The sequence below is a fragment of the Dermacentor variabilis genome, unplaced genomic scaffold, assembly GCF_050947875.1.
Source record: "Dermacentor variabilis isolate Ectoservices unplaced genomic scaffold, ASM5094787v1 scaffold_18, whole genome shotgun sequence".
In the NCBI taxonomy this organism is placed as follows: Eukaryota; Metazoa; Arthropoda; class Arachnida; order Ixodida; family Ixodidae; genus Dermacentor; species Dermacentor variabilis.
In genome coordinates, this window is record NW_027460346.1 from 1596144 (window position 1) to 1668232 (window position 72089).

General features: G+C 48.2%; 1 protein-coding gene across 1 annotated transcript; it reads left to right on the forward strand.

Moving 5' to 3' along the window:
• The first annotated feature begins 2977 nt into the window (after positions 1-2977).
• LOC142568343 (putative phospholipase B-like 2) lies at positions 2978-60631 on the forward strand. The gene is made up of 12 exons (XM_075678348.1): positions 2978-3699; positions 12752-12970; positions 25720-25966; positions 27672-27769; positions 29210-29435; positions 39474-39563; positions 42038-42198; positions 51597-51689; positions 55819-55890; positions 56830-56982; positions 58466-58625; positions 60350-60631. Exons 1-12 carry the CDS (start codon positions 2978-2980, stop codon positions 60629-60631), a joined length of 2523 nt encoding a protein of 840 aa, XP_075534463.1.
• Positions 60632-72089: the final 11458 nt, after the last annotated feature.

Below are 72089 nucleotides of genomic sequence, written 5' to 3' on the forward strand. Positions count from 1 at the left end.
CGGTCTTTGCCTGTTAGGTCAAAGTGGTTAGGTACCCGCTCAGAAAGAACCTGGTGATCACTTCTCTTGGAGGCCCTTAATTAACCGAACTACATAACTCAAATTATATGGCTTCTTTCACATCTTGCCAATTTTAATTGTGAGCTTGTGCCTTATGTGTCACAATTTGCGAACTGCTTGCGGGAACTTCCTGAGAAAGAAAAAAAAGTTTCATTATGTGAAAAGCAGAGAGGTTGGCCTCAGGTAAGTACATTCGTCTAGCAAGCTACTCTGCGCTGGTGGAAGCGGAAGAAAACCAGCGACAGAAACGCATAAACAAGGAGCAAGGAGCGCACAGGACGATGGTAGTAATGGACTTGTTTCTGGTTTCCTTGCTCCTTGTTTTGTGAATATGTGTCTTTTCCGCTGGTTTTCGTCTTATTTTACCATGCACCAACTCGCCCAGCACTTGGCCTTTTTGGAGAATGCTTAGCAGGCAAGTGTACTGAAAGCCTAGAGTCCCGACTTCTTTAATATTGAAGTAAAGCGCGTGAGAACTAGGTTTAGAGGCAAGCCAAAGGCTCCGTATAATTACTTTGTCAGCAGTTTGCGGCCGAGGGGGACAAGCTCCTCAATCAACCGCAGTCACTCTTCCACGTGCTGAGGGCAGTCACATATAGCACGTGTTTTCTAGACTCATGCACACGGCACAGCTCACAGTCAGCAGACTCGCTGGGTCACACTATGTGGACGTATACCGACGCGCAAACGCCACACCCAGGCTAAGTCGGTGTAGGACACCGGCACAGACGTGGTGAAATTTAAACGGTGCACTTCTGAGAAACATCCGAAGACACCTATGCTCTTTTAATGAGTTGTGAATGTGAAATCATTAATGTCGAATTGAATTGCGCTATTTTGCGCTGCGAGTAACTTACTAAAGCGGTATGGGCTGCCTGACTCAGCAAGCAGTAGCAGCCGGCGGTGCCAACGCCGAAAGCCACTACCCAACGGGAGACGCGTCGCGGCAATGCCATCTACCCTCGGCCAACAACTCGCGTTCGATCGCCGCAGCTAAAACCCCTCTACCTTAGGAAAAGTACCGCCATCCGTTGAACAATCCCACTTTTTTCTCTCCTGTATCTCCGACTGGATGATCGCTGTGTAGCGATAGCGCGGACAGCAATCGTCCAATTGGAACAAGCTACAGCGGGGGCTTTCCAGGGCGCGCCACCGTCGAATTGCTTTCGCAAGCAAAAAATGAAGAAAAAAACAAGCGGTTTAGCCAAAGAGACAGGCGAGGAGAGAGGAGATGGCGGTACTTTTCCGAAGGCAGAGGGACTTCAGCCGCAGCAGGCGCACCCTTTCGCCCACTTTGCTAACGGCTCTGCTTCGTCGATGAGCGCTCGTGTCGAGAGCGAGTGCGAATTTGACGAACTTCGCGGCGATGCACTCTCCCTTCACACAACACCTCGCGCTCTATCGCCGCAACGGGTGCACCCTTCCGCCCGCTCTGCCAACGGCTCTGCTTCGCCGATGAGCGCTCGTGCCGAGAGCGAATATGACGTACTTTGCAGTGATGCACTCTCTTCACACAACACCTCGCCCTCTATCGCCGCAACGGGTGCACCCTTCCGCCCGCTCTGCCAACGGCTCCGCTTCACCGATGAGCGCTCGTGCCGAGAGCGAATATGACGTACTTCGCAATGATGCACTCTCCCTTCACACAACACCTCGCCCTCTATCGCCGCAACGGGTGCACCCTTCCGCCCGCTCTGCCAACGGCCCTGCTTCGCCGATGAGCGCTCGTGCCGAGAGCGAATATGACGTACTTCGCAGTGATGCACTCTCCCTTCACACAACACCTCGCCCTCTATCGCCGCAACGGGTGCACCCTTCCGCCCGCTCTGCCAACGGCTCCGCTTCACCGATGAGCGCTCGTGCCGAGAGCGAATATGACGTACTTCGCAATGATGCACTCTCCCTTCACACAACACCTCGCCCTCTATCGCCGCAACGGGTGCACCCTTCCGCCCGCTCTGCCAACGGCCCTGCTTCGCCGATGAGCGCTCGTGCCGAGAGCGAATATGACGTACTTCGCAGTGATGCACTCTCCCTTCACACAACACCTCGCCCTCTATCGCCGAAACGGGTGCACCCTTCAGCCCGCTCTGCCAACGACTGTGCTTCGCCGATGAGCGCTCGTGCCGAGAGCGAATATGACGTACTTCGCAGTGATGCACTCTCCCTTCACACAGCACCTTGCCCTCTATCGCCGCAACGGGTGCACCCTTCCGCCCGCTCTGCCAACGGCTCTGCTTCGCCGATCAGCGCTCGTGCCGAGAGCGAATATGACGTGCGTCGCAGTGATGCACTCTCTTCACACAACACCTCGCCCTCTATCGCCGCAACGGGTGCACCCTTCCGCCCGCTCTGCCAACGGCTCCGCTTCACCGATGAGCGCTCGTGCCGAGAGCGAATATGACGTGCGTGGCGGCAATGCACTCTCTCCTCATGCAACACCTCGCGCTGTATCGTTGCAGCAGATGCACCCTTTCGTGCGCTCTGCCAACGGTTCTGCTTTGTCGATGAGCGCTCGTGCGGAGAGCGAGAGTGATGGTGACGTGCGTCGCAGCATTGCACTCTTGTCTCACGCAACACCTGGCGCTCTATCATCGCAGCAAGTGCACCCTTTCGCCCTCTCTTCCAACGGCTATTCTCCGTCGATGAGCGCTCATGCCGAGAGCGAGAGTGATGGTGACGTGCGTCGCAGCGTTGCACTCGTCTCTCACGCAACACCTGGCGCTCTATCGTCGCATCAAGTGCACCCTTTCGCCCTCTCTTCCAACGGCTATTCTCCGTCGATGAGCGCTCATGCCGAGAGCGAGAGTGATGGTGACGTCGTGGCGGTGCACTCTTCTCTCACGCCACACCTGGCGCTCTATCGATTCAGCAAGTGCACCCTTTCGCCCTCTCTTCCAACGGCTCTGCTGCGTCGATGAGCGCTCGTGCCGTGAGCCAGAGCGAAGGTGACTTGCGTTGCGGCGGTGCACTCTTCTCTCACGCCACACCTGGCGCTCTATCGCTTCAGCAAGTGCACCCTTTCGCCCTCTCTTCCAACGGCTCTGCTGCGTCGATGAGCGCTCGTGCCGTGAGCCAGAGCGAAGGTGACTTGCGTTGCGGCGGTGCACTCTTCCCTCACGCCACACCTGGCGCTCTATCGAACCAGCAAGTGCACCCTTTCGCCCTCTCTTCCAACGGCTCTGCTGCGTCGATGAGCGCTCGTGCCGTGAGCCAGAGCGAAGGTGACTTGCGTCGCGGCGGTGCACTCTTCCCTCACGCCACACCTGGCGCTCTATCGCACCAGCAAGTGCACCCTTTAGCCCCCTCTTCCAACGGCTCTGCTGCGTCGATGAGCGCTCGTGCCATGAGCCAGAGCGAAGGTGACTTGCGTCGCGGCGGTGCACTCTTCCCTCACGCCACTCCTGGCGCTCTATCGCACCAGCAAGTGCACCATTTAGCCCCCTCTTCCAACGGCTCTGCTGCGTCGATGAGCGCTCGTGCCGTGAGCCAGAGCGAAGGTGACTTGCGTCGCGGCGGTGCACTCTTCCCTCACGCCACACCTCGCTGCTCTATCGCACCAGCAAGTGCACCCTTTAGCCCCCTCTTCCAACGGCTCTGCTGCGTCGATGAGCGCTCGTGCCGTGAGCCAGAGCGAAGGTGACTTGCGTCGCGGCGGTGCACTCTTCCCTCACGCCACACCTCGCGCTCTATCGCACCAGCAAGTGCACCCTTTAGCCCCCTCTTCCAACGGCTCTGCTGCGTCGATGAGCGCTCGTGCCGTGAGCCAGAGCGATGGTGACTTGCGTCGCGGCGGTGCACTCTTTCCTCACGCCACACCTGGCGCTCTATCGCCCAGCAAGTGCACCCTTTAGCCCCCTCTTCCAACGGCTCTGCTGCGCCGATGAGCGCTCGTGCCGTGAGCCAGAGCGAAGGTGACTTGCGTCGCGGCGGTGCACTCTTCCCTCACGCCACACCTCGCGCTCTATCGCACCAGCAAGTGCACCCTTTAGCCCCCTCTTTCAACGGCTCTGCTGCGTCGATGAGCGCTCGTGCCGTGAGCCAGAGCGAAGGTGACTTGCGTCGCGGCGGTGCACTCTTCCCTCACGCCACACCTCGCGCTCTATCGCACCAGCAAGTGCACCCTTTAGCCCCCTCTCCCAACGGCTCTGCTGCGTCGATGAGCGCTCGTGCCGTGAGCCAGAGCGAAGGTGACTTGCGTCGCGGCGGTGCACTCTTCCCTCACGCCACACCTCGCGCTCTATCGCACCAGCAAGTGCACCCTTTAGCCCCCTCTTCCAACGGCTCTGCTGCGTCGATGAGCGCTCGTGCCGTGAGCCAGAGCGAAGGTGACTTGCGTCGCGGCGGTGCACTCTTCCCTCACGCCACACCTCGCGCTCTATCGCACCAGCAAGTGCACCCTTTAGCCCCCTCTTTCAACGGCTCTGCTGCGCCGATGAGCGCTCGTGCCGTGAGCCAGAGCGAAGGTGACTTGCGTCGCGGCGGTGCACTCTTCCCTCACGCCACACCTGGCGCTCTATCGCCCCAGCAAGGGCACCCTTTAGCCCCCTCTTCCAACGGCTCTGCTGCGTCGATGAGCGCTCGTGCCGTGAGCCAGAGCGAAGGTGACTTGCGTCGCGGCGGTGCACTCTTCCCTCACGCCACACCTGGCGCTCTATGGCACCAGCAAGTGCACCGTTTAGACCCCTCTTCCAACGGCTCTGCTGCGTCGATGAGCGCTCGTGCCGTGAGCCAGAGCGAAGGTGACTTGCGTCGCGGCGGTGTACTCTTCCCTCACGCTACACCTGGCGCTCTATCACCCCAGCAAGTGCACCCTTCCGCCCGCTCTTCCAACGGCTCTGCTCCGTCGATGAGCGCTTGTACCGAGGCGAGAGCGAAGGTGACGTGCGTTGCGGCGTACATTCTCCCCTCACGCAAAACCTGGCGCACTGTTGTGCTATTGTAGCTGCCCCTTTTCGCCCGCTCTTCTCCGTTGAGGCACGTTCGTGATGTGGCGTCGCATCCAATTGATTGATTGATTGATTGATTGAGTAACTTTTATTTTATAGTCCTGCAGAACGCGTATTAGCACGGCAATTGTAGTTTTGGTACCGTTTGGCTGATACAAAGAACATATGCCGGCTTTTTCGCTCAATGGGCCATTTGACGCTTTCGCATCAAGAAATCTGTAAAAAGATAGTAATGGGTTAGGTTACTAACGTTACCGCACATTACTGCCTCGGTAGAAGCTCTTTACTAACTTCGATAATTCAGATTTAATTAGTAGATGCTCTCTTAACATACCGCCTTTGTATATCCTTGTCTTTCAGGTTGGTGTGAACGTATTTTTTCTAGTGCGCTGCTTCATAAAAAATCTTTAGCGAAACAGTTCCTAACTTTCACTGGGCAGTAAATGAAAGCTACTAACTCGCCTTACCCGTCGTCTATTATGCTGGGTAATGGCGAACTTAATGCGATGTTGAGCGAAACTAGTTTTTATCGTAAATTTGGATTGATAGTTTTGCGCGTCCGTGTGGCACACAAATGTTCTTATTGTCCGATATACGAATAGAGGTTCATAAGTTTGTTTTTTATGAGCCATTCCACGCGAATTCTACCAAAATTGGCGCTCGAGCATCTGCGATTTCTTTGTAAAAATTTTAGACGCTTGCGGACAACACAGAAAGTCATTACACGAAATATTTTCACCGAAAAAATTTTCATTGGCTCTACCATCACCTGAGGGCACGAAAGGCGCGAAAGGCACGAAAGTATGCCCCACCAAAGACGTTGCCAAAAATTGGGCTTCCTTGATGCAATATCAAAATAAATTTTTCTCGGGAGACTCAAGCAAGGCCATACACCTAAAATTGCATTCGTCAATTACATGCAATTCTTAAAGTTTTTCTTAAATAAGGAAATTGGCCCATACTCAGGATTTAAAAAAAGCGTTCGTATACAAACACAAACATTCAAAAAAGTACCGAGAAACTGTAGTTTACGCGAAAAATGTTTTTTTTGGGCAGATATATTGCGTAGAAGGGTGCACAGGCACCGATGAATATTCAAGATGAGGTCACTTTGGCCTTTACTTAGCCGCCATTTGAATGTTGAGGCGTTCCTAGTGCGAGACAGTTGTTCAGGCTCGACGGTTTATTTTGCAGGTCGCGCGCTCAAGACGATGACGCTGGCCATGATGATGAATATATAAAGATGAAGAAGATGAAGGGGTAATATAATGCTCACACACGCGTGGAAGCGGCCAACCTGGCCGCTGGTTATGGCGGCACACGCCGTATGAAAGGCTTTAAACGCGAAACATGGACAATCTTTGTGCCATGGCAGCGGCCTTCCAAAGGCGGAACAACCGGAGTGATACTATAGTTAACTGGCGAAGTCTGTTCCCGAACAATGTAGGGCCCGATCAAACGGGACTGAAATTTCTCGCACAAGGCAGGAGCGCGAACTGGGGTCCACAATAACACTTCGTCTCCAGGGTAGAAGGAAACGACACGGTGAGATGCATCATAGCGAATTTTGCGGTCTTGTTGACTGGCGTCGTTGTTGAGACGGGTACGTTGGGGACACCGGGCAATGCCCGAAACGAACTGCTCACACATTGATGTGGACAAGGTCACGGGAACACCGAAGAAAGAAACGTCGAGGATAGTGATCGGTTGGCGACCATACACGAGGAAAAAGGGCGAGTACCCCGTAGTGCGTTGGACGGCCGTGTTGTGTGCAAAAGTGACGAATGGTAGAATGACATCCCAATTGGTGTGGACAAGGTTGATGTACATTATCATGTCGGATAGCGTGCGAGGAAAGCGCTCTGTGAGACCATTAGTTTGAGGGTGGTAGCTGGAAGTCGTTTATGGATGGTATTGGACGCACGGAGAACATCGTCGAGAAGCTTAGACAGACAGGTCCTGCCACGGTCACTCAAAAGGACACGTGGGGCTCCGTGCCGTAAAAAGATGGCTTCCAAGAAAAAGGTTGCAACCTCCTCTGCGGATCCCGAAGATAGTGCGGCTGTTTCAGCGTACCGTGTCAAGTGGTCTACAGCTGTGAAGATCCATCGTTTACCGCCAGTGGTTAAGGGCAGCGGTCCATAGAGGTCGATACTAATGACGGCGAAAAGAGCTTCAGGACAAGGGACAGGTTGGAGCAGTCCAGCCGGAGGTGTGGTCAGTCGTTTGCGGTGTTGGCCGAGCGAACAGGAAGCCACGTATTTAGCTACGCACGCTGGTTGCAAGTCCAGGCCAAGAGAAGCGGCTGCTAATTCGCTCATGGATTTTATGGAAACCAAAGTGACCGGCTGCCGGATCTTCGTAGGTTTCCAGTGTCTGGGCCTGAAGTTATCGGGGAATGACAAGAACCCAACGGTGTCCTTCGGGATGAAACACGTATCGGTATAACATCGAATTTTCGAACTTCAAGTTGTTCAACTGCCGACGGAGCCGAGCGTTAGGTGGGCGAGATGATTCGCGAAGACGTTCCATAACGGAGTGGCAGTAGGAGTCATTAGGTTGGCTAGAGGCAAAAGTATGAGAATGGCTGGATGGGAGCTGGTCGACAGCTGCGAGCGAAGGGAATGCCGGCGACGCGCCCTGCGGTTTCCTCACGGAAAGGGGTAAGCAAGCAGCGTTTGAAGACGGTGGTAAGGGACAACGAGAGAGAGCATCGGCATCCTGGTGTTTCTTTCCAGACTTGTAGGTGACGTCGAAGTCGTATTCTTGTAAACGAAGTATCCAACGGCCAAGACGTCCCGTTAAATTCTTTAGCATCGCCAACCAGCACAAGGCTTGGTGATCAGTAACGACCGTAAAGTGGCGGCCGTGCAGATAAGGCTGAAATTTTTGGACGGACCAAACAACGGCGAGACATTATTGTTCGGTAATCGTATAATTTTTCACTGCAGCTGTTAGCGTGCGACTTGCATATGCAACCACACGTTTTTCAGAATTTTGCTGACGTTGCAGAAGAACAGCGCCGATACCGTGACCGCTGGCATCAGTGTGTGGAAGAGTGGGTGCGGTGTTGTCGAAATGACAAAGCACAGGTTCGGACGTGAGGGCACACTTGAGGGTGTCAAAAGCAGTTTGGCATTCGTCCGACCATGCGTAGGGGAGATCCAGAAGGAAGGAGTTGATGGAGCGGCGCCGCAATGGTGGCAAAGTTACGTATGAAGCGCCGGAAATACGAAGCTAGGCCAAGGAAGCTGCGCAAGTCTTTGGCGTGTTGAGGCCTGGGGAAGCGGAGGACAGCGGTAATCTTGTAGGAGTCGGGTCGAAGGCCCTCCTTGCTGACAAGGTGTCCGAGTACTTTAATGGTTTTGCTGGCGAAGTGGCACTTTCTTGTATTCAGCTGAAGAGCTTGTCAGGACTTCGTCGAGGGGCTGCAAGTGCTGATGGAAGGTCGACGAATATATGATGATGTCAAGGTAGCATAAGCAAGTGTTCCACTTTAGGCTCCATAGTACGGTATCAATCATCCGCTCAAATGTGGCGGGAGCATTATACAGGCCGAAAGGCATTAAGTTAAATTCGTAAAGTCCATCGGGTGTGGCAAAGGCGGTTTTTTCCTTGTCTGCTTCGTGCATGGGGATCTGCGAGTATCCAGAGCGTATATCAAGGCTGGAGAAATACTCCGTGCCGTGTAATGAATCTAACGCATCATCGATTCGGGGCAGTCGATATACATCTTTGCGGGTTATTTTGTTCAAGGCACGGTAGTCTATACAAAATCGCACTGAGCCGTCTTTCTTACGCACCAAAACGACAGGTGACGACCGCGGGCTTGAGGAAGGGCGGATTATGCTACGTTTCAGCATGTCGGCAACGTGGTTATCGATGATCTGGCGTTCAGCGGAAGAAACGCGCTATTGCCTCCGGTGCACGATGGAAGTTTCATCTGTGTGTGGGCTATGAGCCGTCGCAGAAGTCTGTCCCGGAAAAGGAGAGTGGACGTCGGAGGAGTCTTTATGCTTGGATAACAACGCCATTAACTCCCCTGTTTGCCGTGGCGTTAGATCGGAGCTGATGGTACTAGCGAGAACAGAAGCAGGGACCGTATTTATAGCTGTGGGTGGTTGTGAAACAGCAGTAGTCGAGGTAAGCACTGAGACAGGCTGAGTGTCCAAGATGTACATGAGAACGGCGCCTTTATGAAGCAGGACTGGCTCAGTGGTTGTGTTGAGTACAGCCAAAGTGGCCGTGCCGTTGGTGAAGCGAACAAGGCTGGCTGCCAGAGCAATCCCTTTGGATAGGCAACGGGCTGGCGGTACAACTAAAACGTCACCATCGGTGATCTCATTGTTAACTACAAGGAGTTGTTCGCAACCAGGGGGCACCATACAATCGTCAGCAGTTCGCAAGCGAAGGCGCGTTTCGTGCACGTCGTCGGAATTGTCGGTCTCTGTCAAGTGAACGAGGCGTTCACGGCACGAGATGAAAGCCGACGCCGAAGAGAGAAAGTCCCATCCTAGTATAAGCATGTGAGCACAGGAAGTCAACACTGCGAACTGGATATGGTGGCGTATCCCGTCGATCGAAACTCGAATGGCGCATTGCTCCGATCGCCGAATAACAGCATTATTTGCACCACGAAGAAGAGCTCCACTGTAAGGTGTAGTAACATTGCGTAGACGAGAGCACAAGTCAGCATGAATAATAGAAATGGATGCTCCCGTATCAATCAATGCTAGAACTGGTGTGCCTTCTACACACACGAATAAAGTATTGGCCGGGCACGCTGGAGGAATTGTAGTCTGTGCGAGCCATGCAGCATTCCCTCCAAAAACTGCACCATCCGATCGGTAGTCAGGAGTGCGGGTGGCCGGTTGCAGGGGTGATCTCGAGCATCGGAAAGGAGAGGGCGAGCGGCGGCGCCCTGGACGGTAGTTGCGAGTCGCTTCGGGAAGTGGAGAAAGTGAGCGTGGGGGAAGCCGGAGCTGGTAGGGACACGGAGGAAGCAACGGTTCTCTCATAAATATCGTAGCCACGGCGTTCGTCCTGTTGACGTCCTCGGCGAAAATGCGATATGTGCCCCCGAATACCGCAGTACTAACAAATGAGGCGGGGCGTAGGCCGGTTAGTGTAAAATATTGCGGCAGGTGGACGGGGTGCTAGAGTTGCCGGATGGTTGGGAGTAGTAACAGGAGCAGGACGCCCTGTCCGAACGAACGCTGGTTGCATAGCCGCAACCTGAGCATACCAGGTCGATGGTGAAGGAAGGCCACAGCTCGCAGCGCAGGTCCCGGAGGACAGCTCCCCTTTGATGATGTCACGCAGGCCAGGAAACGAAGGCTGAGGCTGGAGAACCGCAGGACTGAGCAGGCCACACGCTTGGACTGCTTCGCGTATGAGAGTCCGAATGAGCATACGCAGGTCGGTATCCGAGGAAGGAGGCGCGTCAGCGGTGACAGCTTGTAAACGGATGGCCTGCAGTGCGTCCAGGTGTTGGCAAGTCGCGATCACATGGTTAACGTTATTCGGATTCTTTATCGTCAGTGCGTTGAACGCGACGTGGGCAGTGCCCTTCAGGATATGACGAACGCAATCAGATTCCGTCAGGGTGGCGTCAACACGGCGACAAAGGGCGAGGACGTCCTCGATATAAGACGTGTATGTTTCCCCGGGAAGTTGCGTGCGTCCATCAAGCTTTTTCTCGGCGACCTCAGAGCGGACGTTGGGCGCGCCAAACATCTGCTGAAGCTGGTGTTTGAATGCCGCCCAGTCAGGCAAGGTGCTCTCGTGGTTAAGAAACCAAGTCCTGGCAACGTCAGTGAGGTAGAATGCGACGTTGCGAAGCTTGTGCATATCACCCCACCGGTTAGACTCGCTCACGCGGTCATAATTGTCTAGCCAGTCGTCAACGTCGTCACTACGAAGGCCAGCGAACATGGTGGGATCGTGCTGCCGCGTCCTGACGGTCCATGAAGGAATAGCCGGTGGGGCAGAGACGGTGACGCCAGAGGCTCCTGGAAGATCTTCTTGGGGCATGGTGGCGGAATGGCAGAGCAAGCGGCGACCTGAACGAAGCACCAGGGAAACTCGAAGGCGTAGAGGACCAAGGGATCGAGAGCAACCTCCGCCACTTGCGAGACAGCTGTTCAGCCTGGACGGTTTATTTTGCAGGTAGCGCGCTGAAGATGATGACGCTGGCCATGAGGATGAATATACACAGATGAAGAACATGAAGGGGTAATATAATGCTCACGCTAGTAATAATACGCTAGATAGCGCTACTGATGGTACATTGAATTTTTTTCTAACTAAGGAAGTTTTATAGAATAAATTTTTGTATTAGGTGAGAAAAAATATTTGAAATTGTCTCCCACCACTCCAGCAATCTTGCGTCTGGTTCGTCTTCCACGCCAAGCCTCCTCGCGGCAAATATAAGACGTATGGGCGCGAGTGTTCACATGGCGATAGAAAAATATATATAGGGAATTCGCACTACCTTCTCAGTTTATTTCTTCACCGCTTGGTGACACAAATTTGTTCCCTTCTGTGAAATACACGAGTTGAAGTACAACCACATGTCGCTATCTGTTGTCGTCCTTCTTGGCGTCTTCACTCAGCACAGGGAAGCGCTTCAACACTTATGTGTTTGCAATGCTGCTACGTGCCCTAAAAAGTCAAAGCTTTGAAATACGCACTGATTAACAGAAATACAGATCAATTTAAGATTTGTCGTTTTATGAGGCAACACAATCTTACAACAGCGGAGCTGTTCTAAGTCGCGCCTTCGCCGTCCGTTGTGCAGTGTCACGCAGAAGGGCAGAGAGCGCGCCTGGGGAGGGGGAGGAGAGGGGTATAAGAACAGGTGATTCGCCGGCGCGCGCCCTTTCGCCCCATGAACTCCGCTCGCCGCGAGCGGTAGCGCCGTCGTCGCGCAAATCCCGAGCTTCGAGAGCGAGAAGCGCATGCAAAGCGCCAGCGGAGGGAAGCCGCTACGGCCGAGGATCGAGAAATGGGAGCGCAAGCCAAGCACCGGAGGAGGCAAGCCAACCCCCAACATCGAGAGTAGGAGGCCGAACAGAGACGTCCACGCCGAGAGATTCCTTCCACGGAGGGTGCCGATGGACGGTTCAAAATAGAATTGAATTCCTTGACCGTGAGTGCGGTCACAGCTGCAAAGTGTGTGCTATACTGTGGTTTGAGCACAACTGAAGAGTGCGAGAAATCCGAAACCGAAGCTCGAATCTAGCCAAACGACGACAACGAGATAAATGTCTTTCATGAAAACCGCACTGAACAACAGTTCAAACCTGAGAAAAAGACCACCAGCTTCGCTCTTTCGAAAGTTTTCACTGCGTAGAACTGACTTTACTTTTTGAACGTTCCTGCTGAGTGAAGTTAGGCTTTCATAACACCACGTCCCGTAGTGTTTAAGCGCGCTTAACCTAGGACGGTCATCTAACAAAAAAAAAAGAAGAAAAAGAAAACTAAGGAAAGGAATGACGATTTGTCGTTCTGGCATTGTGTCTGGGAAGAAATTAGACGAAATTAAGGGCTGCTGCGAAGTTCATTCGGTTCGAGAATAACACGTAACTTCTATGGGCGACAGTAAGTACGGCGCGGAGCTCGACGACTCGCGCATCCTCGGAAGGTGTCATATCAAGTCAGTTTTTTTGATGCAGCGAGTTTTTGGCTTCGCTTTAATAAAACGAACGCAGTAAAAACATGTCCACCTCTTGCCCGTGCAGTTCCGCGATGCACCGGCACCACCTGGTCATCTCGCTGGCAGCCATGCTGGCGGCCATAGCCAACGCGGAACCGACGCGCTGGGCATGGGCGACGGTGGAGCGCAGGATGAACAGGCTGGTGATCCATGACGGCGAGCTGCCGCAGGCGGAATCCATCGCGGAATTGCTGCACGTCCCTGTGGCATGGGCAAGCTTCAAGGACGATATACACAAGAGTGGGTGAGCGTCACGAAGTGCTTTCTCGCACAGCTTCCCGCTGCTTGGTGTTTGGCACGTTTTGGCTAACCAAGTATAGATGTGCGAAGGATAGCCTGGAAAAGTACTGTGGTATCGGACAAGGATGGCAAGCCCCCCAGTGATGCGTACTTATTTTAAAATGACCCAGTATTTCGTTCTGGCGGAAGCCTTCCTAGCATAAAATATAAGGATATATATATATATATATATATATATATATATATATATATATATATATATATATATATATATATATATATATATATATATATATATATATATATATATATATATATATATGTATATATGTGTGTGTGTGTGTGTGTGAAAAAGAGAACTAAAAAGCGCGAAATAACTTGATAACTTCTTGGTATGATAAGAAGAATGCACACCACTGAATTCTAGATTTAGAGTGACGATGCAACTGTAAAGCTGGCTGGCTGTGTAACGTTATGTGCATCGCGACAATTCGTCGGTTAAGACAGTGTCCTTGTCGCGGACTGAATAGGGCAGGTTCCGCGAACTACCGGTTGCTTGTAAGGTGCATAACTCTTGTGCACAGAACATGTTCATGAAGATATGAGAACTACATCAATGCGCGCTTGGAGGCCTGGTCAGCAGGGGCGTAGCCAGGGAGCGATGGCTTATGGGGTTTCAGCCCCCCCCCCCCCGAAATTTTTTCGTACTGTCATGCCCCGCTGACCAAAAGAACCCCCGGCGCCGGAAATCATGCTCGATTTTGTCTAGAATGTCATTTTCACGCTCGAAAGCGCGAACATTGCGCAATCGTGCTGGATTTCGCGGCAACGCCCATGCACCGGAAGTCACATATTCTACCGCCAAGGAGCTCCATCGGAGCACAAAGTTTCAAAGGCGTTTGGATGGCGAGCGGGCTCGTCGCGGCATTTCGCGGAGGCCGCGGAATCTATAGGGAGCGCTTGGATTTAAATTATGAAACATTATGGGTATAAAGTTCTCATAAACTTTTGATGCGAAAGGCGCATTGACATTTCCAAAGTCGTGCTTTAGATATTGAATTCCAGAACTATGCGAGTTTAATGTTGGGGCGCTATAACGTAAAGCTGTTCCAAACATTTCTATACCTAAATTCAGCAATCAGCCCTCTGCGATTGGAGAGAGAGAGAGAGAGAGAGAGAGAGAGCGAGAAAAAAACGTTTATTAAACGAAACAGTGTCCCGAGCGAGGCCGGGTATCACCCTAAGATGGGAAGGCACCTTAGTACAGCAACCCTCTGGCTTCGACTGCCCTCTTGGCCCTGGCGACGAGTTGTCGTTGGTCTTCGAGGTCCCCGAGGGTTAGCTTGACAAATACTTTTATTGCGAAAGCAATACTGCTCGCACTTTCGGCCCATCGGTGGTCGTGGCGCCTCCTTACAAAGCTGCGCGTCACGTGACCGTGTGACGTCACGCCAGATCGAGAGACGGGGCCCCAGCTCGCGGCATCGATGGTGGAGGCGAAGCCTTGCGCGCCGCTGCTGCGGCGCTACTGAGAGAAGGCGCTCGCTGGTGCGACGTCACGCCAGATCGAGAGACGGGGCCCCAACTCGCGGCATCGATGGTGGAGGCAAAGCCTTGCGCGCCGCTGCTGCGGCGCTACCGAGAGAAGGCGCTCGCTGGTGCGACGTCACGCCAGATCGAGAGACGGGGCCCCAGCTCGCGGCATCGATGGTGGAGGCGAAGCCTTGCGCGCCGCTGCTGCGGCGCTACCGAGAGAAGGCGCTCGCTGGTGCGACGTCACGCCAGATCGAGAGACGGGGCCCCAACTCGCGGCATCGATGGTGGAGGCGAAGCCTTGCGCGCCGCTGCTGCGGCGCTACTGAGAGAAGGCGCTCGCTGGTGCGACGTCACGCCAGATCGAGAGACGGGGCCCCAACTCGCGGCATCGATGGTGGAGGCGAAGCCTTGCGCGCCGCTGCTGCGGCGCTACCGAGAGAAGGCGCTCGCTGGTGCGACGTCACGCCAGACCGAGAGACGGGGCCCCAGCTCGCGGCATCGATGGTGGAGGCGAAGCCTTGCGCGCCGCTGCTGCGGCGCTACCGAGAGAAGGCGCTCGCTGGTGCGACGTCACGCCAGATCGAGAGACGGGGCCCCAACTCGCGGCATCGATGGTGGAGGCGAAGCCTTGCGCGCCGCTGCTGCGGCGCTACCGAGAGAAGGCGCTCGCTGGTGCGACGTCACGCCAGATCGAGAGACGGGGCCCCAGCTCGCGGCATCGATGGTGGAGGCGAAGCCTTGCGCGCCGCTGCTGCGGCGCTACCGAGAGAAGGCGCTCGCTGGTGCGACGTCACACCAGATCGAGAGACGGGGCCCCAACTCGCGGCATCGATGGTGGAGGCGAAGCCTTGCGCGCCGCTGCTGCGGCGCTACCGAGAGAAGGCGCTCGCTGGTGCGACGTCACGCCAGATCGAGAGACGGGGCCCCAACTCGCGGCATCGATGGTGGAGGCGAAGCCTTGCGCGCCGCTGCTGCGGCGCTACCGAGAGAAGGCGCTCGCTGGTGCGACGTCACGCCAGACCGAGAGACGGGGCCCCAGCTCGCGGCATCGATGGTGGAGGCGAAGCCTTGCGCGCCGCTGCTGCGGCGCTACCGAGAGAAGGCGCTCGCTGGTGCGACGTCACGCCAGATCGAGAGACGGGGCCCCAACTCGCGGCATCGATGGTGGAGGCGAAGCCTTGCGCGCCGCTGCTGCGGCGCTACCGAGAGAAGGCGCTCGCTGGTGCGACGTCACGCCAGATCGAGAGACGGGGCCCCAGCTCGCGGCATCGATGGTGGAGGCGAAGCCTTGCGCGCCGCTGCTGCGGCGCTACCGAGAGAAGGCGCTCGCTGGTGCGACGTCACACCAGATCGAGAGACGGGGCCCCAACTCGCGGCATCGATGGTGGAGGCGAAGCCTTGCGCGCCGCTGCTGCGGCGCTACCGAGAGAAGGCGCTCGCTGGTGCGACGTCACGCCAGATCGAGAGACGGGGCCCCAACTCGCGGCATCGATGGTGGAGGTGAAGCCTTGCGCGCCGCTGTGAATCCATGTATAGCCATGCATAACATAGATAAGTCATAAGTGTACCAAGGATATCAATAGCAGAAACCAAGCAAAACAATGTATAGCCATAAGTTTAACAAAGGGCAACCATGTCCACACCATCAGCCAAACCAAGGCGCAGTCAAGGGTATTGCTTTCGCAATCTTCCAGGCTTAGCCAAGCTAAGCGTTCAGCCAATTTTTTGGACCACGCCCACTTCACCTGTCTCTCACGTGACATCACGAAAAGCGCATAGGTCCCCATCTGATATGGCGTGTATACAATGATTATGCATGATTTGACCGAACAAAAGAAAAATAGTTATTTCTGATTCGACGCCTTTTCTCCATTACCCCTTGGCTACTCGTCAAAAGTTTTCGTGCTGCATCCATTTCACCTGTCTCTCACGCGACGTAACAAAACTGCAAAAACTCACAGCGTCAAATTGACGTGTACGCGTTAAAGATGCATTAATATGCCAAACAAAACTGAATTTTCTTCTGAATAGCCGCAGGCTGCCCGGTTCCGAAAGGAATAAAAGATGGCTGGCGCCGATCGCTCAGGCACTGGACTCGCACCTGCCGGAGAGCACGGGTTTATTTGCGTGTAATAACGGGTTTTGCGTATCCGTGTAATGTTTTCGAGCACTTTCGGCACGTTTGCGACCTCGTTGCCTACTATTCTTTGCTGACGATCCGTTTTAGAGTCATTGTTAAGCTTCCGTTGCATGCCGCCGCTATTGTCGACGAGCCACCGCAAGCTAAGTGATGGTGAGCGGACCAATCGCAGATGTCGGCACCGCCCTCTTCTCCGGTTATCAATTTTCAGTGCAGTGGCTCGGCCCCATCGAATCCCGCTCCACTTGAGCGTGCTCCTCGCCTATTGTGAGCCAATTAGATAATTCAAGTTGCTCGATGTAGGCAATGTTATTCATTTTTCAAGCAAAGAAAAGTGACCTCCTATGAACGAGGAGAGCGTTTGACTGGTCTGTTCAGACAACCCTGTGGGTGACCGCCGGATGCTTGCTTCGACGGTTACGCAAATATGACGTCAGGAAATTGGAATAAAAACATATTGGAATAGTTTTACATTATAAGGCCCTCGTTATAAACATATGACGCCGAAGGTGCATTGACTTTTCGAAAGTCGTACATCGGACCATAGAACGAGAGAAGCGAAATCAGCGTTGTGGTGGTTCATTTGTGCCGTCATGCCACAGAAAAGAATATCAAGGATATCAACATTTCTTTTCATCTGCGCCAAAGCATTCATGTCAAGACACTAAAGCCAGCAAAGGTAACTACGTTCGTGCTTATTTTTCTACTTGGACTTTTATTCGCGAGGATTCACTGAGCCTCTTCAATTTTCTTGTTCTCGCTACACGCGTGCTGCCAGAGCCAGCCAGAGCGCATGCGTTTTTCTCGTGTTGCCCCGACCACCAGCAACATGTTTATTTACCTTGTTTGACGCATCATATATATGACTTTTTCTTAGATGCGTATATTTATTGGAGACTGATGCGTATATTTATATATCTTCTTGAGATGTTTTGTGTATATGTGCAGTGAACTTTGTTTCCAGTGACAGTTTCTTGCCCTTTATCAAGCTGTTACTTCGCATTTGTATATTCCATTGTATCTTCGCATTTGTAATGTACGAAGGCGAGCCAAATGAAAGTGAGCCCACCAACCCTGTGCAATAATGGCTCGGTTCATTATCTGCGAGGCATGCACGTGGCACAGAGGCATCTCTTATTTACAATAGTGACACGCAGGTGGGAGGATCAAGGTTCTTTAATGCTCTCATACACTTGGTTGAACATGTTTGTGTCACATAATGGACACTCCAAAAGTTGAACAACGTGGTGTCATGAGGTTTTTGACAGATGAAGATGTTTCCCAAATAGAAATTAGTCGCCGTATGGCTGCAGTGTACTTTGAACCTTGCATTTCATTGGCCACTGTGAAGTATTGGAGCAAACGGTTCAAAGAAGGATGTGAAAGTTGAAAAGACGATCCAACACCATGCAGGTTATAGCCACCGTGCAACCACCCCCAACAAAATTGCAAAGGCTGGCTATACAAGAACGGAGGATAAGCATCGATGAATTGGCAGGGCTTGTGAACATCAGTCGCGATTCGGGTCAAACCATAATTCATGAACATCTCGGTTATCGGCTCTCGTGTGCGCAATAGATTCCCAACATTTTGAACTGCCGAAAGAAGGCGGAGAGATTTGGCGCGCTCTTGACTCATCCAATCCGGTATCACGATGAGGGTGAGCGCTTTTTTGTCAGTAATTGTGACCGGGGACGAATCATGGTGCTACTACTACGAGCCTGAAACACAACAGCAAAGCTTACAGTGGAATGATTCGAATTCATCGCCCCCAAGAAAAGCAAATGTCGTCATTTCTGCCGAAAAGGTGTTGTTGACTTTTTTTTCGATCGGCAGGGGCCATTGTTGTATCGAATTTGCTAAAGCTGGAGCGGCTATTAATCGTTTCCGATATTGTGAAACGTTGGATCGGCTGCTTGTCGCAATCAAGAACAAACGACGTGGAAAATTGAGGAATGGGGTCATCTTGCGCCACGACAATGCCCGTCCCCACGTCGCTGATGTGGTTAATACGAAACTGGCAAAGTTCAAGTGGGAAACGCTTCAAAATCCGCCATACATCCCAGTCTTGTCGCCTTCCAACTTCCACATTTTGGAGCATTTGAAAAAAAAACAGCTTAAGAGAAATAAATTCGTGTCAGACGATGATGTGAAAAAGTCAGTTACAGACTTTTTTTGAAACTGCAACCCAAGGAGTTTTATCAGACGGGAATCATGCAACTCGTTAGTTAGCAGGACAAATGTCTAAATGCTCATGGGGACTACTTTTGAACAAAGTACCCCGTTTGTCATATTTGCATTGGCTCACTTTCATTTGACTCGCCCTCGCATATTTTGCAGAACTTCTGCTTTGTATATGTGCTCTCTATTGCGACTATAATTTCGGAGCAATTACTCAATACACGACCGCTGGCAGCTGCTCCTGCGCAATACATTCTAACAAAGGACAGCGTCAGTGAGATTTTTCCCTGATCGTTGCATACGTACAAAAATGTAAACAAGTTTCTTTATTGTCAGAGAGAGAGAGAGAGAGAGAGATGCAAATGTGAGAAAGGCAGGGATGCTAATAAAGTTATTTTTTTTAATATTTGTCCTCAACTTGTTCATTTCATGACCTTTGCATTTTTCATATCAGCGCCATGCACTGCTTTGCTGGTTTCAAACTGATATAATTTTAAAGTTCATGTGATATTTGCTTTACTTCCTAAATATACAGAAAACAGAGAAACATTGGTATCAGTTATTACGGGTACAATTTTTTAGACTTACGAGTACATTCTTTTATGAAAAAAATATCATATTTTACTTGTCTTGACAGTGCGTAGCGTTCAAGAATTCGTTTGCAGTATCTTTGGCAATGGCAACGGGGCTGTTATTAATGTTCAATGTATTTCATCCCTGGATAATTTCTATAAGGAGGAGGCCAAGCTGCAAATTGAGCCCCCTCCCCCCCCCCCCCCCACCCCGGACGAAATTTCTGGCTACGCCACTGGTGGTCAGGGAGGAGTCGAGAAGGAGAGCAGCATTGCACCACAGAGGGAGATGGAGATGAAAAGTATGTCATTCTTGTGTGGGATGAGTCGTCCTGCAGCACGATAACGTGGACACGTTGTTTGAGCCCGGATATCAACTTATACGTTGCCATTGAAGTTGTCGATTCGTCATTTTAGGGTGATGGGGGTTACATCTTTATTAAAAATCATGGCGGGGTTTCGGTGTTGCCCCTGTTGGGGGCGACACCTTCGGCTCGAGTGACGATATTCAATTGTTCCCTGAGCTCGGTGGTAGCCCTAAGTAAAGCCTTCCATGTATATTGAGATGGGGCTGGCAAGAGCGTTTTTGGGGGAGGTGAACCCCTATATCCCCAGAGGATGTGGTCTCGTGTTGCCAATTCGTTCAGGTTACAATTTTGACACATGGGGTTAAACTCCCCATTGGGGATAATCGCTAGTCTATGTGGGCTGAGAAAAGAGTCCATCTGGAGCTGGCGAAGGAGGTGGCCTGCGCTCTTGTAAGGTTCCGATGAGGCGCCGGATAAGTGCGCCTCATTGCTTTATACAAGTTTGTGATTTTGTTATATGTGGTCGACGTCGCAACCGGAGAATCCGAGTCGGAGTGGCGCACCTCCCGGCTTTTTAACCCTCGGGCGATGCGGTGCGCTTCCTCGTTCCCAGGATTTCCGGAGTGGGCGGGGGCCCATACTAGATTGATAAATCTGTCCGCTTGATAGGAAGTGTGGTAATAATGATTGAAGATTTGTGTGTAATTTTGTTAACAGTGCCTTTGCTATAATTTAAGATCGCGCTTTTTGAATCGCTCATGATTGTATGAACGAAGTCATTCGTGATGGCTAGATCGATCGCAGTCTCCTCCGCCTCAAGGGCGGAGGCCTCGACCGTGGCTGCGCTTAAAATGCGGCTGCTCTCGGTCACTGCGCTCACAACGTATTTTCGATTACCCTGCGCCGCGGCACCCACATAAGCAACAGAGTGGTCGTCCTTATATATATATCCCACAACTGCTTTGCCTTGGCCGTACGATGACTGTCGTGCTTTACTGGGAGCATGTTTTTAGGAATAGGTTTAATGATCAGTTGTCGTGTTGCTATTTGTGGCAAGGGGGATCGTCCCACCGAGGCGATTGCGGGATTTAAGCCCAGCTTGTCCAGAATGTACTTGCCTGCCAGTGTATCGGACAGACGGACAATCTGCGCCCGTTTTGTGCGCCTCGATCAGTTCTTCTATAGCGTTACGTATTCCTAATCTCAATAGCTTGTCCGAATTGGTGTACCTCGGTAGGACCAACGCTGTTCTGTATGCTATACGGATTAAGGCGTTAATTCTGTCCCTATCCGCTCGCCTCAGGTGGCAGTAAGGGAGGGAGTACAGTATGCGACTGGTCATAAAGGCCTGAATCAGCCGACATAGGTCCCCCTCCTTCATGCCTGTGTGCCTTGATGCGATTCTTTTTATTAATCCGCACCTTTGTCGGATCGTGGATTGTAGCCTGGCTATGGCCTGTGTGTTGCGGGTGTTGTGCTGTATCGGCATTCCCAGCACCCTGATGGTCAGTACAGACGGGACTGGGCCAGATTCCATTCGAACCCCTATTATGGAGGCCTGCATGCTGTTGGCTGTCTCTTTTGTCTGGTCTGTTCCTGATTATTAGTTGTTCAGATTTCTGGGCAGAACTTGTTAGCTCCTTTAGTTTAACGTAGTCTTGAAACGTATCCGCAGCCGCTTGCAGTGCCTCTGAGATTTCACCATCTGAGCCAGTGTTTGTCCACATTGTTATGTCGTCTGCATTCACAATGCATATATTGAATGGCTCACGACAGCTCGGTTTCCTCCTTATAGAATTTGTCGAGGGATCGAATAAATGAATAATGCACTGCCATTGCCAAAGATGCTGCAAAAGAATTCCTGAGCGCTACGCACTATCACGACAAGTAACACCTCTATTTTCTCATAAAAGTATATACTCGTACATCCCAAAAATTGCGCTCGAAATAACTGATAGTGGTTCCATGCTTTCTGCATATTTGTTATGTAAAGAAAATATCACACGAACACTACAACCATATCAGTTCGAAAGTAGTGAAGCAGTGCATGCCGTTGATACGAAAAATGTACCCGCCGTGATTGCTTAGTGGTTATGGTGTTGCGCTGCTAAGCACGAGGTGGCGGGATCGAATCCCGGCTACCGCGGTCGCATTTCGATTGGGGGGCAATACGAACACTCCCGTGTACTTAGACTTAGGTGCACGTTAAAGAACCCCAGGTGGTTCGAATTTCCGGAGACCACTACTACGGCGTGCCTTATAATCAGAAAGTGGTTTTGGCACGTTAAAGAAAAAAATGAAAAATGTAAATGCCGTGACATAAACAAGTTGAGGACGCATATTTTAATAAAACGTTGTCATTCAAGAATCTTGTTTACATTTTTATACACATACAACGGACAGGGAAAAATCTAAATGACGATGTCCTTTGTTGCAATGTATCGCGGAGAAGCAGCTGTCACCGGTCGTGTATTGTTAGTAATCACACTGAAATTATTGTCGCAACAGAGAGCACATATAAGAAGCAGAAGTTCTGCAAAATATACGAGGGCGAGTGAAATGAAAGTTAGCCAATGCGAATATATGACAAACGGGGCACATTATTTAAATGTAGTCTCCATGAGCATTGAGACGTTTGTCCCACTGACTAACGGGTCGCACGATTCCCGTCTTATCAAGCTTCTTGGGTTGCTACTTCAGAGTTGGTAACTGACTCTTTCACTTCATCGTCCGACACGAACCTGGTTCCCTTCAGCTGGATATTTAATTGCTCGAAAATTTGGAAGTTGCAAGGCGACAGGTCTGGGCTGGGTGGCGGATGTTGAAGCGTTTCCCACTTGAAGTTTTCCAGTTTAGTGTTAACCACATCAGCGACGTGGGGACAGGCATTGACGTGGAGGAAGATGACCCCATTCGTCTATTTTCCATGTCGTTTGTTCTTGATTGTGGCACGCAGCCGATCCGGCGTTTAACAATATCGGAAATGAATGATAGTATCTCCAGGTTTAGCAAATTCAATCAGTAATGGCCCCTGACGATATAAAAAAAAAGTCAACAACCCCTTTTCGGCAGAGATGACGGCCTTTGCTTTCTTTGGGGGTGATGAATTCGAATGTTTCCACTGTAAGCATTGCCGTCGTGTTTCTGGCTCATAATAGTGGCACCATGATTCATCCCCGGTGAATAGTGCAGTCAAGAAGTCGTCACCCTCATTGTCATACCGGGTCAGATGAGTCAAGGTAGGGCCGAACTTCTCCATCTTCTGGTGGTAATTTCTGTAATCTTGGCATCCATTGCGCACATAAGAGCCGATAACCGAGATGTTAAAGAATTACGGTATGAACCGAACTTCACACACTCTGCCAATTCATCGATGCTTATCCTCCGTTCTTGTCTAATCAGCTCATCAACCTTTGCAATTGTGTTGGGGGTGATTGCTCGGTGACTTTGGCCCGGTCTTGGATCGTCTTTGCAACTTTCACGTCCTTCTTTGAACCGCTTCCTCCAACGCTTCACAGTGGCCAGTCAAATGCCACATTCAACGTACATGGCAGCGACACGGCGAATAATTTCTTTTTGGGAAACACCTTCAGTTGTCGAAAACCTCATGGCACCACGCTGTTCAACTTTTGGAGTGTCCATTATGTCCCGCAACCATGTTCAACCTAGTGTATGAGAGCATTAAAGAACCTTTATCCTCACACCTGTGTGTCATTTTTGTAAATGAGAGATGCCTGTGTGCTACGCGCATGCCTCGCCCATAATGAACCGCACCATTATTGCGCGAGGTGGGTAGGCTCACTTTCATTTGGCTCGCCGTCATACATTAGAAATGCGAAGATTCAATGGAATATACAAATGCGAAGTTACAGCTTGATAAAGGGCAAAAAGTGTCACTGGAAACAAAGTTCACTGCACGTATACACAAAACCTTGCAACTAGATATTTAAATATACGTATAAGTCTCCAACAAATCTGCGTATCTAAGAAAAAGTCACTGTACATAATGCGCCAAACAAGGCAACTAAGCATTTTGCGCAATCAAAGATTCACAGATCACAGAATTCTAAGGCCTGCCCCCCCCCCCCCCTCCATTCACTCACCCTAATGTATCGCGAGCGACAGAAGGCGGCGCGCTTCCTCCCCACTTTTCTCCCTTGTTCACACAAGACTAAGCCACCATCGTCGGCTCACCCATGCCACCTCCCACTCCCCAACGGTTCCACTCGCACATATAGCCTGCGGCGGGCGATCACGATTTTATTGCCCTTCCACTTTATAGGGAACATGAAGGCGACGGCAGGAATGCGCCTGCATGGACTCTCCATGTAATTGCTACCGCAATAATATAGTAAGAGTATCTGGTAACTGAAGCGTCCCGTGGCCTACCCATTACTTTCCGCAAAAGAAGTAAGAAAATCGAACTTTCCCCATGCGACAATTCGATGCGAGGCAACAATCTCTTTTTTTTATTTTGGGGGGCGGGAGCATCGAAATGAAAAAAAAAAGACAAATGGAAGAATGTTGGCTGCACTTGAATGCCTACTTTGGGCACCTAATGTGGCTACCGAAGGAATGCCGAAGAAAACGTGAGATGTTTGGTCCACAGATAGCCATACGCACACTGCTCGGTATCCTACACCGGTGAGACAAGACTTTCCGGAGAGGTTGCGCTCAAGTGAACGCGTTGCAATCCGTCGAGTCCCAACAGTGATGGCAGCGAGCGACCATTGTTTCTTTTTCTCGTCTGCCAGCCAGAAAATGTCCAAAACTCTGCCAGGCGAAAATCCTCTCGGCCAGAAAAAGACGAAGGCGCAGCCAAGTGCACCGCGCGGTGGTCGGGGCAACACGAGAAAAACGCATGCGAGAAAAACGCCAGCTGGCTCTGGCAGCCCGCGGTTAGCGAGAACAAGAAAATTGAAGAGGCACAATGTGTCCTCGCGAATAAAAGTCAAAGTAGGAAAATAAATAATAACGTAGTTACCTTTGCTGAATTTAGTGTCTTGACATGGATGCTTTGGCTCAGGTGAAAAAAATGTTGGTGTTCTTCTTTGTGACATAACGGCACAAATGAACCACCACAACGCTTCGTCTCATCAGACCTCGCTGCGTGCTTTGTCAACTTGTCTGATACTGTGTTGATTTGGTTTCACTGGTTGTATGTTGCGATGTACGACTTTAGAAAAGTCAATGCGCCTTTGGCGTCAAATGTTTATAAGAACATGAAACCCATAAAGTTCTAGAATTGAAAATTTAAAGCATGGAAATCTCAATGCACCTTTCGCATCAAAAGTTTATGAGGACTTTATGCCCAAAAAGTTTCCGAATCAAAATCCATGCGCTCCGTAGATACCGCGGCCTCCGCGAGATGCCGCGACGAGCTTGCTCGCCATCAAAACACTTTCGAAACTTTGCGCTCGGATGAGGCTTCTTGCGTTGTGTGACTCCCGGTGCACGGGCGTCACCGCGAAATCCAGCCCGAGTTCGCAATGTTCGTGCCGAAATGTCTGTTCGAGCGCAAAAAAAAAGGCATTCTAAACGAAATCCAGAATGATTTCCGGCGCCTGGAGTTGTTTGGGTCGGCGGTGCAGGACAGCACGAAAATATTTCGGCGGGGGGGGGGGGTGAAGCCTCATAAGCCCCCCCCCCCCTGGTTACGCCCCTGATTTGAGATATATTCAAAACTGTGTTTCCTCACGTTCATCTGGTTCAGATTGGTTGAGATTGAACGATGCGTAACACCGTCAAAGACCTTCCTTATGTCTAGCGCTAGTATCGTCCGTGTGGCTCTGATAGGGCCTGGCTGCAGGATGTCGTGTAGCATTGGATACTGTGGCGCGCTCCCTAAACTTCTGAAGCACCATGAGCGTCAAATCTCGCAGGTTACACCTTTCCAATTTTCTATTACATATTTGTTCTACGTCATTTGGTCTATGTTATAACCTCAGTGCCTTTTTTCCTGTTCACGGATATTGGGTTCTGCGTCACTCGCTAACCTGCTGGCTCTTTCGTGTAGCTGGTCTTACCTACAGGTCGAGTCCAATCCGTACGTGCCTGACGAACTGCAAGCATACGCAGCTGGGGCCCTGGAGGCCTACCTGACTCGACAGCTAATGGAGAACCAGTGGGAGAACCTGTTCTCACGCTACTGCGAAAACCAGACCCAGTACTGCAGCAGGCTCGATAATTTCATCGCCAAGAACCTCGCGTATTCGCGCGAACAGGAGCACCGCTTCAAGTACAGCGATCCTTATTGGAACATGGTACGAATGGTCAACATTTTGCAACAAGCCAGCTTTGACCTGAATAAGAACAGGTGGCATCGAGCAGTCCCCTCGTCGCTATCAGTTCAAACGGGCTCTAAAAACGCTTTCCAAGACGAGAGATACATATTCTTCTTTGCTCAATTAGGCGGTCTTGGATGTCTGACCACTCGGCGCGGTTGTTAAATGGTAGTTAGGCTGATCACTGTACTTTGCTCTTTTTGGAAAATTGCAGTCCATTCTCGCCAAAAAATAACCAAACCCCTCAAATGCAAAGGGAGTGCAAGTTGTTGCGTCTTAGAATTCTTGTAGGGTGAGCTCGGTCACACCAACACAATGGTCAATGAGTGCATATTTACCAATCGACCACCTATCGTCTTATTCACCAGTGTCTGCAGTTGTAGTCATCAGCTTTCGATATAATATTCATAGAAAACTGGTTCTGTAGGATTCTGTGCCATTAGATGTGATTCTTAATATGTAGAACTCGCTTTAATACGGTGAATGCTTTACTTAATTGAGTGCATGATGTTAAAGACTTATCGTTCGGAAAGTGCTAGAGAATATCTGATAATCAATACAAAATAAGGTAATAAAGGTTTTGGCTTTCATGCTTCGATTCCGAGCTGTCAACCACTCATATTGGTGATTTCTCACTTCCGCTCAAAACGACGAGCCATTTCACTTTTTCACCGCTGGCTTTCCTGTAACATTCATGTGGAGTGCCGTAAAGTATGTTAGAATAATCGGGCAATTATTAATGGACTCTACCAAAGAAATATTGATCATTCAGGCGTTATGCCATATTTCTCAGAGTTTAACAAAAAGACTTGCGTTCAGCTTCATGATTGCGTTACTTCTCGTTAAGAAGGAATATACATACAACAGTTTATAACGGCTAATAGATCTGTGATACTTTGGGCAAAATACGTGATAACATTAATTTAAAACTGTTAAACAAATGTCATAATTTTAGGTCGGTTTAAAGTTTATAAGGTTACCATGACTTTTTATGTAAGTACAGGTCCAGCAGGGAAAGAAGAAAATCAAACCTTTAAATAATTCAGGTGAGATAATATCACACATTTGGGGAGAAGTGTGATTTTCTAGATAAAAGATGCTAAACTGAAACGAAAAAGGCGTTTCTCAGGTGTTCAATACCTTCCATTTAGTGTCTTTCCCAATGCGCTTGTTGAGCTACCGTGTTTTGTTTTACTTTCTCCGCGTCTAATGAGCCTCACAACAACAGCCCTTTGTCATGCGAATACTTTTTTCCGTCTAATATGGTATTATAAAAAAAAGAACTTGAATATTACGGGGCTTCCAAAGCACCTAATGTGTTACATTCTGTCGCGGCTGTAATGCGTATATAGCAACAGAATTTGTTGTTGCAGAGAACGCGTGGTGTGATTCGCAAAAGTCGAATTTTAATGCGTGGCTCAGTTGTGGTCCTTTCCAGTACTGTCCGATAGTACAAGCACAGATTAAGGAGCAAAGCTGCGCCACATGCAATTAGAGCCGCCAATAGAGAAACACCCGCCTATTACCCAATACAGTTTTTTCAAACGTTTATCCCAGACTGGAACACACGCTCTGCGTCGTGAGAAAAATCACAAATGGGGAGGTAGCCCACTGGCTCGCACGACACACAGCAAACAGTGTTAACTACTAGGAGCGCCCATTAACCCTCTTTCGTCCACCACAGGTGCACCTGCTAATGAAACAGCTGTCCGGACTAAGCGATGTCTTCGAGAATGAGACGCTGGACTATTCCCACGAACCGGAGAATGTCACGCGAGCAATGTAAGTTATTGATTATGAGTACTTTCCTGCTCATTGTACGATTAATTGTTTATTTTTCTTCAAACACTGTACCATATAATTTGAAACTTTACTCCAAAACAAAAACAAAGGACATAGTTCTACGAGAAGAATCTACCATACGAGTTGTGTAACGTACGGCCTGATGTATACACCTCATACTCCGACTTTCCTTTGCGATCGTTGGAGCTACCTATGGAGTATGCGTTCCGTTTTCCCATACATGCCCTAGATTTGCGCACATGCCTATCAGCTACCATTGCCTCTAGCAGCGACCACCTGATAGTAACCGCCGTATTGAGATTTCTATAATAGCTGTTATAGAGATAACGGCACCATCTAATTAACGGCTGGTCTAGTATGAATGCGAAATGACAGGTCATGAGAGGATTGGATAAGAGATGGTGGAGGCAATTTTAAAGTGATCGTTTGGTGTATGAAGTTGTGAATGTTGCTCAAGGGTTCAGAAACACTGACAACTCAAGGCGTTTGAAAGTCAATGTTGTGCGCCTGCTATAATTCAAATCTTACTCCTACCGCCTCAGTAGCTCTACTGAAGCTTCCTGGCTCGACGAAGAGCAGGAGGAAGTTTCTAATGGTACCACTAGCGGCTCCACTGCTGCGGCTGGAAGTTTCTCGTGTTCCACACAAGTGGAGCTCGGTGCGCCCGCATCAGGCCTAGCAAACTGGGTCACGGCGACGGGCACCGATGTTCGGTTTCAGAGAGTCCTAGTGACTAAACGGACTCGCTAAATGCAAACACATGTACAGTTGCGAAATTTCTACCATAGAGGGTCCACAAGCTTATCACGAAGAAAAGTAAGGGAGCCTGAGGGAGCTATTGGAACTACAGAATGTCCTTGACGTGTTTGAGGCTGATAAAAGTATTAGTGCATGTTCGTTGTTTCTTTTTTTTCCCAAAACAGAGCGTAGCTAGTTGGCCAAATTTCCTGGAGCCGAAATTCCGGTACATATTCGTGCGAATAAAAGAGTCAATAACTCTCAACAATGCTGCTCGCAGTGGATAAACTTTGCGACAGCTACCCGGCCTCACTCGTGAAGTTCATTGTGTCGTTGCCAAACGCACATATCGCTTTAAGTAAAAAGAGCAACATGCACCGTTGTATTCTTCTGTTGCCATACTGAAGTGCATGTATCGCTGAACGCCGATATGTTCACGTTGATACCCGCACATTTGAAGGATAACATGAGTTCTTTTCCTTGAGCCAATTTTTCCGTTGAGGTGAGGACAGTAAAAAAGCGAGAAGAAAAAAAGAACACCTTCAAAAGTTGACCCCACCACATTACAAATTATATGAAAGAAAAGCGTGAGAATATTCACAGGGCTGTGGTGATCACTTTTCGTCGTTATCTGCCTTTTGCAATATTAATCTCTCGCTGTGCAACCCTGGCAACATCCAGCTACTTCAGTCTGGTGGGAGATCTCTTCGACCTGGAGATGGCCTTGGAGCGGAAGAAGGACTTCAACTCTATCGCCCAGATCCTGGCCTGCTCAGCTCTGGTCAAAGTGGTGGGCGACTTTGAGGACATCTACATTTCCCATGACACCTGGTTCCTGTATCGTGGAATGCTGCGTATACAAAAGAAGTACATCTTCCCCTGGCACGAAACGGCTCTTCACACCGGCGTCGGTAAGCTCGTTTTGGGCGCAAGGGACACTACTGGAAGCATCGGCCTTGCAAGTGTTCTTTAGTAGAAAGTTTTATCATGTGACCTATCTTCGCCGCGGCGATTTTATGCCGCGATTGAGAGGGTTTACAGTAGACTTAGGTTATTTTGACCCTGACGACACCGGCGACATTGATCGAATCATTCGGCGGTTGGAATAAACAAGATGCAGAAAAACACCAAAACACACCCCTGATTCATTTGGCAGTACTTGCCCTTTTCTAACACGCCCCCGAATCAAACGCTTGCCCACTTTCTACGTGCTCAAAGTAGAAAACTAACGTAGGAAGGACATTCAATCTCCTAAACAAAGTAGAAATCTAACACGCACCCATTATTTTCAGCAAGAATTCTTGCACACAGGCGGCCGGTTTTCTAAAGTCAGCTTTGCTACATAGTTTTCAAAGTCAGCTCCCCCGCTACACCTTTTGATTTTTTTAACAAATATTTAATGCGGAGGCGGTTTTCGTTTCGTGCCCGATTGTATCGCGAAGGCAATATTCGACCGAATTTTCTTTAAACGAAAAGAAATGGGCGCTTTAGAATCAGGTGAATGCCGTAATGAGACATTGTGAGGTACGTTTATTGCTTGAATATCCTCCTATGGCGGGCGAAAATGGGCGTTTTCGAGAAAAGATGACTTATGTTCAACGGAGTCACTGTCCCCTAAGCTACGCCGGGACAGACGGTGCCACTAAAGGGGCCTCTATCGGAGTTACCATAGGGTCTGGCGCGGGCGTGCTGACGGATGAACTTCGAATTATCCTGCGAAGGCCAATTTTAGGATAAAAATAACGAAACTTCGGGCCCCAAGAAATGCATGGTCACCGGCCGGGACCTTCGGTCGGTGCCAATGAATCTTAAAAAAAATCGAATTAAAGAAATAAATTATGGAAATTTACGCGCTAAAATCACAATCTGATTGTGAGGCACACCGTAGTGGGGCACTCCGGAATGATTTCGACCGCCAGAGATTTTTTAACGTGCACCTGAATCTAAGAACACGGATGTTTTCGCATTTCGTCCCCATCCAAACGCGGCCGCCGTGGCCAGGATTCGATCCCGTGACCTCTTGCTTAACAGCCCAGCACCACAGCCACTTAGCAACCACGGCGTGTCCCAAAAATTGAATTAGCCAGCCTACTATATTTTAAAGTGATTGTTCGTAAGCGCTGCCCACTGCCGTTGAACAGTACCGAGTGCCCTATTAGAACTGAAATATGTTGGCCGGGGGACTAGACGCTCTTCAGCCTCTAACGGAGGAATTTGCCAAACCAAGGCCGAGATCTGCTTTCTTCTTTTTTTGCCGGATGGTTCGTTGAGAATGCAGCGACAAGACCTGGTCGATGCAAAAGGTAAAAGATCCCTCCTCGAAATTTTTGTATAAGTACATTAGCACGTTGTCAAAAGTTGTCAGCGTACAAGACACAGCCAGGTTACCGTTGGTGACACTGCTTGCAGTATTAAAAAAAAAGTATTTGACGTCTTTTTTTCATTAGGAGTGCAAATGAAGAAGGCCGCGACTACTCATAATACAAGCAAGACAAAAAATTACGTGAACATCACACTACTAAAAAAATTATTTCAGCCAACCTCATTTGGTATAGTCTCGCGCTGTTTTGTTTTCTTTCTTTTGTTCTCTTTGGACACCTGCTATGATCAAAACAGCAAAGTTCGTCGTCTGGCTTATCTTGCAGTGGGGCGACTATAATCTAGACATGACTACGCGGGACGATACGCTTCTCCTGCTGGTTAATAAAGCTCCATACCCGCCGTGGTTGCTCAGTGGCTATGGTGTTGGGCTGCTGAGCACGAGGTCGCGGGAGCGAATCCCGGCCACGGCGGCCGCATTTCGATGAGGGCGAAATGCGAAAACACCCGTGTGCTTAGATTTAGGTGCACGTTAAAGAACCCCAGGTGGTCAAAATTTCCGGAGTCCTCCACTACGGCGTGCCTCATAATCAGAAAGTGGTTTTGGCACGTAAAGCCCCAAATATTATTATAATAAAGCTCCATGCTGATTTCGAAGGCGTTGCATTGTGTGGGCGATAAAACTTCTTTTTTAAATCCACTGCAGGAATCTATCCACAAATAATACTGCTGGTGAGATAGGTGAGAAAGGTACATGCAGCATAAACATAAGCAGATAATGCCACCGTATTTCATGGCTGCAGACGGTCAAATATAACGATCAGACTGTACCGAACGACGCGATACACGCGAGTGGGCCACTTGTTCGCAAGAAAGTAAATAAAAAAATAAAAACACGCATACATTCCTATGAATTCTGAACGCCTACGAGAATATTTCGTCGCTTGTCCAAATCGAGTAAACGATGTATAGATTTACGAGAGATGTATTTGTGCCACGTGCATGGCCGGCTGCATAAGTCCTGTATATGGCGCTTCGCGTATCCGACTGCTTCACTCTCGAGACTGGTACTTGTTATTAAGCATGAAATGCTTTTACCTCCCGTTGCAGGCGACTTTCAAGTGAGCTTGATCCAAAAGCCAGAGCCTTTATCCGGGCACTCACACGAGAACACCCGGGCAAGTTGCGAGAACAAAACCAGATGATCCGGGCAACCCAGTCAAGAGCACATTACATACGCTAGTTACTTCCCAAACAAGTTGCAAAAATATTGCTTCCGAGTTCTTCCTAATGTTTGTTCACGATATTACTCAAGCTGTAACTTCTAGCACGCTGAAGTTTCATTTGTCATTTTCAATAGCGACGTTCAAAAGGTAGATACAGGGCACTATACACTTGACTGTCATCGTTTGGCGCTGAGGACTCTTCACCGCCAGCGGTCCGAGAGTTCCGCGGCGCGTCAGGCGCACAGGCAGTGCCGGCAGCGTTCGAAGCACCGCGAACGGCCGTTTGACTAAGACGATGCGTGCAATGGGGCTCTGTCTGTGACAGGAAATTATTGCGTCCGCGTGGACCAGTGCACAGTATGGCGTGGTGCGGTGTGATGCGGTGGGGTGTGCCATTGCGAACGTGAACTACACCCATTTTTAAATTTTGGCTAGCATGATATGCAACCAATCTGCTTTGCCTGTAGCTATTTCATGCTTACATCTACTCTCGATTGCGGGAGAGCCAGCAATTTTTTCCCTACATGTATATGCACGCTTTAAAATTTGCCGCCGGATTTGACGACAGTATAGCTTCTTTAGAAGGTACCATGGTCTCTATTTTAGAGGCACTGAGAAACACCGGTTATTCTCGTAAGTTGTATAAAACTCTTAATCGAAACAAAGAACAAGCACTGTTGCGTAAAACAAGAACAGCCAAGCTGAATGCCGCGGGAGTGCGCTGAAAAAGTCGCAGTTTCACCCGAAAGGCGAAGCCTCGATTGCGATAGCAAGGTATAGAGACGTCAGGATAGTCGTTTTATCGGCTGTATAAATTTGTGAACGTTCACTTACTAGCTAAATTGACAAGTATAGTGTGAAGCGCGCACAGGCAAGCATAAACACATATCTCACTCGATGACCACGCGGACACTCACTGTCAGAACGCTGGAATGAGGAAGCGCAGCAGCAGCAGCGAGAAAGTTGACCTTCGTGCTGCCGCTCGCTTCAACGCGAACTAAGCGGTGAGAACACACCGCACATGAAGCTACGAACTCCCGGTGCATGTAGAATCTGTCCCCATCGCAGATCGCTTTCAAGATAGAGCCCGTGCGGCCGCGTTCAGTCATAAAAGGAACCGCAATAAAAGTAATTAGCACTCAGTCCACACTGGTTTTGGAACTTCGCAGTCTTATAGGTGTCCATGCATTCCTCTACTGCTTGAAAGGCGGGTTCTTGTGAAACATAGAAATGGTTTTTGGCATCTACAGGAAGGCACATCTTGCAAGTGACGGACGTGTAACGGGTCGTCCCAGAAGAGAACGCAAAGTAATCGCTGCAAAAACGTCGCCAGGTTCCTGTCTTGAACTATGGCAGGGAAAGAACTACCTTCCTTATGTGCTTTTTATGGGAAAAAGTGGTTTTACATTTATCTCGATGGCGGGGTTGGGGGAGCTTTGATTTTCTTGGCTTATTTTTCCAATTGAGCGTCTTCACACTGCCAGAGAAATTTATTTTTTTCGTTCCTGCAAGCATTTTGTTGCCAGCTTGGTGAACGTCTTGTAAATTTTTATTCATTGCTTTACCAGCTTTCTTCCTGCAAATGATGACGAATGTGCCGGTTTTATCTGACACCAGTAGTCTTATTTCATTTTCTTTTAAGAATTTTATTGTTGGTGTGTTGCAGTTTTTTTTTCTTTTCTTGCCAATTCCGTTCTTTATAGCACGTGATGTATTCAGAAATGCAGATTTCCGTCTCATTTTCTGGTACCTTGTTTGCAACATTATATATGATTTACGCCAGTTCAGCAGGCACTGACGGTGGCCGAACCGCATGCTTAGCACCCTTGTCTACTGGCACTAGCATAAAATCCTGAATTACCATACTGGCGAAGTTGTTTACCGATTTCAAATCGTTCACGTTGATGTATTCCCTCCTTGGTAAAGTGTTAAATAGCACCTTTCAGATGATTTCGCTCCTGGCTTCTGGTGAGGTCGCCAAGTATCTGCACATGTGCTACGCTGCTGTTTTCCTGCAGCGCTGCTACAGATATCGTCCAAATATAGATAAAAAAAATTCGCACCTGCATCCGTGCTTAAGCACGTCAGAGCTTGCACAGGCGTTTTGAAGTTGACTCCGAAGGAGCCAGGAAGCCGAACGTAAGGGTGATAAAACTAGCCAAGAAGACGTGCGAAATAAAGTACGCAAATAGATATTTAGAATCTGCAGACATCGTTATCTATAGGATACCTTTCATGTGCGACCAATCATGCTTAGGGCAGACAGGCCGCTGCATTATATCAGACTACGAGACCATACGCTGAAAAAAAAAGATATTTTCTTAAAAAAACCTATTTTCTTAAAAAAACCTATTTTCTGGCTGCTGCCTTGCCAGAAAATTTCTGAAAACCTCTGTTCTCTATTTTTACGTTTTCTGTTATTTAAGCAGTTCGTTCTGTTTGACATTAACATGAATTTTGTGTTGGAAGAGAGTTATGTGTTTTGTATCAGAGAAAAAGTGCTGCTTTCTGTTTTAATTTTTTGTGTTAATTTAGTAATATTTTCTGTTTTATTTTACAGAAGATGTATGTGGGAAACAATTATCCATTATGAGGCACAGAAAAAGCTCTGTTTTCTATTTATATTTTTCTGTTACTTCATATCCTTTTTGTGTTCCATTGTACAGAAATTTGATATGTAAAGAGAATTTCCATCGTGCTGAATAATGGGCCAACCAGGAGCGTCGCTGAATCCAACGCTTTGAAAGGGCATTTCTCTTCGAAAGCATATTTAGCGCCAGCAAACAAGGACGGAAGGGAGACGACAACACAATATGCTTATATGCTTTCAATTTACCAACGCGCCCAACAAATGGCAATGCTACATTTCTCTTCATCAGGGCCGTTGCCGCCCTCACGTATGAAAATTGGAGGGTCCATATAATTGCTATATACCGCAATAAAAGGAAGCACGCGACCGCGCTGAAGCAGACGGTCCGTCACGTGATCCAACTTTGCACGTCATTCAAGCGCTGGCAAGAGGCAGTGCGAAGCATGTCCTCAACCCAAATTCGCCGCACTCGTCGCACAACCATCGGACATCGCGCGCTAGTGCGTTTAAGGTACGCTACAACGGTTTTTCGTTGCTCCACCGATCCCATCACGCACGCCCTCTCAGGAAACACGGTCGCGCTCCATACTGTGTACACACACTGTTTACTTAATTTTACGAGGGGCGCTCTTGTTACCTTGTGAGAAATCAATTAGTTGCTGCTTTGACAGCAGTGGGGGCAAACCAATCGAGTAAACTATTGTCTTTAGATTGGACTGAGAGATTGAACGTCCGGAAACTGCGTAGTTTGTCTTGAGGGACTATGTAGCTTCTTTTTTTTTGGGGGGGGGGAGGGGATAATTTTAATTACCGAGGATTCCTCGACAGGCATGTAAGTCTAAGTACACAAGCGTTTTTGCATTCTGACTCCATCGAAATGCGTCTGCCATGGTCGAGATTCAAACCCACAACATCGTGCTCAGCAGGAGAACGCCAAGAGGCACTAAGCCACCGCGGCGGGTAAACGATCGTGTGAACGTGTAGGAAGATCTTGGAGCGTCTTGAAAAGCACCTTTTCCAGGTAACTCGATCACTTGGCCTGCTCCTTATATTCAATGCTACATCTCAAGGAACCATCTGTTTTGACACAGCTCAATCCTGTATTGTCATTCCAGTCCCTGCAGTCAGTGCCTAACTATACAGAGGTTTCCCGTTTTTCTGGTTTAACAAAACACAATGGCAGAATCTCTTCGCGAGGAAAAAAAATCGACTTCCGATGGAATAAAATGAATCAGCCAAGCACTTGCATGCGAGCCATTACGAAAGCACCACCTCTTTGGAACACCGACCCTACTTCCATTTTGTGGAAGCGCACGAAGGGCTACGTTTAATTACCAAGTGCTCTCATGGGCACCATAGAAAAATGTAAAATTTTAAATGCTAAAAGCATTTTTTTAAGAAACATACATTGCCCTATAATACACGCGGCCCAATTATAGGTAATGAAGCACCTAAATAAGGCCTTACCTTAAAAAGATTTTCCCAATTTTGGCACATTTCATCTTTAAAAACCCCATTTATTGCAATGTTTTATTTGGTAGAGCGCGCTTAAGATTTACTGATAGAAAAGTTGCATCTGACAACTAAATAAACCGCAGTTTTCCACAAAAGATAAAGCACTGATAGCAATTTAACTACACAACTACAAAAAGCAAGGTGCGCAGTTTTTTTTATCGGCCGCGTGTATGGCAATAAACATTCGTTCACAAATTAAATTAAAAGGCATGGTACCACACGCGTACAGACAAACGTGAACAGATCTCACTCGATGACTGCGAACCCCCACTGTTACAACGCTGGCGTGATAAAAACTTCTCGCTTCAGCGCGTCTTCGAAACTTGAGATTACGCGACCTCCAGGGCACACAGCGCACATGCAGCCGCTAGCCATCACGGCTCGCCCAGTGTCTGCACCCGCCTTATATTACATCCAAGATAGGGCGCGGGTGGCGTACGCGCCCAGCTGCGCGAAGAGCCATGTACAGCCACGGCCGGGCTCGCGGAGAAGACGCGTGCTCACCTGCACGCCCGAGCGCGTGCTTCATCATGGTAGAGTCTTTCGCATAACTTTTCACATAGCCTTTTTCATAAAGGCTTTACCTTCGAGTAAGATCTATATGCGTAAATTTTCGTTGCGATTAACGCCACCTTCACCATTGCATACACTCACAAATTCACTAATCACACATCCAGCGGCTTATAGCACTAAAAAAAAAAACACTTCTGAACGACTGTGACGAAGCCGCTGCAGAAATTAGCCGCCTTTAGTAGCAATAATGAGCACGGAATGGACAATTTGCAAAAATGAAGGCTGTTTTCTAGCCAAATACCTTCATGCAGTGACAGCAATTATCTGTCTGAATGTGGTCCTACGGGGGAGAAATGTAGGCACTAAGGCTTAATTTCCGCAAATTAATCGGAAAATTTTATTTCTTATAACATGAAAAACGCGCAACAAATTTTCTTGTGATGGTGTAGCTCAGAAATATGCTACGCATCCTCCCTCTTTCGTTATGCGTCCTGTTTGTATGCTCTTATGACCTGCCATCCCAATCTAATTGTCGAAATCGCAATAGTGCAAGCGCAGCGTAAAGTCGGGAATGCGTATTAAGACAATTCAGTCTGCTCGGCTTGCAAACGCTTTGTTCAGTTAACAAGACTGACAAGCTTTTGACATGGCCATTGCAGTCTCACGGATGGTCTTAGCAGGCGCGGGCTTTTTTTTTCTTGTAACAATTGTCACAAAACATAGTCACGCTTAACACCGCAAAATAACGCGAAAAAGGAGCAATATAAAGAAGGTATGCGACCCAAATCTTAGGTGTCTCTTAGTGGCACTTGCACCTGAGCGTTGACGTTCGTTAGGTTACCTTTAGGCGAGCGCAACGCACGAACCGAACTCAGATGCAAATTTTTCCAATTAGCCGGTTAAATATCATGCCACTTTCTTCTGTGTGACGTCTCATTACTGACGTCATACTACCGCTTTGTAACTCCGGGTTTCTAGAAATTTCGCCAAAGTAGTGCTCACGTGGCGGGTCTCTAAAGCCTACGCTTCTGTGCTTTGCTGTGCGGTAATCAGTAATTTCTAATTATTTATCATTATTCCAGACACTTTATTAACTCATCTTGTAACTAAACTGATGCTGTGATATCATATCTATAATGAAACCCATGAATTTGGTACTGTGCTATTGTTTTCAATTTTTTTTTTCTGATTTATATTGAATTTCCTCCCCGGTCGTCTCAGTAGGTAAACCGGAAGTGCTGCGCCAGAAACAAGAGTGTCACTCGATGCTCGTGCCACTAAAAAAAGACAGAACACCTATTACGCTGTCTTCCCTGAAACATCGATTTGTAATGTTAGCGAAACCATGCTCTAAATGCGTTCTAGCTCCGAATGTAAGCGTCAGTGAATGCGCCATAGCGCTTTCAGAATGAGGCAAAATTGGGGACGGGAAATCCGGCTTTCAGCTTTTTCTTGCGTTCGCGTGTCATTCCGTGCAAGTCCTCGTGCACCATATGTTTCCGAACGAGATTACAAATTCTTTACGAATTTTCTGAGTACAAATTTACTGCTTGTGCTAATCGGCCAGTGGGTCGCCTTAAAGAAACGCTGGTGCTGCACAAAGAAGAAAGCTGGAAATAATTCCGTCTAATATTACTGCCAGTAATTAGTGTAATATTCCGCGTGTATATTAAGCTTTAAAAATAATCTAGCTCATATCTTACAATGTCCTTACCGTCTCCGTCTTATTGCACGCACTATATTCCTAAAGAGCTAGCGTACTTTAAAAATGCGGCAAACCGCCGCGGCATGCTGCAGACTATTATGTTTCGTGACTACGATGGGCACCCGATGCATACGTCCCTGAGGAGCACGCAGGCTTTGCCTGATCTGAACGGCCGCCCATAGGGACAACTAACTCTTGGGACAATGCGCTCCTTTTGCCGAAGAAGGTTTTCTTCCGGTTTCACCGTTGTAATTTAAGGCGGACGTAAATGCGCGCTAGCAAAAGCACATTAATAAGCGACAACCTTGTCACCTGTTTCGGAGCAGACAGTTCTGGGCCAGTGCTTCCGAAGTAACTCCGAGCATATGGCTATAATATTGGCGCTCTTCAAGTTCTCGGGGTCTGCGTGTCTACACAGTAGATTTTGAAAACACTGCCTGCAAATGCCGCTCGATTGATGCGCGGGTTACATCGTTTGTGGTAATTTATTATTTTACCCGCCTTACCTTCACCATCGTCTAGGGTAGCCAATCAGAGCTACCTCTGATTCTACCTCTACATCCTTTCTCTCTGTCTTGTCTGTAAAACCTCACGTCATTCTCACGTGCTATGATTAGCGCGTAATAAACGACAAACGTTTTATAAAATGAGTCCGTAATAATGGACACCGAAGTAACCCGTCATCGTACCCGAATCAGAACACTTGACTAATAGGCGCTTTTTAACCTTAAGCAATGGAAGTATTCCACATATTAAGCTGAGTCGTTAGTTCGATTTATGCCTTCGCCACAAGCGATGCGTGTTGATGCGGATGGCTCGCAGAAGCACATAGTTGGTGGCTCGTCGGAGTATGGCTAAGTTAACAATTCAATGCTTTCACTATAGGAGCCTTTTATGCGGTCGTTCTTCTGCTTCAGTTCGGCATGCACCGTGTGCCTTTGTGCTTTCGTCCGTGCCAACTTCTCGTGCATTGAATACGGAAGTATTCAGGAAAATGCACTGAAAATGGCGCGAGGTTGCACTACTTCTGCGGGTGCAACGGGGCTTGCCACACGAATTCACGCCCTCGTTTCAGAGCACATCATCCCGGGTCACACGATCACCATGTCGTCCTACGCTGGAAAGCTGGTCTCGTGGGACAACTTCTACCTTACGTCGGCGGGACTGGTGAGCTGATTTCGCACTAGCGGGAGCCAACCCATCAGAAATGCAAAAGATCGCGCGTTGATGCAGTTAGATGCGTGTGCCCTAACGTGTCTGTCTGTGCGCAACGCAGAGAGGTGGCCCGTGATGTCCACGAGAGTTGCGAGTCGCATGAGCGGGGCATGCGCAGGCACACCAGCCGCTGTTCAAACGGGCGCGTTTGTCCTTCATCCTCCTGTTATTGCAGTTCGTATAATGTACTGTTCAAATCTAATTCCTACGTTTGACGTTAGAATCGCTGTCATGATGCTATTAGGAAATTTTACCCGGTCCGTGCACGCGTATTACAGCCCACGATGTACCATTGTGTACTGGAAACGCAGACGTTCACAGCAGTGCTAGAGGCATTGTCTTCTGATGGCGACATCAACTAAAGTGCACAAATATAAGAATAATGGCCATATTCTACCTGTGTGCTTGCGCAAATGTATCGAGAGAAACAATCATATAGCGTAATGTGCATTTACTTCAAACAGAAGTGGTCCTTCGGCGACTATTCCATGTTTGATGTCATTGAGTTCTGTCTCGCCGAGTAGGGCTGAGAGGGAAGTCAAGAAGCCCCTCAATCAAAGAAAAGAAAAAGAAAAAAAAAGCATCGGAATTCTAATTTTGGGAAAAAGCAAAGCGCTTCCAAATGATGGGGGGTAGCGTGGGTGGGTGCGACAAATGGTCCGCTTCGGTCCGTTGGTAGGAAGGAGGGGGGTAGGGAGGGTAGGAACGTTTCTGTCAGTTTGCCCTCCATAAGTGTAATTCCAGGCTACGACAACGACACAGGCACGAAGATGCCTTTGATCGTCACAGGGGACTTTAACGTCGATATTTGTTTACAACAACGTGTAAATTTAAAGAAAAAATACAGTGGTATGATATTTCGCTGCTTTTCAGCGGCTGCAATTGTTGACAAAGGCGCCGAAGGACACCTCAAGCCATCATTTCAACGGCTTTGCCCTCCACCTCCTGCAACGCTGTACTGTGACGAAGCAAATAAAGCATTTGACCAATGAACCCCCAAACACACGGATTATCGATTTAATAAAGGCATCTATGGCCTCAAGTTCATATCGCCTATCAGCATGCCCCGAGACCAGTTTGCTACCACTTATCGCAATGGGGACGCAATCGAACATGTCCTTGTTAGCTGGTTGGATGCCACTAACATGCGCAAGTATGCCTCGGATCAGTCCAGCTTCAGCATCTTGCCGGTTCCTCTGCGCGCTCCTTCTTCGGGGCAAGACAAGGAGGAACCCATGCAAGCGTGTGAAATGGCTGCGCCGTCCTTCTACTGCCCTCTCCGCCGCGTTCCCAGCGGCGAGGGCGATACAAGGGGTAACGATGTAAGAGATAAGATAAACGATGTAAGAGATCCCAGATAAGCCAACCCCGCAAGAAGTCATCTAATACCCTGCCTTCAAAAAGCTGCAACTGCGTTGTCAGACGGGGCATTCACTTCTGTAGGTAATTACCGATGCCAGTTGCTGAAATATGATGCGTTGCTCTCTATTGAGAATTTTATGGAGATTTTTATTTCTCCGAGATTCTAACTGTGCATGAGCCCTCGGACGTAGAGCGGACTGCAAAGTCTGAGTGCTTGCCTTGCAGTCCTACATATAAAATCGCATATTCGTCTGAGCGTAAACATGTTCCCAAAAATTATGGTACACAGATGTGAAACACGTTCAAAAGATTACGAAGGTTCTCAATTCCCTTCAATTAAATGATAAGCATAATGTACGTCATTCTTTTGTTTATTTCACCTTGAAGTTCTCTCTGGGAAAACGTTATAGAATTTCCCTGCTTTTTATACTACAACAATATTTTGTCGTCATCAGAGCAATGTTACATATTTTATTTATTCTAATTACTTGTTACCTCAAAGGTCCCTAGTCAATGAGTATTACGTGAGTTGTGGATCAATTTAACAAATGCAACGTTTGCCCTTCGCATTTAAAGAATACACCATGTAAGAAAGATGTGTTGTGAGAAAGTGCGTGCCCTCATTAAAATACAATAAGCCTGCAAATATTATATTAGCACATACGTGATAATGAAATTATTGTAACCTGCGATTTGATGTGGGTTAGTGCCCAAAATATGCAGTTCGTGGTCTAATGAACTACCGTGCATGACTCATTTTCTTCAGGGGAGCAAAGGGAAAGAAATTGCAGGGCATTCGAATAAGAGACGCCCTTCGCGATATCGATAGGAACTGGTAACATAGGTAGATCTTGGAGGCTAAAGGGTTGTATTGTGGTAGTAGCTCTTCTATTCAAGTAGTAAAATAGCAGCAGAACTTGAACAGATGTTTCGTGGGGACGAGACAAAGTGCCGCATTTCAGCTGAGACGCTTAGTACGTAGTGGCGGTCATAAGGCGTCGTGCTTTGTGGTGCATGCAACGAAGAGCGTGGTCACTCCAAGTGAGGAACTGTGGCGCTTGCAGGCCATCACGGAAACGTCAATCGTGAACGACAACGCAGATCTGTGGAAGCTTGTGGTGCCAGAGAATGGTCCTTTTACCTGGGTGAGCGCCGCTGTGGCTAGCCGCCTGGCTACCTCGGGCATCGAGTGGGCCCGTCTCATTGGCAGGGAGAACGGCGGAACGTGAGTAGAAGTACTGTCACGTCTTGTCACCCGTTCGCCGTCGGCGCGAAGTCATCGACGGGGTTCACAAGGCGGTTGATCGTTCCGTACTCAAGCGAACACAGTGAAGGGTTCAGAGTCGGGAGGAAAAAAAAGCATATGCATCGACTGACCACAACGCACAGTTAATAAAAAAATGACACAAGAACACCAACGCACATGCACTTAGCATAGATCAATGATGATGACAAAATGAATACAACGAGTGATTAACAGTTCAAAGAAAATTAACGATGGCATACACAGGGCCAGGCAGCAGTAGCAAGTCCATAAACTGTGAAGTCGACGGCGCAGTTTTCCCGAACAACGCTGGCGAGCCGATCTTGTTGAGGTGGAAGCGGTTGCTGGGCTAGGTATCCCCGGGAGTCCATATCTGATAACTTCCCTAGAGCATGCTGCGCTAACTTGAGGGGTACTACTGTGAGCTTCGTTGTAGACGTTGGTTTGTCGTCGCTTACGTCAACTAGTCACTCGGCGTTCAGACGTGGCTACGTGGCCCAGGCGATACTGTACGGCACTATAGCCCTTCGACTACTTCTCAGCAGATTATAGGCTCAGCTTCTAGACTGATTAGCAGGGTCTAAGCCCCGCGCTTAAGTAGCTTCTCCTTGCCCTAGTCCTCTCGATCGGGAAACGGCAGATGTTGGTGGCGATCCAATTAAGGTCACCCAATTATATCACGATTTCTCCCAAGGTCTTGGCCGCACCCACTTTAATCAGGGACGAGGGAACGGTGATTCCTCCCCGCTGTTAGCAGTCACGCCCTTGCATTGCACCGCAGAGATACACGCGCACACCCTTGAGCACTTGGCGGACCTCTGTTGTCTACTGACAAGCCCACAAGCAACAGCGGCAGCTGGCCATACCGCACCATACCCTCTGCCAATAAATACACTACAAGTAATTCTTGGACAAAGTATTACACACAGCATATCATACTGACCGCAAATAAAGATGGGGACAGCGGAACGACATGGGCTACTTTTGTGCTCTCTTCCGCTTTCCCCTTCTTTATTTGCGGTCGACATTATATGCAGTAAGTGCAAACTAGGCCAAACTGAAGTTTTTCTGAAGTATTACACACAGACACCGCATATTTTGGGACGTTCAGAAGGTCGTTGACCCCTCCCGTCTTAGCAACTTCCTCAGTGCACGCGCAGGGCAGAAATTGCACAGGAGTCCCTACAAAAGACTCACGGGGTGTGCGTCGTCATCTTCATAATCATCAGCCTGGTTACGCCCACTGCAGGGCAAAGGCCTCTCCCATACTTCTCCAACTACCCCGGTCATGTGCGAATTGTGGCCATGTTGTCCATGCAAACTTCTTAATCTCATCCGCCCACCTAACTTTCTGCCGACACCTGCTACGCTTCCCTTCTCTGGGAATCCAGTCCGTAACCCTTAATGACCATCGGTTAACTTCCCTCCTCATTACATGCCCTGCCCACGCCCCCATTTCTTTTTCTTGGTTTCAACTAAGATGTCATTAACTCGCGTTTGTACCGTCACCCAATCTGTTGTCATCTTATCCAACCTTAACGTTACACCCATCATTCTTCTTTCCATAACTCGTTGTGTCGTCCTCAATTTAAGTAGAACCTTTTTCGTAAGCCTCCAGGTTTCTGCCGCGTACGTGAGTACTGGTAAGACACAGCTGTTATACACTTTTCTCTTGAGAGATAATGGCAACCTGCTGTTCATGATCTGAGAATGCCTGCCAAACGCACTCCAGCCCATTCTTATTATTCTGATTATTTCAGTCTCATGATCCGGATCCGCGGTCACTATCTGCCCTAAGTCGATGTATTCCCTTACCACTTCTAGTGCCTCGCTACCTATCGTAAACTGCTGTTCTCTTCCGAGACTGTTAAACATTACTTTAGTTTTCTGCAGATTAATTTTTAGACCCACCCTTCTGCTTTGCCTGTCCAGGTCAGTGAGCATGCATTGCAATTGGTCCCCTCAGTTGCTAAGCAAGGCAATATCATCAGCGAATCGCAAGGTAGTAAGGTATTCTCATTTAACTCTTATCCCCAATTCTTCCCAATCCAGGTCTCTGAATACCCCCGGTAAACACGCTATGAATAGCATTGGAGAGATGGTATCTCCCTGCCTGACGCCCTTCTTTATGGATTTTGTTGCTTTCTTTGTGGAGGACTACGGTGGCAGTGGAGCCGCTACAGATATCGTTCAGTATTTTTACATACGGCTTGTCCACACCGTGATTCTGTAATGCCTGCATGACTGCTGAGGTTTCGACTGAATCAAACACTTTCTCGTTATCAATGAAAGCTATATATAAGGGTTGCTTAAATTCCGCACATTTCTCTATCACCTGATTGATAGTGTGAATAAGGTATATTGTTGAGTAGCTTTTGCGAAATCCTGCCTGGTCCTTTTGTTTACAGAAGTCTAAGGTGTTCCTGATTCTATTTGCGATCACCTTAGTGTATACATACTTTGTAGGTAACGGACAGTAAGCTGATCAGTCTATAACTTTTCAAGTCTTTGGCGCCCCCTTTCTTATGTATTAAGATTATGTTGGCGTTCTTCCAAGATTCCGGTACGCTCGAAGTCATGAGGCATTGCGTATAGAGGGTGGCCAGTTTTTCTAGAACAATCTGCCCAACATCCTTCAACAAATCTGTTGTTACGTGATCCTCCCCAGCTGCCTTCCCCCTTTGCATGTGCTCCAACTTTCCTTCTTCCTGCGTTACTTGTGGGATTTCAAATTCCTCTAGACTATTCTTGCTTCCATTACCGTCGTGGGTGCCACTGGTACTGAACAAATCTCTATAGAACTCCTTAGCCATTTGAACTACCTCATCCATATTAGTAGTGATAGTGCCGGCTTTGTCTGTTAACGCATAGATCTGAACTTTGCCTTTCACAACAAGACCTGCCACCCTCTCGTTAATGCTACAGAATTCCTGTATGTTACCAGCTTTATCCTTATTAATCAGGAATCCGACTCCTGCTTCTCGTCTCTCCGCTAAGCCCCGGTAGCACAGGACGTGCCCGCTTTTTAGCACTGTATGTGCTTCTTTTGTCCTCCTAACCTCACTGAGCCCTATCATATCTCAATTACTGCCCGCTAATTCCTCCAATAGCACTGCGAGACTCGCCTCACTAGATAAAGTTCTAGCATTAAATGTTGCCAGGCTCAGATTCGAATGGTGGCCTGTTCGGACCTAGAGATTCTTAGCACCCTCTGCTGCGCCACAGGATTGACCACCGCCATGGTCAGTTGCTTCGCAGCTGCTGGGGACTGAGGGCCGGGGTTTGATGGTTGTATTCATATAGGAGGTTGTGGCCAAGTACTGCACCAGGGTGGCCAATCGTGCTCTGGTGAGGGAGTGCGTTACCGATTCTGGTCACCGGGATCAGGCCACACTCCAGGCCTGTTTATGCAATATTATGAACACGCGTATTTTTTTTATCCGGTGGGAATTGCGCGGCACGGGGATTCGAACCACGGTCCTCTTGCATGCGAGGCGGATGCTCTACCTCTACGTCACCACTGCAACTCAAGGTAGCGCCAAAAAAAGAAAAAAATATCTCTAAGCCTCCCCCGAGTTACTGGCGGTTCCCTGACTCGAAACCGCAGTATGGCAAGTACACGCTGCGTTGACGTTATACATATAGGCAGAGTCGCTTTTTGGACTCGAGATATTATGGGTCATTACATGGCGGAATCCATCAATACGTATACAAGATCTATCCGCTTGAAAGAAGGACGTGGATAGAGCGCTGTCGCTTGAGACTAAGAGGATGTTGCGTTGCTAAGACAGTAACGGATATTGCGGATGCTGATAAGAAGGTAGTTGCCACTTGGCGGTGAGAGTATGCTGGAAGTTCGATACACCAGACGTCTAGGTAATAAAGTTGCAGTTTCGCCCAAAAGACGAAGCATCGATAGCGATAGCAAATTATTGTACGGGTATACGAAGACAGTTTTATCGACCGTATCAATTTGTAAACATATATGCATACTAAAAATTAATCTGCAGAAAACTAAAGTAATGCTTAACAGTCTCGGGAGAGAACAGCAATTTACAATAGGCAGCGAGGCACTGGAAGTCGTAAGGGAATACATCTACTTAGGGCAGGTAGTGACGGCGGATCCGGATCATGAGACGGAAATAATCAGAAGAATAAGAATGGGCTGGGGTGCGTTTGGCAGGCATTCCCAAATCATGAACAGCAGGTTGCCAGTATCCCTCAAGAGAAAAGTATATAATAGCTGTGTCTTACCAGTACTCACCTACGGGGCAGAAACCTGGAGGCTTACTAAAAGGGTTCTACTGAAATTGAGGACGACACAACGAGCTATGGAAAGAAGAATGATAGGTGTAACGTTAAGGGATAAGAAAAGAGCAGATTGGGTGAGGGAACAAACGCGAGTTAATGACATCTTAGTTGAAATCAAGAAAAAGAAATGGGCATGGGCAGGACATGTAATGAGGAGGGAAGATAACCGATGGTCATTAAGGGTTACGGACTGGATCCCAAGGGAAGGGAAGCGTAGCAGGGGGCGGCAGAAAGTTAGGTGGGCGGATGAGATTAAGAAGTTTGCAGGGACGGCATGGCCACAATTAGTACATGACCGGGGTTGTTGGAGAAGCATGGGAGAGGCCTTTGCCCTGCAGTGGGCGTAACCAGGCTGATGATGATGATGATTATGATGCATACTAACTAAATTAACAAGCGTGGTGTCACTCACGCAAAAGCAAACATGAACACATCTCACTCGATAACCGCAGAAACACGTTGCTAAAATGCCGCAATGAGGAAACGCGGCAGCAGCAGCGAGCGAATGGACCATCGGGCTGCCGCTCGCATGAACGCGAACTAAGTCGCGAAAACACGCCCCAACGCGGATTCTGTACCCGTCGCAGATGGCTTTCAACATACAGCGGCCCGGCCGGGCACGCGCGGCCACTCGGGCAGCCTAGAGTAGAAGAGTAGCATATAGGGTTCAGAAACGGCCGATCAAATTTTTTGTGGCAACATACTTGCTGCGTTTCAATTTTTTCGGTGTTTAAAATGATCCCACGAAATATGAAATACAGCCACGTGATTGCGCTCGTGCGGTATCGTATTGCAGCGCTCCCTACCGTGCGTCGAGCCCATCACTTATCGGAGACGACGGCCCTTCTTTTATGTGTGCCATCGCCAAAGATGCTCACGCATTGTGAAGCCGATGCCTAGAGCCGCTCACTTCGCTACGGTCCACGCGCGCGGTTCGTTCGCATGAAGCGCGGTTGAGAGCGCTGCATTGCGATAACGCATAGGGTGCCTCAATGTAGCCCGCCGCCGTACAGGGTGTAAACACTGCCTTCGTGACCGACATATTGGGGCGAGCGCAGATACGGTGATCAATGGAGCGTCGGCCAATATTTTAACGCGACAGCGTTAAGGAGCTCGTGTCGCAGAAAAGCCGGTGTCGTCGGCGTCGGTGTCGGCGGCGTTGGCCGTGAGCGATAAATCCCAGCAGGCACTTCATGAACAAAAAACAACTTGCAAGATGGGCTGGGTGGGAATCGAACCAGGGTCTCCGGAGTGTGAGACGGAGACGTTACCACTGAGCCACGAGTTTTTTTTTCTTTATTTCTAATGTGACAACACAAAATAGAGAAACCAACACAAAAATGTTAAACGCGTCAACCAGTAGCTTGTTGACGCGACATTGCTAAAAATGTTTTAATGACACTAGGTCATTAAGTACAGGATACCATGTTGGCTGTTCGTCCTGGGACTGGTACACATCTCGGATATAGGCAATGCTTTCAATGAAGTTTTCTCTTACCGATCTTACAATAGGATCTGCATGTCTGACAGCCATTCTTGTTTTCCACATGCTATGCATGCTTAATACCATGAACATGTCATAGGGCACACCCCCGTCATTGTTAACCGCAAGAAAGTTAATTCCATATGGTGTGAGGGGCGAATCTTTTTTCAGCGTTCTCTGGAGGACGTCCCAATGAAAAATTGAATCTAAACAGTCTAGGAATATATGTGTTACTGTTTCTGGCTTGCGGCATAAAATGCAATCAACTGACCCGGGAAGAAAAAAGCCCTTTTCCTGCAGCCAGGGTTTGACTGGGAGCGTGCCACTATGGAGTTGAAAAAAGAAAGTTTTCACAGACGACCGAACCGGCATTTTTTTAACTCTCTTTAAAACATCCTTACCCGGACCGACAGAAAAAATGGCTCGATATAAAGGTACTGGAAGCATCACGTCACGGAGATCTTTGTACAATTGTTTCTTTGATACTATAATGAGATAATCAAAAGAGAAACGTATTCGAAGAATCTTGAAGGCACTTACAACTTCGCGTAGATACCCGCACAAGCCGCTTCCAGTAACGCCACACGATGACACAATAAACTCGGGGAGAAGATTCTGCAGTCTCACTTGAAGCACTGCTCGTAAAAATGGGTCATGCTGGTCCCGCAAGAAAATAAACCTTGAGACAATCTGCCTCAGAAAAAGATGAGCTAAGCCAAGCCCTCCTGCTTTCAGTGAGTGAAATAAGTTGAGACGACTTGTGCGTTCCCATGTTGAATTCCATACAAACGATGCAAGAATTCTATGGAATTTCTGCGCACTAGTTCGTGACATAGCGAGCACCTGCAACACATACCAAATTCGCGCAACAAGGAACGTATTGCAAATAGTTGACCTGGTAAATATGGATAAATTTTTCCCGCCCCATTTCGTAGTTTCCTGGCGCATTCTCTCAGCTTCTTCTCTCCAGTATTCTGTAGGCTCATCATACCAGTTTAAAGGTGCTCCTAGGTATTTTGTAGGAGAGACTGTCCACTGTAAATTTTCAAAGACATTGGGCTTCTCATCCCAGCTGCCATGCCAAAAACCGGCGCACTTCTCCCAGTTAACAGCGCTTCCAGACATATTGCAATACGTTCGAGCTTGTTTAACAGTTTCACGGACACTTTCTTTATCCCCACAAAAGACGGCTACATCATCCGCATACGAGAGAATTTTGACTTCACTGCCCATTAAACGGAAACCGCGTATTTTCTCATTGTGTATAACTTTTAAGCAAAAAGGCTCCAAGTAAATTGCGAAGAGAAGTGACGAAGCTGGGCATCCTTGTTTTATGCTTCTACATAAGTTAATATTTCCAGAGAGTTGTTTATTCACTAATAAGTTAGTGCTACACTCTTCGTAAGACAGTTTTAAGCCTTCTAATATATATAATGTTTCCAACATTCACGTGCTCTAGAATAGAAAAGAGCACACTGTGCACAACACGGTCGAAGGCCTTCTCCATGTCTAGTTGCATCATAGCAACTCTTCCTTCCCAGGCATCGCAACACTCCAGAATACTTCTTGCCACATGTATGTTATTAAGTATCGAGCGGCCTCTTATGCCACAAGTTTGGTGTGGGCCTACTATTGATGTCATCACTGATTGCAACCTTCTTGCTAACACCTTCATGAATATCTTATGAGGCTTATAAAGTAAAATACATGCCGCCTTCTTTCCGAAAAACTCATACAGTGCTGATCCCGAAATGCGATGACCCTGTAAAGCTGCTCTCAGTACGGTCGTATCGCCCCATAACTTTATCCACTGAGCCACGAGTTCGATGCTTCAAAGCGGTACAAAAGCGCCTCTAGTGAACGCGGTGTTGCCTTAGAAACGAGCTATTTCTAAGGCTCAGGCGTGCGTCGCTTGCTCAGGTGCACATTTCGTTGTCGCGCCGAACGCTGCGTTGCTCGACGCTCACCGCGTCCGATGCGGGGCGCTTAGTCGCTGCGCCGTAGCCCATTGTCTTACACCCCTTGGCGGGTCGACGGGAACGATGTCGCGTCCCCTCTTGAAGGCGAAGCTTAAGCGTCCTCCAATTTTTTGTTTAGCATGCACTTGCGCCATCAAATTCAAGTGTATGAAGGTCTTGCACATTTACTCGCAATCCTAAGCGCTTCTTGCACACAGAAATAAAATAGCGTATGCTTGCATGCATAGATCTCAGAGGAAATTACTACTGTGCAGCTAGGTCCACGTTGGCCAACTGGGATGCTCCAAGCGATGAATTACTTGACTAGATTGACTGCTTTATAAAGGAACGCCTTTCGGTGCTGTTGGACATGAGAGTTTATAAGGTGCATAACATGCAGTATAGGCTTCAGTTGTGTCTCTTGCTGCAAATCAGCAACCAGTTGACGTTGAGTTATCCGCGTAACTTCACGGCGGCAATAGCAGTAAACGTGCTCGGCTGTCATCGATGAACAGGATGCGGGCCGCTCTCGGCCGAGCTCTATTTAAAGCCGGTAAGGAAACTTCGAGATAACATGCTAAAGACAACGACAAAATTCTGGAACCCGACATGGTCGCGCGTGGCTCGGATCAATCGAAATAAATCTGGTCGCATCTCGCGTCACAGAAAAACAGATAATGTGGCGTGCCGACCGCTCTAAGAATGATCAAACAAACAAAAGCAAGTTTCGCGGCATTATTTAACCACGCGTACACAATGCTGGTACCGAAAAGCGGACAGGTGCAATACTCTTATAAGAAGCAGCATAGGTGTTATGGCTTGCCTCGCAGATCATCGAGTTATTCGCATTCCAGTCTTTACGCCTCGCTTTCGCCTCCCATGCTTTTGTCCGTTCCTTATGCCGTGGAAAGCGAAAACAGTGCATGCCTTTCGTTGTCGAGCCAACACAGCGGTACACTTCAGCTCGGCATGCTGGTTTTTGCGACTGAACACAGTTCAATCGTCCAGCACCTGGCGAACAACACAGCAGCTTCGCAATCTCCCCAACAATGCTGCTTTACCAACGCTGGAAGGAACGGGTGCCGCAAGCGACTCGCTCCAATGTGGCGGCCACGGAGCACAACGGCGGCGCAGCGCAGGCCAAAAGATGTCACCACTCTGTCCGGCGGCGCGCTACGTCGAGGCACCCTAATAGCGCATGAGCGCAGTCACGTGGTTTTATTTCATATTTCGCGGGCTCTCTTTAAACGCCGAAAAAAAATCGCCACGCAGCCTGTACGTTGCCACAAAAAATTGGATCGGTCGTTTCTGAATCCCCTCTACAACGCAATGAAACGCACTTGGCCCTAAAGTGAATAGTGAAAATTTTGCACAATTCAGCTTAGTGTAAGTAATAAACAATACTGTAAGGAGCGCCACATGACTGCAAACCATATTAGTTGGTTTCATTCTGCTGCGACTAACCACTTTCTTTAATCCTTGGTTCAAGTTACGTGAAACACCCTGTATATGTCAGATGATAAGGTTCTTGGTCTAGGCTTTTTGTGTAACTGTAAATGAACGCGAAAAGGGAAGAATGTCCGTGTTTATCCTGGCAATCCGTGCAGATGCAACAGTCAGGTGCTGATCTTGGATTACAAGCTCTTCGTTCCTGGGACACCCATTGTGGACGGGACGCTTTGGATTTACGAACAACTTCCGTGCGTTCTCCGAATTATTATTATTATTATTATTATTATTATTATTATTATTATTATTATTATTATTATTATTATTATTGCGCCCAGTAAGGACGGCAGTGATGGCATGTTATGGTGTATTTTGATGTCGTATCCTTGTTCACGAATGTGCCGATGGCGTCGGCTACAGATATTAGAAAGTTTTAATATAGCGTACATAAGTGGCACCACGCTAAACGCTAAAATATTGTGGGGCCACACTGCGCACGCGCAGAACGCTATAGCAGCTTTGCGCTTAGCGTGCCTCCGCTATTTTCGGAATTTATCGGGAGACGTTAACGCTCGATAAGCACGCACGCTAAGAAATAGCGTTGTCCAACATGGCGGCACCCATGGCTCCCACTTCACCGTGAATTCTCGTGATGGCTACGCACTCACTCTCTATGATCGCCAGTAACTATTGAAATGAGCTTTAACTTTCTTTAAACTCACCTGAAACGCTAGTTATGAGCGCATAGCGCATCTAATTTCTGAGATAGTTCAGCGATTCTGGCGTCCGTAGGCCTGACGAGATGCGACCGCATAGCAGCAACAAAATGGTTCCTAATGAATTGTCTTGGCTTGGATTCGTTTGTCACGAGGCACCAGACGGCGCCTTGTCTTTCAGTGTAACGTGCCGCATAGGTGTTTGCGTTTTTAACGTACGTAAGACGGCAAACGCTACTCTAAAACGATCTACTATAAGAAATGCTGCTTTGACTATTCTTAACCAGGTGGCAAACTAGTCAGCTTAAGAGCTTTGACTACTCACACCTAGATGGCGCGGTGAAGTTTTCCGCTTTGCGGTGCTTCGCTGTGTTACGCTACACTAAAGCTCTATTGAATAGCGTCCCGCGAAGGTTTAGCGGGCGGAAAACGCTAACGCTAACGGAAGCATTTTACGCTACTCTAAAACTCTCTATTACTGAGAAACGCCTGCAGGATGACAGTACGTTAGAAAGCCGCACTTCACTGACTGCCGATGGCATGATGATTCTGCTTAGGTTCTGTTTGAAGCAAACGTATTCCACGTTTGCCGGTACCCCATATCACCGGATAGAAGGCGTCCCGATGGGCAGTACTGTTTCTGTAATCGGGGCTGATCTGTTAATGCAAGACGTGGAAACGACTGTGATGACCGTCTTTGCCCTTCCCTCTAAAAATGTACTGTCGCTATGTAGATGATACTTTTGTCATTGTAGAAAAGGAAGCCCTGCATGGGCCATGCATGGGGCGCTTAATGTGCTCCATCATGTCATTCCATTTACATGCGAAATGGAAAATAGTGGCGGCCTAGCGTTTCTAGATGTGCTGGTACATCAAAACGAAGGAGGTTCAGTGGAGGCAGCCGTATATCGCCAAACTTGCGATAGCGGGAGTGTGCTCTGTTTTGACGCGCACCACCCTACAGAACACAAATATGCCGCGGCGTACGTCCCGTTGCGATGCACTGTCATCCAGGCAGATATTGATTGGAGCAAAAGATAACTAATGTTGCCACTCTCTTGAACAAACAGAGCGGCCGTCAGCGCTTTGTCAATGATACGCGACGCCACATGCAAAAACTGCACGAGAGCGCAACCGAAAGGCCGGCTTCCTTTGTGTGCATGCCATATGTCCGCGGTACGTTAAACGCAGTGCGCAGGGCTTTGTGGCCTTTGGGTGTTCGAACTACGTCAAAACCCATATGCACACTGGCAAACGTGTTCCCGAAGCCCAAGTACTGCACGCCTCCGGGCTAAAAAGTTACGTCGTCTACAAGGTTGACTGCTCGGACTGTGATGCCAGCTACATTCGCGAGACGGGGTGGTGACGTCTCGTTCGCCTCAAGGAACACGCAAAGGCACGTTTCGAAAGCATTGCATGCCACACGTGCAAAGACGGAACTGGTGGATCATTGCATGACAAAAGGACACATGTTCGATTTCGATTGTATAGCCACGTTATCACGGCAACACCGATGGGACCGAATAAAATTTCTGGAATCATGGTTTATCCGTCGCAGTCTATCTGCGTGCAATTCAAACCGTGACCCCTGCCGGATGTTTAAGGCAGTTTCATAAATATAATATATTTGGGGTTTTACGTGCCAAAACCACTTTCTGATTATGAGGCACGCCGTAGTGGAGGACTCCGGAAATTTTGACCACCTGGGGTTCTTTAACGTGCACCTAAATCTAAGCACACGGGTGTTTTCGCATTTCGCCCCCATCACAGTTTCATAAATAAATGGGATGTATTCCCCACTTTCTTGCCATTTCTGTATTGACGATGCCACCGAAATAAATGGCGAAAAGTGTATGTTTTTTTATACTTTATTGTTGAGTAAAGCTAGCGATAAAAAAAATGAAATATGAGTTCCGCTGGCTTTCGGAACATTTTTGTCACGTTGGCTAAGCTAAGACTTACATCACCTTCAAACGACATTCATGCGCATTACGTCCTGAAGCTGAGTCAGTTCCACAACTACAATATTTTACATATTTATGAGCTTGAATTAGGTGATGCAAATGGCCGCAAAGATACTTCTTACAATAGCGATGATTCAATACAGCAATCCCTAACTTATTTCGAATTGTTCGAATGGGAGCTGTCTCGAAAGAGTGTGTTAATTTCCTCTCGCCGTATAAGTGTTAGCATTTTCACATGCCAGTAAAATACACGGGAGCAGCAACGCTTGTGGCACCATTTGTGACACTATGTTTTACCTAAGCCCGTAAAACTATCCTTACCCGAAATCCTGTTTAGCTCCTAGCCTAATGGCGTGAGAAGCATTCTAATTGTCCGTGTAATGGGGAACTATATTTTTTTCCTTTTTTTTACCTTGAACGACAGCACTGACGCCACACAAAAATGCTTTCAACTTGATATGATTGAAGGAATCTTTACAAGTCCTCACCGTTAAAGTCACTCGATCAAAGCGCCTTCGCCAGCTTTACCTCGCAGGCTGGTAAAGTCATGGATGGGCTTTAGTCGCAACCACAGCTGCTGTGTCCCCTCTGTTCTGGTCATTGATCTGTAAAATGAAAAAAATTAAATTATGGGGTTTTACGTGCCAAAACCACTTTCTGATTATGAGGCGCACCGTAGTGGAGGACTCCGGAAATTTCGACCACCTGGGGTTCTTTAACGTGCACATAAATCTAAGTACACGGGTATTTTCGCATTTCGCCCCCATCGAAATGCGCCCGCCATGGCCGGGATTCGATCCCGCGACCTCGTGCTCAGCAGCCCAACACCATAGCCACTGAGCAACCACGGCGGGTATCTGTAAAATGACCTGCGTAGTACACGTGCAGGCTAAGACTTGTTACCTGTCCTACGCATGTGGGCGTGCGGCTTTCTATAATTCCCGTTTATAAACCTAGAGCTGCCTCAACAACAACAGCCAGCAAAAGCTTAAACGAATTAGTCCTGAGGCAACCATATGAACAGTTTCGCTCACTCGCCGCTCTAAGAGGAATCGCTACTAGAAAAACAGGCGCATTACCAATTGGTTCTCGTGTCCCGAATTCATTCATATTACGGCATTTTCTCTACCACATCAATATAATTTTTCATAACACAACGTTAAAGATAACCACTACATCGTACCTTTTCTCCAGCGAACGCACATCTCAATATTTTACAGGTTTTTACTCATCTCCAGAACTTGCAAATGCTAGGGTAATGGATGAAGGGCTGAGGGGGTGTGGACGTCGTTGCTATGATTACAATGTAAAGTGTAGTTACATGAACTGAAGTGCCGCTGGCAAAACTTTCTTTTATAAAAATTAATTACACGAACCCGACAAATGATGTTGTCTTTCTTAAAGTTCAATAGCTTATTCTATTGCATCACATTGGATGGAATGCGGCATCCTCCAAACATAGCCACTTACTGATACTTGCCGCAATAATAAATGACATGGTGCCTTCCCTACTCCTCGCATTTTTGTTTGTATCTGTACACAAAACCTTTTGTCCAGACTAATAGCGGTTGATTACTTACATCATTTAAAATTAATAGTCAAACTACGCAACAAAACGTTTGCCTCAATCGCGTTCAATGAAAAAGTATATGCGCATGTGTTGACGTTCAAATTTTCAACGCCCCATATATTTTCTGCAGGAAGATGACGAGGTATGAAGACATTAGCAGAGCCCTTCGTGACAAAAAGTACTGGGCAAGCTATAATATCGCGTAAGTTATTTTCACCTCCGCCTATCTGTTCAGCCGAGTGGTACTTAAGGACGTGCATGGGAAAAAAAGTGGTGTCTGAAGATGGAAAGATGCTGTGTGGAAATAAGTCTGCTCATTTTTTCAGCACACCTACCCTACCCCTTTCGAGTGCCTCTTTACATAGGTTGCTTCGTGAACTAGTGAAACAAGTAGTGAGGTGCAACGTCGAGTACGGAAATTGGAGTCATCATTTAAAGCGGAGTTAACACAGGAGTTAATTGTAAAACAAACGACATAAACTTATACAAAGCCACATGGTTTATTTTTACTACTTCTCGTTACATGTATACTAGTTCTGCATTAGCGTGCGGAGTGCAATCTAGGCGTAATGAGACTATAACAAGCCAATCAGCCTTGCAACAAAGAATTTATTTTCTCCTTCAATGGGCTGGACACGCTTATAAGAAAAATAAATGCACCATCAGCGGGCATCCTATGGCGTTGTCTAGTACATCAAAAACGCCAGAAGTCTCTTGCCTTATTCCTGGCTTTACGATAATGTTATTCTCACACCGCACAACTAATCAGGCACATTGTAGGGCCCGAGCATTGCCCTAGTTTGAGTGAGTATGCCCTAATTTGAGTGACTGAAAGAAACCTTGTGAAGTTTAATGAAATGCTCATGATGAGGTGTACTTTATTCTTCAAGTTTTGTCTGCCCACTTAACTGACCCGGTTGCAAAAGCGCAGTTGTGCTGGAGGACACAGGGTCTTTTAAACGATTCAACGTAAAAAGAAAATAAGCCGGCTCACTCTTGGCAGAAGTACTTCATAGCATTAAAAACAAAATGCATTAGGCTGACGAACTGGCAGTTTTCGCATATACAAGCCATGCAAGTAGACGCCACAGAGCAAGTTCAATTCGAACAACTGGAGATAAGGAATGTTGATATTTTCCAGCTATTTCGAGGAGATCTTCAACGTCAGCGCACAGCTGCCAAAAGTGCAGCGGTACGGCGACTACTACACATACGAGAACGCTCCACGTGCCAAAATCTTCAGGCGGGACCACGTGAAGGTCAAGGACATGAACTCTATGATAAAGCTTATGAGGTAGGTGCCATAGTAAGAAGGCGGGTGTTATAATTATGATGTAGGCGTTATCACTAAGCAGGATAATCCTGCGCATCATATCTCACAGCCTGGCGTGTGCCTACAGTGTAACTACTTACTGGTTGCAGCTAAGAGAAAGTAACGGCGCACCACGCTGTGAGCTAAAGCAGAGCTGGTCGGGTTAGGAAGGCGGTAACACGTACAATAAGTAGCAGCTAAAATTTACAGTAACGGCTTCGTCACTTCTACACAGCCACAAAGTCAAGCACTGAGTGTAGTTATTTGCTTAACATCCACTTCGTGAGCCGCGCGCGCGCTCACTTGACAATTTTTTAAATTATTATTTTGTGGCACAACTTTCAAACGCAGGACAAATATCTGGGAAATAGGCCGGAAACTAGTGCTCTTTTTGTACGCGAAGAACAACTTGGCGTTCGAGCTTACGTCATTAGTCCAGCAATTTTTAATTTAGCGAGTTAGTTTCAGCTAATTGATAAGTTAAACAGAACAGACAAAGTAAGCATTCGCCTTGGTGGTTCAGTGGTTGGCGTTTCGCTGCCGAGGTCGTGGCTGCAATCCTGGCCGCGGCGGCGGCATTCCGAAGTGGGCCGAATGCCAGAACGCTCGTGCACCGTGCATTGTGCGCACGTTTAAAGAGCCCCAGGTGGTCGAAATCAATCCGCAGCCCCCTAATACGGCCTGCGTCAACGCCAAATCGGGGCTACGGCCACGTAAATCTCGTAATGTTAATTCATTTTCCAGAAAACAAGGTTTTTTTTATCCCTTTTTTTCTACGGGTGACGTCCGTGATTGCTCCTCCCTGGTGGACGAGCGTCAAGCGAGCGTCCTTATCAAGTAGCGACCTTGCTGGTGTCGCGTTTGCGCGACGGCGAGGCATAAACAGTCACGTGACTCATGGGCGTCTACTGAGGACGTGGCAGTTGTACTCTTCGGCTGCTCAGTTTCTCTTTTCCCTGTAAAACTGGACCGAATTCATTACGCTGTAAAAATTAGCAGCGTAAAGTTTCTGCAATTCTTGAAACGGCTATGAGATCGTCGAGGGGCGCTTTTCAAGTTTTTCATTGGATCAAGTCACGTGGCTCTATAGGTTAAAACGGTATCAAGCTAATTTGCATAATTTCTTGTCTATTTACTTGACCCAGTCATTTTCTGTATGCCTCTGTAGTAAGAGCAGTTTAGAGGAAACAATTGAAACATCTCATCTTTCCTATATAAAAAGAAGAAGAAAAAAAGAACTCCAGCACGCTTCGTGAAACATCACGGTATAATCTAGCTGCTGATAACACATTCGCTTTGACAAAAACACAGCGACAAGTTGTGAATAATTATTTCTATCGTTTCGATTAGAGTCATTACAAATTGGTGAGCACTCGGGTCTGGATGCCCGGAGTTGCGCGGTTCTGTAAGCAGCTCCGAAGCCACCTTTAGCCTCTAGTTTGTACAGTACGCTGCTTTATTGCAGGTACAACGACTACAAGAATGACCCGCTCTCGCGCTGCAACTGTACGCCGCCGTACAACCCAACGTACGCCATTGCTCCGCGTTACGACCTCCTAGACCCGCACGGGACGTACGACATACCCGAGATGTACCCGAGGGCTGTGGGCGGCATCGATGTCAAGGTGAGAAGGCGAAAAAAAAAAAAATACAGAACAACTCATTGCTGACAATGCTGAAAAAACCGGCTCGCTGTCGTAGTAAGGTGACGTCAGACGGTCGTTTAAAGCCTAAATGCCTAACAAAAAGACTATACTATGCAGCGGTGGCGCCATTCGTTATAATAAATGTCTGCCCTCGTACTAATGATAAACCCCGGACCTTTGAGCACATTCATCTAGCCACTTGAAATGGGACATCTGTTGCTCTTCTTGAATATGCACCAAACCCTGGTGTACGTATTGCAAGATGTCAGTGTTTTACTGCCCACTAGTGCATGAAGGGCATTAGTGCAACAGATCGGAAACGAAGTTACAATATGGAATCACGTACGCACACTTCCAAGCAAAACAGCGCTGTCTTGCTAGGAAGTGTGCATACGCGATTCCTTATTGTAACTTAGTTTCCGTTCTGTTGCACCCAATCAAACCAGCGAAGTTTTACAGTAAAGGTGTGGTAAATACTTGCCAAACGTGCGCGTGGCTGAGTTTATGTTTGGACGTAATAGCATCACAGACACAGCCATCTCCTCAGCATATTTGTTCAAGCACCCTACGCGCCATCCTTACGACTGTGGGTTTGATTGTTGCTCGCGACGAGGTCCTTTTTCTTTTCCACGTGCAGTTATAGTTTCAACTGAATTAGTAAGCCTAATGTTACACAGGGAGCGTAGAAATAACGCAAGAACACCGCTGTCTGACACTTGAATTTGATTGACAGAATGGAGGAGCTTATCTAGTGATAAAAAAAACAACGTTCGAGGCAGTATATGATGAGACAAATAGTGACCATGGCTCTGGGCACCTTGCACCGGCAAGAGAGCCCTACGACACTCCTTTTCCATTCCAGCGTCGTCGAAACCGACCACTAGTGATGCGAAGAACAGGACACGTCAAAAGCAACAAAGACCCACGCTTCCTCATTCGTCTAAATATCACGCAGTTACGTACCGAGCTCTTCCGAGCTGTAGCTAGTAATGTCCAGGGTTTCTAAGCTCGATCGCATTCACGCCGAGTGATGCGGAGCTTGTGTAAGTGGGCATTTTCAAAGCTCGGGCGCTCTTGTCTCGTGATAAGCGATCGGAGATGTCCCGACGAGTGCTTATCGCGTCCCTCACATTTTGCTTCCTCCGCTATCTAGGCTGTGTGTTGTGGCGCTGCTGTAAACTGTAAAAAAAAACTTCCGAGGAAGGTGGCCATACGCAAGAAAGGCAGCTTCTGCATGCACATGCCGTCAATTGTCTTATCCAAGAAGGAAACAGAACGTCTTTCTCCTGCATGCAGAAGCCTCGTACAGGAATATAATTTATGTTAGCTCCTGCAATTTCTTGTTCCCGACCGCTGTTTGTTTTGTCTTTTTTTTTTGCATAGTTACACACGCAGCACGGTAAGTGACCATTATTTACATGTGTCCGTTACTCATTGGCCCTTCAAATAACTGCGGAATGGTTAGCAAACGTCCTGATACAACCGGAAAATCTCCCTTTTCAGTGATCGCCTCCATGACGACGTCGCCATGAATGGTTCAGACTAGACAAGTTCCTCTGCGATGTCCTTCAATAAAATCCAGTGGTTAGCAAGCGTTGTTCTTTTCTTTGTGTCATCCCTGTGTAACGTTATGCTGGTGAACGAGTCGATACGCGCGAACTAGCCCCGGAAAATGCACTGTTTACATTCTCTTTTGACTACAGCTGACCAACTACACGCTGTTCGCGTCTCTGGAGTTCGTTGGAGTGAGCGGGCCCACGTGGGACGACCAACCGCCGTTCCAGTGGAGCACCAGCGGTTTTCTGGACAGTCATGTCGGTCACCCCGACAAGTGGCAGTTCGCGCCGGTGATCAGAAAGTGGGCACAGCCCCGAGTCCAGTGGCTCGGCCAGCGGGAGGAGCATCACAAGTCCGCAGCGTCTAGCGTGTCGTGGACCATCTACTTCCCGCTACTGGGTGCCGCGTCATCGATATGGAATCGATAGCTGCCGATTTCTACTTAGGTGAACTTAACGAATGTGTGTACCGCTGGCTATCTTACTAGAACAAAAGGAAGCTTTGTGTCGTAACTCAGCGGGTCGGGGGCTGCCCAACACGGCTTGGAGAGCTCCGAAATGTGTATACCAAATAAGCTAGCATTATACTACTGCCAGTTGTGTTTAACCTTAAATATACACAGTTGGTCGGTTGTACGCAGGGCGGTAACTGACCATTTACATGTGTCCGTTACTCATTAGCCTTTCAAATAGGTGCGAAATTGTTAGCCAGTGTCCAAACAGACATGTAAGTACCGCAAAATCTCCCTTTTCAGTGATTGCCTCCATGACGACGACGCCATGAATGGTTCCGGCTGGACAAGTTCCTCGTCGATATCTTCTGTGTCGTAATCCTCGGCATGGACCACCTTTAAAATCAACACATCTAGATGGAATTTGTATGCCCCACTCTTGATTGCATTTCCCCACTCAAGTAACCTTGGAACAATCAACAAAGGCACCCTGAACAGGCTTAGACAATTCCAAGGCACCCCCGTGCTTTTTTTTCTAGTGGAAGCCGTGAACCTGCTGTCTGTCGATGTCAATATTTTGCATCGTAGGAAAGGCACTGGTCCGAAGAAACTTTGCATAATCTGATAGACAAATATTCCGTGGTAGGAAATGCTACTTCTGGTATAGAAAATGAAGAAAAATGAAGTTTCCAGTAAATATAGGACGCTAGATCCGTGTCACAGGGGCGTGAGGGCCTGCAAAGCGAGGCCCGTGTCGAGATCAAGAAAAGCGTCAGGCGGCGGTTGAAGAAGTGCGCTGCAGAGGCGCCTGTTCCAAATTTTGGTGGAAGATTTCACAGCTTCGATGCTTGCGGCTTCCACGGATTGCAACTCATATTGACGACGTGTCGTTCCAGACTCGTCAGCACACGTTTAAATTAGCGCAAATTAATAATAGAACTTTGGTAGGGTGCAGACCTGATGGTTAATTGTAGGGACTGAAAATTCATAGCTATAATTTTCCGCCTTTATGGGACTGAAAAAAACGCCCCCCCCCCCCCCCGTCTGTCCTCTATCTTTCTTTTTCTTCTTTTTGGAATGAATAATAAAAACTTTCTCATCCACAATGGTGTATGTGGTTTGCCGCATTTTAGCACACTAATGGCAACATCCTAAAGGAACCTAACGAACATCTTCGGACACACTACGCGCAATAAGCTAAATATTTGTGTACGTGGAAGGGCGAGTTGCACCCTGCTTGTTCAATGTAACACCCTAAGATTAAAGCGCTTCTGAAAGCCGAAAAGAACAGGTGCCATACGTTCGTATACTGGACACAGTAGCACATGCGCAACACAGCGTGCAAGAAACAGGATTGGACATTCACGGCCCTTTCAACTGGCCTATTTTCTGACTCGGATTTGGTAGGTATTCTCTTAATGCTCGTGCCTGTAGTGTCAAAGTACATATCACGGCAAGATATCAAAGAAGTGAACTGTTCCTGAAACAATAGTCATGTGTATAAAGCGATCTGTGCCCTCCTTTTTGTTTTTGCCATGCTTGTGCTGGTCCATTCCTGTCCGTCTCTGTCCTTATGCTTCGATAAATAAGTTGAACTGAAGAGGAAGCTTTAGCTCGGGCTCAACTCTGACGCGGCCAATTCAAATACACGTAAAACGCGAAAACGCTTTTCTGAGATAACCTCTGGACTGATTTTAATGAAATTTGTTGCATTTGAGAAAGAAAATTAAGATCTAATGACTGTTGGAAATGGAATTTCGATTTAGGGCCTGATTTTTGTTGAAATGATTTTCGAAAATTCTAATGTTAGAAAAAAATACAAGCGCGAAGTTTACAAATTAATATCTCGGCATCAAAAACAGATATCGTGGTTCTGTAAACGGCCCCCATTTGATCACTGAAAGCGGAAAAATTCGATATGTCATTTTACATCTTACCTGAATTCGTTACGTTGTGTACAATGGTTTTGCAAAAGCTGTATTTTCATATTACTAAATGTTTGAGATTCATGCGCAACATATGAATTTTGTCCGCTTTAGAAGCACCATGAGATGCTATTCACAGAATTGTGATATCATCTTTTATTATTCAGTTACGGGGTTGTAAACCTGATAGCTTTGTTTTCTGAACATTTGCTATTTTTGCCAATTTTTAGTAAAAAAAATGACAACCTAAATGAAAAATTTGAGACAAACAGTCACTAGACTAAGTTTTTCTTTTAATTGCAACAAACCTCGTCAAGGTTGGTGCAATGGTTGCCGAGAAAAACGAATTCTCCTTTTGCATGTATTTAGATAGGAGCACCCGAGCTAAAGCTTCCTCTTAAACTTGTTTCTAGTTAACTCCAAATGCGTCAGGTTAGCTTCACTAACATAGACACAGATTAACATGTACGTGAGTAGACAAGGAGAGAAGAGGGACTGGCGCAGCTGCAAGGGTCAAAGCCTAAATGGTAGCCGCGGCATGCTTTCCACCGCCTCGACTGGAACAGCCAGCGTCACCAGGCGAGCCGGTGCCTCCTTGTGCCCAAGCAGTGATGAGCGTGGAGGGCGCATTGATGAGTGCGTCACAATGGTATTGGGCTCTGGCAGCGAATAACGTATGCGTCGTATACAGACGCAGAGTCCGAGTCCTGCTGCGGGAACAGCGACCTACGGCTGGAGGCTAAAGCAGGAAAGTCTGATCAAGAGTGCCGGCCGGGCCTGCTACACGCATAGGAAAGCCGGCCGAAAGCTGTGTAGGATATCCTCATATAGCTGTTCTCCATGCCGCCCGAGATCGGCGCGCGTGGCCCCTTTCCCATGCCTTGGCGGCCCCATAGAGTCGCCCCTCCGAAACCAGCCATTTCTTGTTGTCTGAACGGGCGTGGCGAGCACTGTTTCTGTCCAAAGAGTGTGGTCATGCTGAAAGCCGAAACTCCAGTATATATAGTGCCGTGGCAGCCGCCGATGGTAGCGCTGCAGGCGGGAGGCCGGACGTTGCAGAGGCGAGGTAGTCTTCAAGTTAGCGCGACAACACCGAGATGACATGCGTGTTTGCCACCAGTCTGCCTGGCGAGCCACCTGAGAAGCCAGCGGCGACTTCCGTGGTACTCACATCAGCGTTATCGATGACCGAAAGAACTGTGGTCCGCATCCCTTGGTGGCTCGGAAGTCGAAGTAGGCCGAGGATGGCGAGGACGCACGAGGATGATATGACGCATGTGTCACGCGATTCTCGGTGTCCGGTATGGGAGAACGCATCTCTTAATAACGAGCTGGGTGAATCAGTGACAGATTTAACCTGCGCCAGCATGTTCAACAACGCGTTTTCTTTAGTTTGCATGAGTGAAGTGGGGACGATTCCTCCTCCGCCTACCACAAATATACGATGCAACATGTTAGCCATCACATTCACAGCACCTGGGCTTTTATCTGTAATAGAAAATGCTAAGCTGTCTTCCTCATCTGGCATCGATAACAATAACTCTAAACTACTAAAAAACGCGAAACATATTTCTGCAGCGTTTCTCTATTTATTATTTTCACAGTCGCTTTCCACAGGCGCCATGCCAGAGGAGCGGAAGGTGTTACGGTTGGCATCTGGCACAACGTGCAGAAAGGAATTTCAACCGACGTTCTCTCACCGTGCCTCGTCGAAAAGAGGTGTGGCTTCTCCTGTTACAGTTGGCATCCAGCACCTTGGGCAGAAAGGACTTTCTCTCACCCGACCTTCACCCACCATGTCTCGTCGAAATGAAGCGTGACTTCCTAATTCGCCATGACCATTTCGAGTGTCTGCCGGTGTGTGTGTGTGTGTGTGTGTGTGTGTGTGTGTGTGTGTGTGTGTGTGTGTGTGTGTGTGTGTGTGTGTGTGTGTGTGTGTGTGTGTGTGTGTGTGTGTGTGTGTGCGCAAAAGAGACGGACAAGCGTCTACAATTCCAGGAGGCTCGGTACCACCAGAGGCGTGGTATAACCGGAGGCGGAGTCCTCTTTCCGCCAATCAGACTCTGTGACGTTGACGGAAGCAAGATCCTGTGGCATAATCGTTGCTGTGTTATCGTGTTTAGTTCTTGTCATGCCACGGCCCTTGATGCGATGCCCTGCGCATGCGTGACATGCACACATATGTATATATACTACGGAGCAATAAAGGCGGGGGTTCATTCCCGTTCATGTTCAAGACGGTGTCGTTCGACGCGGAAACACGACATGGTGTCAGAAGTGGGATTCGCAAATTGGGTGGAACCACGGGCGACGTGAGAAGATACAGGTACGGCCGACTTTCATCGTTGGCGTCCTCGGCTCGCACACGATAACGGAACAAGAGCTTCGAGCCATGGCGCGTGAGGAAAGTGGTATTTCGTGCCAGCTCTTTCCGGTACAGCCACCAAGGAGCTTCAACTTGGACAAGGCGTCAGAGTGGCCGGCGTGGGTGCAAGAATTCGATGATTATCGATTTGCTTCCAGCCTTAATGAGCGAACTCAAGAGGTTCAGGTAAGCACGCTGCTGTAACCATGGGGCGGCAGGCACGCAACGTATTCAAGACCTTTGAGCTGTCGGAAGAACAGTCAAAGAACTATGAAGTGGTGAAAAAACGTTTCGACGCCTACTTCATTGCCATGCGCAATTTGGTCTACGAAAGTGCGTGTTTTCATCGTCGCCACCAAGTTTCAGGCGAATCGATGGACCAGTATGTAACGGCGCTACATACTTTGGCAGATAAATGTGACTATGGCGTGATGAAAGAACGGATGATCCTCGACCGTTTCGTGGTTGGACTACGTGACACAAAGTTGTCCGAGGCCCTACAAATGGACGCTGCACTGACTCTGAAAACAGCACTGACAAAGGCAAGGATGAATGAAGCGGTACAGCAACAACAGGAACTTCACAGCAGTCCATACCACCAACCAGCCAGCGTAGCGGTCGACGGAATTCATCAACGAGCAAGCCGGGGACGTCCAGAGGACCAATGGGCCAAAGAAGACGTCCGAAAGTGTGCGGCTTGCGGCAGGGCCCGTCATTTAACCTCATCGTGCCCTGCAAGCGGGGCAATCTGCTACAGATGCCAACGACGGGGACATTTCGCCGCGGTCTGCCCACAAAAGCAGAACTTCACGATCGCCGAAGCAAGCGCATCCGAGGTCGATTTGTGCAGTGTTCCCCGGACAGCTACATTGAGTGAGCAAACAGAGTGTGCCATCTATTTTGTTGGGACTTTAGCTGGTACATTTGCAAGAGCTCGTTTTGTTCAGGTCGCTATTAATGGGGTCACAATGTCTGCTAAGATTGACACAGTAGCAGAGGTAAACGTTGTTCCAGCATCGTTTCCTGGCGTACCCAAGACTCTAAAACGTTCCAACGTAATTTCAAAAGGGCCAGTCAATGAAGTGTTAGATCTGAAAGGACAGTTCACTGCAGACATTCTGTGGAAACGATGTTTGGTTAGGCAGGACGTTTTCGTAATTAACTCGGGGAGTAATGTCATTTTAGGCTTGCCAGCAATAGAAGCTTTCGGAATAGTGAAATTTGTAGACGAAGTTTCGATCCACCAAGCTGTGCAAACATCCTTCCCCTCTTTGTTCTGCGGTTTGGGTACCATGAAAGGAGAATACTGTATTAATCTCAAAGCAGACGCGGTGCCCTATGCCATTTACACCGCTCGTCGTAGACCCATCCCGCTGAGGGACGGCGTGAAACGCGAGCTAGAAGTAATGGAAAAGAACGGGGTCAATCGTAAAGTCAAAGGGCCAACCGAGTGGTGTGCTGGCATAGTGCCCGTCTTGAAGCCGTCCGGGAAAGTGCGAATATGTGTTGACCTAACCCAACTCAATAAGTGGGTGAAACGTGAGCGATTTGTGCTCCCCACTGTTGATGAGACACTCGGGCTACTAAGCGGAGCAGCTGTGTTTTCTAAACTTGACGCGAACTCGGGATTCCATCAAGCAAAGCTAAGCAAGGATTGTCAGCTATTGACCACGTTTATTACCCCCTTTGGATGCTATTGCTTTGAAGGCCTGCCGTTTGGCATAACCTCTGCTGCTAAATATTTTCAAAGGCAAATGTGTGAAATTCTTCATGGAATGCCGGGGGTCGTAAACATAATGGACGATGTGTTAGTCTTTGGTTATTCACAGAAAGAGCATGATGAGCGATTGTTTCAGACTTTAGAACGCTCGCTTGACGGAAGCCGGCATCACTTTGAATCGTGAAAAATGTCAGTTCAGTGTAAAAGAGCTATGTTTTTTGAGATTCCGAGTGAGCAAAGATGGCATATACTGCCAGATCCTGCAAAAGTTGTAGCGATCACTGATATGAAGCCGCCTGAAAATGTTGCCGATATGCGGAGATTCCTTGGTCTTGCAAATCATTGCTCGCGGTTTATTCCAGACTTAGCTGAGAAGTCTGCGCCGTTACGTCAGTTGCTGCACAAGCACAGTGAGTGGATTTGGGCAACGTCTCAGCAGATGGTGTTTGACAGCATAAAACGCGCTATCTGTTCTGATAGGTGTATGGCAAAGTTTGATCCACGGAATCAAACCATTCTTTCTGCAGACGCGTCGTCGTACGGTGTAGGTGCAGTTTTACTTCAGGTACAACCAAAGAAAGACGGCCAGTTATATTTGTTTCAAGATCACCGACTCGAACAGAAATGCGCTACGCGCACATTGAAAAGGAGACCCTAGCTCTAACATGGGCGACTGAGCGTCTCGAAAGTTATGTGCGTGGACTACACATAACGCTGGAGACGGACCACAAACCGCTAGTGACTTTGCTAGGAAAGACTCCCCTAGATTTGGTACCGCCGCGCATTCAGAGATTCGGAATGCGCCTGATGCGATTCAGTTTTGATGTCGTATATGTTCCTGGGAAATATTTGGAAATTGCTGATGCACTTTCTAGAGCGCCAGTGCGAGGGCGAAAAACCAAGAACTTCCTTTCTGTGGATGAAGTGAACTCGTTTGTTACTGGTGCGTTATCCGAGTTGGGTGAATCGGATCACTTTAGACTGGTCGCCGAAGAGCAGGCAAAGGACGAGACCTGCCGTACGTTGTGCCGTTGCCTTCTTGAAGGCTGACCGGGCCCAACTTCGCTATCAAGCGTTATGAGGCCATATTGGCAGTATCGCGCAACATTTAACGTGTGTAAAGGGGTTCTCATTCATGGCACTCGCCTCGTTGTGCCCCTCTCGCTCCAGAATAGAATGTTAAGTCTGCTTCACGAAGGTCATCAAGGTATTGTGAGATGCAGGGCGAGAGCATTAAGGGAGTCTGTTTGGTGGCCGGGCTTGAGCTCTCAACTAGCTTCTTTGGTTGTCAACTGCCGCGTGTGTTCGCAGTTCCGAGAACAACCGAGTGAACCAATGATCCCAACCCAGACACCTATTCCACCTTGGCAAAGGGTCGCAGCAGATATCTTCCATCTCAACGGCCGTAACTACTTCCTCTTAGTAGATTTTCTATCTCGATTTCCAGAATTCTGTTTACTGGAATCGCTCACCAGCACTTGTGTTGTTGGTCATGTCAAAGATGTCTTCGCTAGGCACGGCATACCCGAATTACTTGTCACGGCTAACGGTGCTCAATTTGTCAGTGAAGAATTTAAGCAGTTCGCGAAGGCCTATGGATTCAAAGGTGTGACGTGTAGTCCTAGGTACCCGCAGGCAAACGGAGAGGTAGAACGAATGGTGAAAACGGTAAAAGGGCTACTCCTAAAGTCTCATGATCCCTATTTGGCTCTGTTAGCCTACAGGGACACCCCGGGACCACTAGGCAAGACGCCAGCGGAGCTGCTCATGGGGCGGCGGCTTCGTACAACCCTGCCTCTCCATCCGAACAGGCTGGTACCAAAGACACCCAACCTGAAAGAGGTACGGAAGAAGGATGCAGGAGTCCGGGAAAAGCAGCGGCAAAATTGTGACCGCCGTCATGCGGCCCGACACCTTGTCCCATTGGCACCCGGTGATTCTGTCTGGGTCAAGGACTGCAGGCGGGAAGGCGTCATCTGTCAGCGGGCAAAACTGCCGCGGTCGATGTCGTCACGTTGGAGAGCGGCATCCAGATAGAACGCAACAGGAAATTTCTAGTCAAGCAAGCGCCAAGCAGAATTCCAGACTCGTGCAACGAGACATACGAGTTTCCCCCTAGCCTGGAAAATGCAGAAATTCGCGATCAGCCTAACTTCCAAGCCCTCCAAAGTGACCCCACACATGATCAGGGTAATGTTTCGCCGCAGGTACGAGGCGAACACGTTACACGATTCGGCAGAGCTGTAACAAAACCAGACCGTTACGGGATTTTTGAATGTAAAGCAGTACGATTATTTTGACTGTGTTTATCATTATTTAGTTGGTTGTTATTTTGTTGGAAAAGGGGAGATGTGGCATAATCGTTGCTGTGTTATCGTGTTTAGTTCTTGTCATGCCACGGCCCTTGATGCGATGCCCTGCGCATGCGTGACATGCACACATATGTATATATACTACGGCGCAATGAAGGCGGGGGTTCATTCCCGTTCATGTTCAAGACGGTGTCGTTCGACGCGGAAACACGACAGATCCGTCCCACGATTGTAGAGAGCCTCGTTAAGGGGCTCCGAAATGTACTTTTGATCGCTTCATTCTCTTCTCTTCATTTTTTACCAACCTTTGAATAAACCGTACAAGTTTCGCACTAGAAATCGTCTCGCCCTTGCTTGGTCGCCATGTTCTACCGGATTCCTACAGCCCGCCGACAACGCCACGCTACCGAATAGTAACGCCGGTCGAGCTTCCCTGGAGTACGCAATAAACTGGCTGGCAGCGATTCAGATACAGAATCCTGGAGACCCCAACTTGGACAACAACTACGAGATCGCAGCCTCTCCGTCCTGGTGACAACGTTCGGAAGGAAGGTGTCTGGATTCATGACTGCATATGGTGAGTGCACGGCTTTTCTTCGCTAAGATATCACTTGGCTTTTTGTATTTTTTTTAAATTACAGTGCAGTGATTTTCTTTAACTGTTGACGGACGTTTGAGTACGTCAAGGTTGTTATAGATTGAAGAGTTAGCACCACTAAGGGCAGTCATGAACTTGAAGGCACTAAAGAAGCCGGAATCGCTGAGCTTGGCCAAAGAGTTGGGCCTCGAATTGCCGAATCAAAGAGAAAGCCGAAGATCATAGAGGCGATCGAAGCGATCGGGACAGACGACGATGAACTGAAGGAATGCCTAGAGAGCATTGCAGAGGCAGAGCTTAGGCGCCCAGAGAAAGAGGAAAAAGAAGAGCGTAAGCGCCTAGAGGAAAAACCAGAGCGCTAGCGGGCAGCACGTGAGGCCAAAGAAGTGTGCGACCTGGAAATGAAGCGCCTCGAGATTGAGCTCCTGGAAGCTCAATATGCTGAAAGACCTAGTACAGAGGCACGTGAAAGCGAGTGCAGCATGACAGACTTGATGGCACCCTACGCAGTAGGAGGGGACATGGGTCTTTTTCTGGTACAGTTTGAGCGCACGTGTGAGAAGGCAAAATTCGCGAGAGACAGGTGGCCGCAACGCTTGCTTTGCGTTATTGCCACGTGAGGTAACTGATATTATTGCCCGCATGGGAAAAGAAGCAGAGGACTTCGATGAAGTCAAAGCAAATCTGCTTAAAAAGTATAGGTTATCAGCAGAAGCATTCAGGTGAAAATTCAGGGAAGTCGAGAAGACCAAAAGTGAGTCATACTCAGATTTGGCATACACCTTGGAGGTAAACCTGAAGGAATGGCTCAGAGAAGAGGGTGCACTCGGCGACGCCGAAAACACAATGCAGTGCGTTGCCTTAGAACAGTTCTACCGCCGGCTGCCAGTAAACATCAAGCATTGGGTTCAGGATAGGCCAGGCGTAGACACTATCACGAGAGCGGCCAATCACGCTGAGGAGTACGTAACCCGCCGTGCGTTCGAAGGCAACGAAGCTCCTAAGAAGGAGGTGACTAAATACAGACCCGACAAGCCAGAGCGTTGGTCAAAGTCGAATCATTTTAAATCAAAAGAAAGGTCAGTATCGGTGAAAACTATTGAGGAGGACAGCGAAGGAAAGAAGGAGTCGCCCGAATGGAGGGCAGAAAGGCAAGGAAAGAAGGCTTTCAAGGCAAAGAAACCAGTAGTTTACTACAACTGCCATATCTACGTGGGGTGCAGAAATCCCAAACTAGTATTGATGTCACTAAGTAGTAACGTAGAAAATTTGAAATTGCTAGAACCATACATTCGTGACCTCGTGGTAAACGGCAAACCATGTAGGGTGCTTCGCGACTCGGCAGCCAAAATGGACGAAGTGCATCCGTCGAACGTAGAGGAAGGCCAGTTCATTCGTATCGTATCGAAGGCCCTTTCGGAGTACTGGACACTGAAGCCGCCGTCTCGGCACATCTCCCGCCGCAGTATCCGTATTTGTTTTCTAACAAATCACATTATTTGCTACGACGCAAGGGAATCAGGTTTAGTGAAGGGATAGTGCAAGCCTTAACTCGTTACAAAGCAAAGGATCTCGCGGCCAAGGCAGTGTATGAGTGTCCAGTGGTGGAGGAAACAGATTTGATGGAAGATTCGTCAAGCAGCACCAACCAAGACAGCCCTATAGGGGATAATGCGGAAAGTGCACAAGCTAAGGAAGCGGACAGGAAAGCGCAGGAGCCTGAACTGTCTCGAAAGGCAGAATGCCGGAGAAAGTTATTGAACGTAAGCCCTGCCACAGTGATTGCTGAGCAGGAAATGCGTAAGGCACAAAGCAATGCTAAGCATTACTATGACAGGACGGCTCGCACGCGACGCTTTGAAGTTGGGGAAAAGGTAATGATCCGGAAACTCTCATTGAAAAACAAACTAGAGGTTCAATGGGAAGGACCGCGGTTGACATAATTCAGAAATTATCTGAAACAAACTACGTAATAACGGTACCGGGAAAACGGAGGACACCACAAGTGTACCCCACGAATCTACTTAAACCCTACCGGCAGAGGGAAGCCTTTGGGAACATGTCCCTTAACCAACCTGAGGAGATGCCTGTCGACTTTCCGGAGTTAACATCAGTAACGGGGACAAAAGACATTCACGAGACCATTGACAAGCTAGTAGAGCAGGCGGAGTGGAATCCCAATGAAAGGGCCGAACTTAGGGAACTCGTGTTTGAATTTAAAGACACATTTTCAGACACACCAGGCAGGACCACTGCGAACGTTCACGATATCGAGTTAACCTCGTCGGACCCAGTTCGTTCGAAAGCTTATCGCGTTTCGCCTCGTCAACGTGAAGTCATGACCGCTAAAATAAACAAGATATTAGAGCTAGGTGTAATCGAGCCAGGAGAGAGTGATTATCTCTCCTTGATGTCCCATTTGATTTCCCAGGAAAGAAGCCGCGACCGTGTATCGATTACCGCAGGCTCAATTTAATCACGAAGGACCAGACTTATCCACTAGCGCATATCGAGG

What these genes read in the sequence shown, in the direction of transcription:
- LOC142568343 (XM_075678348.1), top strand. Translation starts at nt 2,978, where the DNA reads ATGAGCGCTCGTGCCGTGAGCCAGAGCGAAGGTGACTTGCGTTGCGGC. An exon ending in GACGATATACACAAGAGTGG is followed by an intron (nt 12,971 to 25,719) that starts GTGAGCGTCACG and finishes TCTTTCGTGTAG; the next exon opens with CTGGTCTTACCTACAGGTCG. An exon ending in GCGATCCTTATTGGAACATG is followed by an intron (nt 25,967 to 27,671) that starts GTACGAATGGTC and finishes CGTCCACCACAG; the next exon opens with GTGCACCTGCTAATGAAACA.